General features: G+C 44.1%; 1 protein-coding gene across 1 annotated transcript; it reads left to right on the forward strand.

The window, feature by feature from the left end:
• Window positions 1-39,541: 39,541 nt before the first annotated feature.
• On the forward strand, window positions 39,542-43,098 carry MYMK (myomaker, myoblast fusion factor). Its single transcript, XM_069755537.1, has 5 exons — window positions 39,542-39,938; window positions 40,641-40,755; window positions 41,964-42,112; window positions 42,196-42,312; window positions 42,754-43,098. Exons 1-5 carry the CDS (start codon window positions 39,804-39,806, stop codon window positions 42,901-42,903), a joined length of 666 nt encoding a protein of 221 aa, XP_069611638.1. The 5' UTR covers window positions 39,542-39,803; the 3' UTR covers window positions 42,904-43,098.
• Window positions 43,099-72,089: the final 28,991 nt, after the last annotated feature.

The raw sequence follows: 72,089 nt of genomic DNA on the forward strand, positions 1-72,089 counted from the left end.
ATGGAGAAATATTTTATCCAGATGTTCTTTCGGGAGCAGCTTCTGAGACAAAATAAAGCTTTCTTGCAGCAACTGGACAATCAAACACATCTGCAAGACAAAGTGAAATGTCTTAATTCTCTGAAAAGCCTGTAAATCCAACGTGACGGGACATATGAATGGAGGAGGCACATGAAAGCAATTAGTAAAGTCTTATTAGAGTTCCTGGGCTTACAAAAGAACTTTACAAAAGTGGCCAAAAGAACTATCTATAGGAACCAGTGGAGAAGTCACGTGCCTCAGAGTTTCTATCACTTTGGAAACTTACATAGACATTGTCAATCCTTTCTGATAGATTTTGATGGTCCTATCCAGTCAAAAAGAGGTGGCTATGAAAGTCTGCATTGTTGGGTTGGCTGTCAATACGCTCACTGCTCCTTTACAAGGCTGCCATGGAGCACAAGTTGGGATCTGGGAAGTAGCTACATGGACTGTTTATAGAACCTATCATAGGGTTTTTATCACTTTGGAAACATAAAAGCAAAGTTTTATTACACTAAGGTCTTACAAAAGAGCTTTTAAAAATGTGGCTACAAAAGTCTATAAGAACCTGTGGCAAAGGTACCGTATTTTTCGGACTATAAGACGCACCGGACCATAAGACTCACCCCAAATTTGGGGTGAAAATTGCAGAAAAAAAGATTTTTTATAACATGGGGGTCCGTCTTATTGTCCGAATTTACAGTATCTTATGGCGGTGGCAGAGCAGGGTCACAGGAGGCAAGGTGGGGTGATGCTGGGATGAGGAGGTGCTGGGATGAGAAGGTGCTGGGATTAGAAGGTGCTGGGATGAGAAGGTGCTGGGATGAGGAGGTGCTGGGATCAGGAGGTGCTGGGATCAGGAGGTGCTGGGATCAGGAGGTGCTGGGATCAGGAGGTGCTGGGATGAGAAGGTGCTGGGATCAGGAGGTGCTGGGATCAGGAGGTGCTGGGATCAGGAGGTGCTGGGATGAGAAGGTGCTGGGATCAGGAGGTGCTGGGATCAGGAGGTGCTGGGATCAGGAGGTGCAGTGAGAGGTATGGCGTGAGAGGGGTCCCTGGCGTACCATGCAGGCTTACCTAGGTGGCAGAGGTGCGGTGGCAGAGGTCCGGTGGCAGAGGTGCGGTGGCGGGGGTGTGGCAGCAGAGGAGGCGCAGGAAGCGGGGTCCCTTTCCCCGGTATGGTGATGCAGCAGGCCCGGTATGCAGCAGAGCCGGGTGAATCCTCTTGTTATCGGTGGGCGCGGCCATCTTCCTGAGGCCGCGCGTGTGCAGATGAAGCGCTCTGCTCCCGGGGCTTCAGGAAAATGGCCGCGGGAGGCCGCGCGTGCGCAGATGGAGATCGCGGCGGCCATTTTCCTGAAGCCCCGGGAAGCAGAGCGCTCCATCTGCGCACGCGCGGCCTCCGGAAAATGGCCGCCACCACCGATAACAAGAGGATTCACCCGGCTCTGCTGCATACCGGGCCTGCTGCATCACCATACCGGGGAAAGGGACCCCGCTTACTGCGACTCCTCTGCCGCCACACCCCCGCAACCGCACCTCTGCCACCGGACCTCTGCTACCGCACCTCTGCCACCTAGGTAAGCCTGCATTGCGACTATTAGACGCACCCCCCATTTTCCCCCCTTTTTTTGGGGGGAAAAAGTGCGTCTTTTAGTCCGAAAAATACGGTATGTGCCGTGAGTTTTCTATCATACTGGAAATTTAGGTGACCACTGTCGATCCTTTCTGGTAGGCTTTTTGATGGTTCTATGCTATCAAAAAGAGGTGGAGAGGTGGCCATGGATGTTTACCTTGTTGGCTTGATTGTCAATGCAATTCATATAGACCTCAGTGGCCAAGCGGCACAATTATATGACTGTTATAGGGCACCAGGTGGGACCTGGGAAGTGCCTACATTTCCCCTCTATAGAAACCTGTTGAAAAGACATTTTCCATGGGGTTTCTATTACTTTGAAAACATGAAAGCAGTTCATGGTCTTACAACAGAACTTAAAAAGTGGCTACAAAGGCCATAGGAACTAGTTGAGATTCTATCACTTTGGAAACATTGGTGGCCACTGCTGACCCTTTGTGATAGACCTTGCAGTTGTACTAGTCAGTCAAAAAGAGGTGAAGAGGTGGCCACATACAGTTGTGCTCAAAGATTTACATACCCCAGCAGAAGTTTTGCTTTCTTGGCCTTTTTTTCAGAGAATATGAATGATAACACCAAAACTTTTTCTTTACTTATGGTTAGTGATTGGGTGAAGCCATTTTTTGTCAAACTACTGCATATTGTCTTTTGAAATCATAATGAGAACCCAAAACATCCAAATGAACCTGATCAAAAGTTCACATAGCCTGGTGATTTTGGCCTGATTACATGCACAAAAGTTGACACAAATAGGTTTAAATGGCTACTAAAGGTAACATCCTCACCTGTGACCTGTTTGCTTGTAATCAGTGTGTACGCATAAAAGCTGAGTGTTTTTCTTGAATCCAGACAGACTCTTGCATCTTTCATCCAGCCACTGATATTTCTGGATTGTGAGTCATGGGGAAAGCAATAGAATTATCAATGGATCTATGGGAAAAGGTAGTTGAACTGTATAAAACAAGAAGGGGATACAAAAAGATATACAAGGAATTGATAATGCCACGATCAGGTAGACCAACAAAAATGTTGTCCACAACTGCCAGGAAAATTGTTCGGGATTAGTGATGAGCGAATATACTCGTTACTCGAGATTTTCCGAGCACGTTCGGGTGTCCTCCGAGTATTTTTTAGTGCTCGGAAATTTGGTTTTTATTGCCGCAGCTGAACGACTTACGTCTGTTAGCCAGCATAAGTACATGTGGGGATCCCCTAGCAACCAGGCCACCCCCACATGTACTTATGCTGGCTAACAGATGTAAATCATTCAGCTGCAGCAATAAAAACTAAAACTCCGAGCACTAAAAAATACTCGGAGGACACCTCAGTGTGCTTGGGAAATCTCGAGTAACAATTATATTCGTTCATCGCTATTCGGGATGCAAAGAAAACCCACAAATAACATCAGCTGAAATACAAGACTCTCTGAAAACTAGTAGTGTGGCTGTTTCAAGATGCACAATAAGGAATAACTTGAAGAAAAATGGGCCGTATGGTCGAGAAACGGGAAACCACTGGGTAAATCTGACAGGGAGAAGGACTTGGGGATCCTAGTTAATGATAAATTTACCTGGAGCAGCCAGTGCCAGGCAGCAGCTGCCAAGGCAAACAGGATCATGGGGTGCATTAAAAGAGGTCTGGATACACATGATGAGAGCTGTTGTGAATTCTGTGGTCGAGCTCCCTCCTGTGGTCATGAGTGGTACTTCGGCTGGTTCTGTCTATGAGCTTCCTCTGGTGGATGTGAGTGGGGCTGCGGCTTCTGAGTTTCCTTCCTCAGGTGACGAGGTTAAGTCGTTAGGTGCTGCTCTATTTAACTCCACCTAGTTCTTTGTTCCTTGCCTCCAGTCAATGTTCCAGTATTGGTCTTGCTCTCTCCTGGATCGTTTTGTGGCCTGTCTGCCCTGCATAAGCTAAGTTCTGCTTGTGTTACTTTTGTTTGCTATTTTTTCTGTCCAGCTTGCTATATTGGTTTGTCTTGCTTGCTGGAAGCTCTGGGACGCAGAGGGAGCACCTCCGTACCGTTAGTCGGTGCGGAGGGTCTTTTTGCGCCCTCTGCGTGGTTGTTTGTAGGTTTTTGTGCTGACCGCAAAGCTATCTTTCCTATCCTCGGTCTATTCAGTAAGTCGGGCCTCACTTTGCTAAAATCTATTTCATCTCTGTGTTTGTATTTTCATCTTTACTCACAGTCATTATATGTGGGGAGCTGCCTTTTCCTTTGGGGAATTTCTCTGAGGCAAGGTAGGCTTATTTTTCTATCTTCAGGGCTAGCTAGTTTCTCAGGCTGTGCCCGAGGCGCCTAGGTCTGGTCAGGAGCGCTCCACGGCTACCTCTAGTGTGGTGTGATAGGATTAGGGATTGCGGTCAGTAGAGTTCCCACGTCTCAGAGCTCGTCCTATGTTATTAGTAACTATCAGGTCACTTTTTGTGCCCTTAACCACCAGGTCCATTGTGTTTCTGAACCACCAGTTCATAACAGTACTGGAGGCCCAAAGTACTAATGCTTCTCAATAGAGGGAAAAGAGAAGTTCTGAGACCATTTTTTTTTCTCTGCACTGTGTTTTGTCTTTCTTTTCCCCTAGACATTTGGGTGGTTCAGGACACAGGTGTAGTGATGGACATTAAAGGTCTGTTTTCTTGTGTGGATCATCTCCTGCAAGAGTACAAAATATTCAAGACATTGTGGTTCAGAAATCTATGTTAATGTTAGAACCTAGAATTCCTATTCCTGACTTATTTTCTGGAGATAGAGCTAAATTTCTGAATTTCAAAAATAATTGTAAACTGTTTCTGGCTTTGAAACCCCGCTCCTCTGGTGACCCAGTTCAACAAGTTAAGATCATTATTTCTTTATTACGTGGCGACCCTCAAGACTGGGCATTTTCCCTTGCGCCAGGAGATCCTGCATTATGCGATATTGATGCGTTTTTTCTGGCGCTCGGATTGCTGTATGATGAACCTAATTCAGTGGATCAGGCAGAGAAAAATTTGCTGGCTCTGTGTCAGGGTCAGGATGAGGTAGAAATATATTGTCAGAAGTTTAGGAAGTGGTCTGTGCTCACTCAATGGAATGAATGTGCGCTGGCAGCAATTTTCAGAAAGGGTCTCTCTGAAGCCCTTAAGGATGTCATGGTGGGATTTCCTATGCCTGCTGGTCTGAATGAGTCTATGTCTTTGGCCATTCAGATCGATCGACGCTTACGTGAGTGTAAAAATGTGCACCATTTGGCGGTATTATCTGAGCATAAACCTGAGCCTATGCATTGTGATAGGACTTTGACCAGAGCTGAACGGCAAGAACACAGACGTCGGAATGGGCTGTGTTTTTATTGTGGTGATTCCACTCATGCTATCTCCGATTGTCCTAAGCGCACTAAGCGGTTCGCTAGGTCTGCCACCATTGGTACGGTACAGTCGAAATTTCTTTTGTCCGTTACTTTGATCTGCTCCTTGTCATCCTATTCTGTCATGGCATTTGTGGATTCAGGCGCTGCCCTGAATTTGATGGACTTGGACTTTGCTAGGCGCTGTGGGTTTTTCTTGGAGCCCTTGCAGTATCCTATTCCATTGAGAGGAATTGATGCTACGCCTTTGGCCAAGAATAAGCCTCAGTACTGGACCCAACTGACCATGTGCATGGCTCCTGCGCATCAGGAGGATATTCGCTTTTTGGTGTTGCATAATCTGCATGATGTGGTAGTGTTGGGGTTGCCATGGCTACAAGTCCATAACCCAGTATTGGATTGGAAATCTATGTCTGTGTCCAGCTGGTGTTGTCAGGGGGTACATGGTGATGTTCCAGTTCTGTCTATTTCATCATCCACCCCTTCTGAGGTCCCAGAGTTCTTGTCGGATTACCGGGATGTATTTGATGAGCCCAAGTCCAGTGCCCTACCTCCGCATAGGGATTGCGATTGTGCTATCGATTTGATCATGGGGTGCATTAAAAGAGGTCTGGATACACATGATGAGAGCATTATACTGCCTCTGTACAAATCCCTAGTTAGACCGCACATGGAGTACTGTGTCCAGTTTTGGGCACCGGTGCTCATGAAGGATATAATGGAACTAGAGAGAGTACAAAGGAGGGCAACAAAATTAATAAAGGGGATGGGAGAACTACAATACCCAGATAGATTAGCGAAATTAGGATTATTTAGTCTAGAAAAAAGACGACTGAGGGGCGATCTAATAACCATGTATAAGTATATAAGGGGACAATACAAATATCTCGCTGAGGATCTGTTTATACCAAGGAAGGTGACGGGCACAAGGGGGCATTCTTTGCGTCTGGAGGAGAGAAGGTTTTTCCACCAACATAGAAGAGGATTCTTTACTGTTAGGGCAGTGAGAATCTGGAATTGCTTGCCTGAGGAGGTGGTGATGGCGAACTCAGTCGAGGGGTTCAAGAGAGGCTTGGATGTCTTCCTGGAGCAGAACAATATTGTATCATACAATTATTAGGTTCTGTAGAAGGACGTAGATCTGGGGATTTATTATGATGGAATATAGGCTGAACTGGATGGACAAATGTCTTTTTTCGGCCTTACTAACTATGTTACTATGTTACTATGTTACTATGATTCCTGGCAGTAAGTTTCCTAAGGGTCGACTGTTTAATTTGTTTGTGCCTGAGCACGCCGCTATGCGGAGTTACGTAAAGGAATCCTTGGAGAAGGGTCATATTCGCCCGTCGTCATCGCCATTGGGAGCAGGGTTCTTTTTTGTGGCCAAGAAGGATGGTTCGTTGAGACCTTGTATTGATTACCGCCTTCTAAATAAAATCACAGTCAAATTTCAGTACCCCTTGCCGCTGCTGTCTGATTTGTTTGCTCGGATTAAGGGGGCTAGTTGGTTCACCAAGATAGATCTTCGTGGTGCGTATAATCTTGTGCGTATTAAACAGGGCGATGAATGGAAAACAGCATTTAATACGCCCGAGGGCCATTTTGAGTACCTGGTTATGCCATTCGGGCTTTCCAATGCTCCATCAGTATTTCAGTCCTTTATGCATGACATCTTCCGAGAGTACCTGGATAAATTCCTGATTGTATACTTGGATGATATTTTGGTCTTCTCGGATGATTGGGAGTCTCACGTGAAGCAGGTCAGAATGGTGTTCCAGGTCCTGCGTGCGAATTCTTTGTTTGTGAAGGGGTCAAAGTGTCTCTTTGGTGTTCAGAAGGTTTCATTTTTGGGTTTCGTTTTTTCCCCTTCTGCTATCGAGATGGACCCTGTTAAAGTTCAGGCCATTTATGATTGGACTCAGCCGACATCTCTGAAGAGTCTGCAAAAGTTCCTGGGCTTTGCTAATTTTTATCGTCGCTTCATCAATAATTTTTCTAGTATTGCTAAACCGTTGACTGATTTGACCAAGAAGGGTGCTGATGTGGTCAATTGGTCTTCTGCTGCTGTAGAAGCTTTTCAGGAGTTGAAGCGTCGTTTTTCTTCTGCCCCTGTGTTGTGCCAGCCAGATGTTTCGCTCCCGTTCCAGGTCGAGGTTGATGCTTCTGAGATTGGAGCAGGGGCTGTTTTGTCGCAAAGAAGTTCTGATGGCTCGGTGATGAAACCATGTGCCTTCTTTTCCAGGAAGTTTTCGCCTGCTGAGCGTAATTATGATGTTGGCAATCGAGAGTTGTTGGCCATGAAGTGGGCATTCGAGGAGTGGCGTCATTGGCTTGAAGGAGCTAAGCATCGCGTGGTGGTCTTGACTGATCACAAGAACTTGACTTATCTCGAGTCTGCCAAACGGTTGAATCCTAGACAGGCTCGTTGGTCGCTGTTTTTCTCCTGTTTTGACTTTGTGGTTTCGTACCTTCCGGGCTCTAAGAATGTGAAGGCGGATGCCCTGTCTAGGAGTTTTGTGCCCGACTTTCCGGGTTTGCCTGAGCCGGCGGGTATTCTCAAAGAGGGGGTAATTTTGTCTGCCATCTCCCCTGATTTGCGGCGGGTGCTGCAAAAATTTCAGGCTAATAGACCTGACCGTTGCCCAGCGGAGAAACTGTTTGTCCCTGATAAATGGATGAGTAGAGTTATCTCTGAGGTTCATTGTTCGGTGTTGGCTGGTCATCTTGGAATCTTTGGTACCAGAGATTTGGTGGCTAGATCCTTTTGGTGGCCGTCTCTGTCGCGGGATGTGCGTTCGTTTGTGCAGTCCTGTGGGATTTGTGCTCGGGCTAAGCCCTGCTGTTCTTGTGCCAGTGGGTTGCTTTTGCCCTTGCCAGTCCCGAAGAGGCCCTGGACACATATCTCTATGGATTTTATTTCGGATCTCCCCGTCTCTCAAAAGATGTCGGTCATTTGGGTGGTTTGTGATCGCTTCTCTAAGATGGTCCATTTGGTACCCTTGTCTAAATTGCCTTCCTCCTCTGATTTGGTGCCATTGTTTTTCCAGCATGTGGTTCGTTTACATGGCATTCCGGAGAACATCGTTTCTGACAGAGGTTCCCAGTTTGTTTCGAGGTTTTGGCGAGCCTTTTGTGCTAGGATGGGCATTGATTTGTCTTTTTCCTCAGCTTTCCATCCTCAGACAAATGGCCAAACTGAACGAACCAATCAGACCTTGGAAACATATCTGAGATGTTTTGTTTCTGCTGATCAGGATGATTGGGTGTCCTTTTTGCCTTTGGCTGAGTTCGCCCTTAATAATCGGGCCAGCTCGGCTACTTTGGTTTCGCCGTTTTTCTGCAATTCTGGTTTCCATCCTCGTTTCTCTTCAGGGCAGGTTGAGTCTTCGGACTGTCCTGGTGTTGATACTGTGGTGGATAGGTTGCAGCAGATTTGGACTCATGTAGTGGACAATTTGACATAGTCCCAGGAGAAGGCTCAACGTTTCGCTAACCGTAGGCGCTGTGTGGGTCCCCGACTTCGTGTTGGGGATTTGGTTTGGTTGTCGTCTCGTTATATTCCTATGAAAGTTTCCTCTCCTAAGTTTAAGCCTCGTTTCATTGGTCCGTATAGGATTTCTGAGGTTCTTAATCCTGTTTTTTTGTTTGACCCTTCCAGTTTCTTTTTCCATCCATAATGTATTCCATAGGTCATTGTTGCGGAGATACGTGGCACCTGTGGTTCCATCCGTTGATCCTCCTGCCCCGGTTTTGGTTGAGTGGGAGTTGGAGTATATAGTGGAGAAGATTTTGGATTCTCGTATTTCGAGACGGAAACTCCAGTACCTGGTTAAGTGGAAGGGTTATGGTCAGGAAGATAATTCCTGGGTCTTTGCCTCTGATGTTCATGCTGCCGATCTGGTTCGTGCCTTTCATTTGGCTCATCCTGGTCAGCCTGGGGGCTCTGGTGAGGGTTCGGTGACCCCTCCTCAAGGGGGGGGGGGTACTGTTGTGAATTCTGTGGTCGAGCTCCCTCCTGTGGTCATGAGTGGTACTTCGGCTGGTTCTGTCTATGAGCTTCCTCTGGTGGATGTGAGTGGGGCTGCGGCTTCTGAGTTTCCTTCCTCAGGTGACGAGGTTAAGTCGTTAGGTGCTGCTCTATTTAACTCTACCTAGTTCTTTGTTCCTTGCCTCCAGTCAATGTTCCAGTATTGGTCTTGCTCTCTCCTGGATCGTCTTGTGGCCTGTCTGCCCTGCATAAGCTAAGTTCTGCTTGTGTTACTTTTGTTTGCTATTTTTTCTGTCCAGCTTGCTATATTGGTTTGTCTTGCTTGCTGGAAGCTCTGGGACGCAGAGGGAGCACCTCCGTACCGTTAGTCGGTGCGGAGGGTCTTTTTGCGCCCTCTGCGTGGTTGTTTGTAGGTTTTTGTGCTGACCGCAAAGCTATCTTTCCTATCCTTGGTCTATTCAGTAAGTCGGGCCTCACTTTGCTAAAATCTATTTCATCTCTGTGTTTGTATTTTCATCTTTACTCACAGTCATTATATGTGGGGGGCTGCCTTTTCCTTTGGGGAATTTCTCTGAGGCAAGGTAGGCTTATTTTTCTATCTTCAGGGCTAGCTAGTTTCTCAGGCTGTGCCCGAGGAGCCTAGGTCTGGTCAGGAGCGCTCCACGGCTACCTCTAGTGTGGTGTGATAGGATTAGGGATTGCGGTCAGCAGAGTTCCCACGTCTCAGAGCTCGTCCTATGTTATTAGTAACTATCAGGTCACTTTGTGTGCCCTTAACCACCAGGTCCATTGTGTTTCTGAACCACCAGTTCATAACAGAGAGCATTATACTGCCTCTGTACAAATCCCTAGTTAGACCGCACATGGAGTACTTGTCCAGTTTTGGGCACCAGTGCTCAGGAAGGATATAATGGAACTAGAGAGAGTACAAAGGAGGGCAACAAAATTAATAAAGGGGATGGGGGAACTACAATACCCAGATAGATTAGCGAAATTAGGATTATTTAGTCTAGAAAAAAGATGACTGAGGGGCGGTCTAATAACCATGTATAAGTATATAAGGGGACAATACAAATATCTCGCTGAGGATCTGTTTATACCAAGGAAGGTGACGGGCACAAGGGGGCATTCTTTGCGTCTGGAGGATAGAAGGTTTTTCCACCAACATAGAAGAGGATTCTTTACTGTTAGGGTGGTGAGAATCTGGAATTGCTTGCCTGAGGAGGTGGTGATGGCGAACTCAGTCGAGGGGTTCAAGAGAGGTCTGGATGTCTTCCTGGAGCAGAACAATATTGTATCATACAATTATTAGGTTCTGTAGAAGGACGTAGATCTGGGGATTTATTATGATGGAATATAGGCTGAACTGGATGGACAAATGTCTTTTTCGGCCTTACTATGTTACTATGTTACTATGAGTTGCCAGAAGAAAGCCATTACTGTTGAATTGCCACAAAGTATCTCTCCTACAATATGCAAAACAGCACAGAGACAAGCCTCAAAACGTCTGGAACAAGGTAATTTGGAGTGATGAGACCAAAATAGAACTTTTTGGCGACAACCATAAACGTTACATTTGGCGAGAGGTCACCAACAAGGCCTATGATGAAAGGAACACCATTCCTACTGTAAAGCACGGAGGTGAATCACTGATGTTTTGGAGATGTGTGAGCTACAAAGGCACAGGAAACTTGGTCAAAGTTGAAGGAAAAATGAATGCAGCACGTTAACAGCAAATACTGGAGGCAAATGTGAACTCATCTGCCCGGAAGCTGCTCATGGGATGTACTTGGACGTTCCAAAATGACAACGATCAAAAACACAAGGCCAAGTCAACCTGTCATTGGCTGCAGCAGAGCAAAGTGAAGGTTCTGGAGTGGTCATCTCAGTCTCCTGATCTCAATATCATTGAGCCACTGTGGGAAGATCTCAAGCATGCAGTTCATGCTAAACAGCCCAGGAATTTACAGGATCTGGAGGCTGTTTGCCGAAAAGAGTGGGTACCTTTACCATCTGAGAAAATAAAGAACCTAACAATAAAGAACCTAATCCACAACTACCACAAAAGACTTCAAGCTGTTATTGATGTTAGAGGGGGCATTACACGGTATTAAGAAATGTGGTATGTGAACTTTTGATCAGGGTCATTTGGGTGTTTTGGGCTGTCATTATGATTTAAAAATAGAAAACACAGTAGTTTGACAATAAAAGGCTTCACCCAACCACTAACCATGAGTGGAGAAAAAGTTTTGGTGTTATGATTCATATTCCCTGAAAAAGGCCAAGAAAGCAAAAATTCTGCTGGGGTATGTAAACTTTTCAGCACAACTGTATCTTGCTGTATCTGGATAGGCTGTCAACTCGTCTTCCATATACTTCAGTGGGCTTCCTGTCAAAAAGAAGTGAGGAGGTGACCATGGATGCCTGCCTTGCTGTCTTGGTTGTCTACACAACCTTCATTATACATCAAAAGACAATTTATGTGGTTGCCATATGGATTCCGAAGAGAACTGGGATGGGGTTTCTCACCAAATTTCTAGTCCAAGGTTCCACACAAATTTTAATCTGGTCCTGTTGGTATTTGATGCCCTTCAGTCAACAGCCTCCAAACTTCTGTCCCTTACTTCATCTTTTGGACTTACTCAGTGGTCCTCCGCAGCCACCCACACAGACGGACATACACTAGACCTGGTCTTCACATGTCTCTGCTCTCTATCTAACTTCACCACCTCCCTTCTCCCTCTATCCGTCCACCATCTGCTCACCTTCTCATCCCTGTCCTCCTCACTGATCACCCATGTCCAGCAACAAGCGCACCCACGCAGAAACCTTGCTGTTATGACCTGGTGGTCAGGACAATAATGGACCTGGTGGTTAAGAGCACACGGAATGACCTGATAGTTACTGATAATATAGGACGAGCTCTGGGACGTGGGAACTCTGCTGACCGCAATCCCTAATCCTATCACACCACACTAGAAATAGCCGTGGATTGCTCCTAACGCTCCCTATGCAACTCGGCACAGCCTAAGGAACTAGCTAGCCCTAAAGATAGAAAAATAAAGCCTACCTTGCCTCAGAGAAATTCCCCAAAGGAAAAGCAGCCCCCCACATATAATGACTGTGAGTAAAGATGAAAATACAAACACAGAGATGAAATAGATTAAGCAAAGTGAGGCCCGACTTACTGAACAGACTGAGGATAGGAAAGGTAGCTTTGCGGTCAGCACAAAAACCTACAAAAAGACCATGCAGAGGGCGCAAAAAGACCCTCCGCACCGACTCACGGTGCGGAGGCGCTCCCTCTGCGTCCCAGAGCTTCCAGCAAGCAAGACAACAATCAAAATAGCAAGCTGGACAGAAAAATAGCAAACCAGAGAAAAACAAGCAGTCACTTAGCTTCTGCTGGGAAGACAGTTCACAAGAACGATCCAGGAGTGAACTAGACCAATACTGGAACATTGACAGGTGGCATGGAGCAAAGATCTAAGTGGAGTTAAATAGAGCAGCCAGCTAACGAATTAACCTCGTCACCTGTGGAAGGAAACTCAGAAACACCCACAGCCACCAGAGAAAGTCCACGGACAGAACCAGCCGAAGTACCATTCATGACCACAGGAGGGAGCCCGACAACAGAATTCACAACACCTTGCACACCTAGACCACCACACACTCTCTGGCTATATCCTACCACTGGCATCCATTTCCTCACTCCACGACACAGACAGTGCCACTGCTTTCTACAATGCCACTCTCGCATCAGCAATTGACACGATTGCCCCTCTCGTTCATGGCAGAGTGCGATGTATCAATAGACAACCCTGGCACAATAACACCACTAAAAAGCTCTGGCAAGTGTCCAGGGCTGCAGAGCGGCATTAGAAGAAAACACATTCGCAAGATGACTTCACTGCATTCAAACAGGCAACACTCGCTTTTAAATCTGCTCTCACCTCTGCTAAACAGGCCTGCTTCACAACCCTTGTATCTTCCCTATCCTACAACCCCAAACAGTTATTCAAAACCTTTAACTCCCTCCTCCGCCCTCCACTGCCCCCTCCAACCTCCCTCATCTCTGCTGAGGACTTTGCCACTCACTTTAAAAATAAGAGCAACCAAACAAGGCAAATCTTCATTGTTCAACCACCACAACCCCTTTGTATACCAGACCAATGCCCAAACCCCATAACCTGTCTATCCAACATCACTGAAGGGGGGCTTAATTGTCTCCACTCCAAATCGCACCTCACCACCTGTGCGATCGACCCCATCCTATTCCACCTCCCCCCAACCTCCCCACCACACTTATCTCATCCCTAACCCACCTCTTCAACCTATCACTAACTTCTGGCACCATCCCTTCTGCTTTCAAACACGCCACAATCACGCCTATCCTTAAAATGCCAACCCTCGATCCAACAGCTATGTCCAACTATCGCCCAATATCGCTGCTCCCACTCCTAGAGTAGCACGTTCACGCTGAACTTTCCTCCCACCTCTCATCTAACTTGCTCTTTGACAATCTACAATCTGGTTTCCGCCATCACTCAACGAAGACAGCCCTGACCAAAATCACTAACGACCTACTTACAGCCAAAGCTAACGGACAATACTCTGTATTCCTCCTTCTAGACCTGTCCTCTGCTTTTGACACAGTTAACCACTGCCTCCTACTACAGATCCTCTCCTCCTTTGGCATCAAAGACTTTGCCCTATCCTGGATCTCCTCATACCTTTCCAACCGCACATTCAGCGTCTCCCACACTACCTCCTCATCCCACCCTCTCTCTGTTGGAGTCCCCCAAGGCTCTGTTCTAGGACTTCTACTCTTCTCAATCTATACACTTGGCCTGGGACAACTCATAAAGTCTCATGGATTCCAGTACCACCTTTATGCTGATGACACTGAGATCTACCTTTCTGGCCCAGATGTCACCTCTCTGCTGTCCAGAATCCCGGAGTGTCTATCAGCCATATCCTCCTTCTTCTCCTCTCGCTTCCTCATACTCAATGTGGACAAATCTGAACTCATCATCTTTCCTCCATCTCATAGATCTTCCTTACCTGACCTATCTATTGCAATTAACAACGCCGCGCTTTCCCCCGTACCAGAAGTCCGCTGCCTCGGAGTAACCCTTGAGTCTGCCCTGGCCTTCAAACAACACATCCAAGTTCTTTCCACCTCCTGTCGCCTCAAGCTCAAAAATATCTCCAGAATCCTTCCTTTCCTCAACCGTCAATCTACTAAAATTCTTGTGCATGCCCTCATCATCTCCCGCCTTGACTACTGCAACATCCTTTTCTGTGGCCTCCCTGCTAACAACCTTAGACCTCTCCAGTCCATCCTTAACTCTGCTGCCCGACTAATTCATCTCTCTCCTCGCTACTCCTCTGCTTCCCCCCTCTGCAAATCCCTTCACTGGCTCCCACTCCCTCAGCGTATCCAGTTCAAATTACTAATACTGACCTACAAAGCCATCCATAACCTGTCTCCTCCATATATCTCTGAACTAATCTCCTGATATCTTCCCTCACGTAATCTCCTGTCCTCCCAAAACCTCCTTCTCTCCTCCACACTTATTCGCTCCTCACCCAACCGCCTTCAAGACTTCTCCCGAATATCCCCCATCCTCTGGAATTCTTTGCCCCAACACGTCCGACTATCAACCACATTCGGATCCTTCAGACGGAACCTGAAAACCCACCTCTTCAGGAAAACCTACAGCCTGCACTGACCCTGCTGCCTCCTCACCACTACCGAAGCTACCTCCTCACCAACACCGGAGCTCCTGCAACCCTCAACCTATTGTCTCCATCCCCACCATCCTGCAGAATGTAAGCCCGCAAGGGCAGGGTCCTCGCCCCCCTGTATCAGTCTGTAACTGTTAGTTTGCTTACTGTAAGTGATATCTGTAATTTGTATGTAACCCCTTCACATGTACAGCACCATGGAATCAATGGTGCTATACAAATAAATAAATAATAATGTTGGCATTTTTCCACATTTTGTAATGTAGGACCCTATTTGAAGGTATGACCCATGTCCAGCCCACTCACAACAACTAAGACTATGGGGGTATACAGTGTAACTTGTGGCTCTGAAGAACTGAAAGAAAAGTGAGACCCTTAAGAGAATTCACTGTAAACAATAGGTAGTATGGGTGCCCAATACATTCAGTGAATGACCTTCCTGTGCTACCTAATGGTTGTACCATTTAAATAGCACATTCATTTATGGTAAGAGTCGAAGACTGGTCTATGATTTTTATTTTCACATTCAAAGCTGCATCTGATATTTTAAAAGTAAATCTTTCACTGTATTAATTGCTAATCCACAGTCTCCCATCTTTTGGTGTCATTGCAAAGGTATAAGGTGCGACAGCAGAACCAGCGCTATGCAGACACTGGATCAGCAGAGAGTGCAGAGAGATGGGAGCTTAAAGTTTAAGCTTTAAAATGTGGTGAAGATTGGAGCTATACTTTTTAGAAGGCATTCAACGTTTGATATCTTAGGTTTGAAAAGGAAGCAGCACTTTTTGCTTTCAACAATTCCTTTTTATAGCAAATCAGATTATCAGGAACGCAATGGGGGGATTTGATTCACCTCTTCCCAGCGTTATAGAGCTCAAAATGGATTAAAAACATATTATACTCACCCTTCACCTTTTTTTGGCACCACAGCTTCCAGCCTGGTCCTTGTTCACTCACTCTGGTTCTGGTCCTCACTTCAATGCTCACTCTTCAGTGCCTCCGACGCTGGCAAATCCTCAATCGAGCCGTAGAGGCGGGACGACTGAGCTGGGAACTGAAGTGCCAATACTTTGAATGGGTGTACGAGCTCAATGAACCTCACAAATTAGATTGCCTACAAGATGTTACACCTAATTTTCCAAAACATCTGAATGGCAAATCATTCTTAGTATTTGTGTCCATGTCTCCTAATTGAACTATTTTAAATGCTGTCCCTTTAAATAATTAGAGTCATCATCTACTGGGTCTTCAGAATAATGGAAAGCCCCAAGACACTGCTTGCAGCAATCATCCCAAAAGTAAATGAACCACTGTGTGTACAGAGAAGGACACCGGCAGAGAACAATTTGGAAGACGAGTCAGCAGGATGCAGCTGTGTGTTCCTTCAGGATTTTCCTGATGTTTTTTCTTTGCTGTAAGAGTAATGTTACATTCGTTTTCTAAAGCCGGCTCTGATTCTAGACTAAAGTGTCAATATTATACATTGACTAATTGTTCTTTCAGTTTCATGGCTTTGCTGCCTATAGTATTCTTTGGACAATTATTTTTTGCTAGAAAAGTTTTCCTAAAATTAACTGATCACATAAAACTTGCTGAAACAAGCGTTCTATTTCCCCACAGTGCCTCCACAGGAGAAAATAAGTATTACACAACTCCCATTAAAACCAATAAGCTATCTGTGCCCTTAAAGAGTACCCTTAAAGAATACTTCCTCAATTATATAGGAAAATATATTATTTATTGTTGCACTGTTGTAGCTTTTTATTTTTTTTACTTTCCTTTGCCAACAGCATTGGAGACACGAATATTCATTCTACATTCTCTGCATTGACAGTACATTGAGATGTGTATCCTTTATGTCAAACCCAAAAAATGGCAATTTATGGATAGAAACGTATTCACAAACTACGATAATATTTATTGCCAAGGATGGCATTTGGACTGCATACCTGTGGCTAACTAATTAAATCCTTGACTCTGCCGACTCTGTCTCAGACTACACAGCGAAGCTGAAATGTGAGCTGAAAAAGACAGGCTTCAGTAGCCAGTGGGAACACTGCAATGTTTACATTTTTTATTATATAGGTGATCATGAAAAAAATGTGAAAATATGTTAGAAACATTTTCTTTGAATAATTTGCACTTTCCTGATTATATAAAATATATTAAAATATAACACCCTTTATTCTCATAAAGGGAAAGTAAAAGCTTCTCCTTTAATTTCTGTAGTCAAATAATATCTGAAAATACTGTATACCGTATATAAAAAAATTATGAAAATATGGGTCAAAATGTATCAAAAATTAGCTTTTAATTTTAGCCTTTGAAAAATCCACAAAACTCTAGAAAAAGGAAAAAAATACTAAAGTAAAAGTGTAATGCAAAAATAACCACTGTCGATTAAAATATTTGTAGCTTTCAAGAGATGTGAGATTCTGTATTTTAGCACTTTGGTTTACATGAAAATGACTGTTTATTTGAATTATCAGCATGCTAAAATAATCTAAATTTGTTAACAGATTTTTTTTATTTCATTCCTTTTTTTAATTTGAAATTTCTCTTTTTTAATTTTTTATTCTTAGTTTAGGTAGATCGTTTTTCTTAAAAATTTGCAGTACATAGTAAAAAACATAAAATAAATGGACAGAAAACCAAAAAAAAATTGCTCAATAAGAAAATGTGTCACCCAGAAATAAGGTGTAGAAGGTACACTCTGGTTTGACCATGACCATGATAAAATTTTTTTCCTTGACCCAACTCACTGACTTAGTGCAGTTTAGATTGTACCCAAAGTAACGTGGTAAAATCCTTATTTTATTTTTTACACATTTTCATTAAAGCTTAACACGTTTATGTCAAACTTTGAAAAACCCTTATTTTTTAAAATTTGTGCTTTTGTAAACAAAAAAAATCCAAATATTACTTTATTTCAGTAAGGTTTTTGTTCTGCTCTTTCATTTTTTATCCCCCTTTTATCAGACAGCTGAGAAGTGAACGCATTACATTACTTTGGGTGGTGGGGGTTGAATTATAAATATTTTACGTAAACTTTTTTTTTTAAAGTTTCCTATATTGTTTGGGCATTGGAAAATGAGAGATCTATGGGTTTTGGAGTCTCCAGACTAAACAATGAAGCTGTTCCCCGGTTTTTCACAGTCTTGATAACCAGATTACATACATTGTCGTCATTGACTAAAACCCTGAATAGGTTCAGGTTTAGCTTTCTGAAATTTGCCTGCAGCTTGCACATAAGAAACATTGACATTCCAATCACCTTTTCCAAGAAGAGCCGCTGCTTCGCATGGGAGCTGGGCCAAGCAGACAAATACGCAACTTGAGTTGAGGCAGTCCAAGTCCATCCTTCGAGAGTTGACACCTGTTGAAATGTGGACCATGACCCACAGTAGAAGATTAGGAGACAGACAAGCTGCGAAGAACAGAATACCATACATTCAATTCAAGTCAACAATGTCATAAAAAATTTACTTCCTTGGCTGGAGGACCGGCCTGCAACACATTTTTTGCAATCGGAGAATTTTCTATGACATTAGCACAGCCAGCCAGCATTCTTTCTAGAACAATATCCTTTCCAGGAGTTGTTTGCGAGATCACAATAGGTCTATGAAATAAAGGGGAACAACCAAGTAACCCCAGGCTTGGGTTGCCAATTTTTGATCAAAGATAACCATAGAATGCTACCCAAACATTATGATGAATATTTCACATGCAAATAAGTAACAAAATTAATAAAAAGTTAAAAGATCACACGAATATATATCTTGTCAACAGCCATACTGTTGTGACGTGAAGCACCTGGGCTACGATCTATAAAGAGCTACCGCTATCACTCTTCGTGCATAGTAATATATGGGCTCCAAAGTCTGTTTGGGCATCTGTGCTGGGTGCAACTTCATCCTCTACTATGAAGTTTTATCTATATCTGTGAGACGTGTAATTAAGGGAATTACAGACATTTGTTTGGTTGGGTCCATAGGACTTGACAAAACCAGTTTGTTTTACCAGTGGAAACTATGTCATATAATGCTACTTGATGCATATATATTCTTACAAAGGTTCGAATTACTATTATTACCTATAGCCCAAGAAATAATTACTTATTTTCTTCCTCTTGGAGGAGAGTTAATTTCTATGTATTTTTCCCAAGGAGATTTCAGAATAGACTGCAGAAGTGACCAGGGAGAGTCCTAGAAGTAACTCCAGACAGTGAGGTGAGGATAGCTCCCATACTGATGATTTTGTCAAGTCACTGTTCTAGAGCTAAGCCACAACTGAAGCCAAACATTGAGCTGCTTTTAGGTGGTCTGAACCCCAGCCTAAAGGAGAGTATGTCCCACATGACCTTTTGAAGCAGGAGGACTCAAAGTACCAGAGAACATTGAGAATAACTGACTTGAATTGTAAAGAAGGCATAAACTTGTCACAAGGCCCACGACAAAGGGTAATGAAGTGCCTCTGTGATATGTAATTGAAGACTTCTACAATCCCATTCTTCCTGATTTTTAGACAAGGTGGTGTGGGAGATGCTGAAAACAAATTCCTATAAGTATGCCCCTTTTAAAAGTCACCCTCCTCCACATTTAATGCTTCTTGAATGTATGTCTGAACGCTAAGCTTCATCTGATAATGATGACAGAGAATTCTGGCTCCACCAGCCAGAAACCTTCCTGAAACACTGATCTTGATGACGATTGTTTGTGAATACTTTGAATCTAAATTTTATACACCTTATTTACCATGCCACACCCCTCTGTGCCCATTCTATAGCCCCTCCATCTAAAAACAGAGTGTGGCGCTAGTCACAACCCACGGCCAGGCCGTGAGACATTTCGGGGTCAATACCAAAAGAGCACATAGTAAACCAAGGGAAAATTCCGAAGTCGTAAGTCAGGTCACATTCAAAGGTCAGAATACCAGATAAATAGCAGGTAAGCAAAGGGGCAATATCAAACGGGTAGTCAAAACATGGTCCAAAGGTCAGCAGCAGAATATCAAATGCAAAGGGGCAATAACAAACGGGTAGTCGGAAAACAGTCCAAAGGTCAGAAGCAGAAGATCAGAACTTACAGCACAGGGATCAAGCAAACATACACCAGAGAGCACAAGGTAAGAAAAAGCTTGTGCTCTCTGGTGTGTGTTCTGCTGATCCCTGTGCTCTAAGTTCTGATCTTCTGCTGCTGATCTTTGGGCTGTGTTGTGACTACTCATTTGTTATTGCCCCTTTGTTTATTTGCTATTTCTCTGGTAATCTGACCCTGGCATATGACCTGACTTACCGTATTTTCCCTTTATTTACTATGTGCTCTTTTGTTATTCCCCCCGGAACGTCTGACTTTGCTGACACACAGCCTGGCCTTTTGTTGCGACTAGCGTCACATTTTGACTGGCCTAAACCAAATGTAGATGACCGACAGCACTCTCCTATTCGGGCGCTCGTTCCATATCCAGGGAACCCACCTGGGTAACACGTCACAGTCTGCACAAAGGAACAGCGCTCCACTGGGTGTATAAATCAAAATGAATCCTTTATTCAGCCATTAAGCACAAGCGACGTTTCGACCATATGCTGGTCTTTTTCAAGCATACAAATATGGCTGACAGGCGGTCTTAAATAGTGTGGACACCACGCAGGGAGCCAATCACTAATAAGTCCCGCCCATCTCACAGTATAAACCAACATTATATAAACATAAACAAAATAAACATCAGGTACCGTAGTGTATATATAGACATTATTAAACAATCATCCACACTTAAATACTGGTGAAAAAATAACTAGAACACTAAAACCAAGTGCTTATTTACAATTTAGCCTTCCTCGATCCCTCCATGTATAATCATTGCCATAGTGATCAATTATCTATCTGACGTAGAGCTTCCTGTTTGGGGCTAAAAGATATTCCAGACTTAATATGGCCAATCCAGTCTAACCTGACATTCAACGCCTAGGATTCACCCAATCATATAACCCCTTATATCTGCATCCCCGCATACCTACGTCGGACTCCACCAACGCCATGACCGCTGAACAGGCATGCAGGCAGAGGGGCGCAGGCACAATCACGTCATACCGGAGCTGCGCCTCGTCACATGACCCGACAGAGGCCGCGCCCGGAAATGACCAAGGCTAGTGCCGCACCTCCACATACCTCCAAGCCGAGCAGGTCACCAAGGGAACGCTGGTAAACATTACCGCGTCATCCCTAAGCCACGCCCCCCAGCCAGTCCAGGACACGGAGCATCGGCACAGGCGCAGTGCGTCATGACCGGGACGCACAAGAGCCGCTCAGACGCAATGCAAACCCGCGCTACCAATACTCCTATCCCGGCACTGTCTAGCAGGTTAGAGACTAAGGAAGTGCATACTTATAATGGAGCTCATCTATTAGGAGATACTGAATAATCATTTCAAAGATCACTAATACATAGTATACTCTATATATATTTCAACATCACAGGTCAAAACATGAATATGGATCAAGAAAAAACATAAATATTATATATCTACCACCACTGTAGTGAACATACAATATATAACACATAACAACCACACTGTGGCAGTCGGGAACTAGGAGAAGCATCATCTTTAGAGATAAAAAATTCTTTATCCACGTAAATTATCCAATTTTAATATATCACAGCATCTTCATCCATATCCATCCACCGACTGTCACATGTGTGGCTGATCTAATAAAAACATAGAAAATCAATTAAAATACCGACAATGTTAAAAACATGACGAGCAACATATATCTAAGAAAAGGGGGGAAAAAACTTATATCAAAGGGGGACTATATTCAATGAGCACATCCTTGAAGATTGAAATCAATATTCAATCCCCCTGGTTGTAATGAACCTAGAGTGTAGATCCATTTCATCTCTTTAGTTTTAAGCATTTGTAGCCTGTCCCCACCCCTTCTCAAAACAGGAACATGATCAATGACCCTGAACCTGAGCTGATTCACTGAATGCTTCCTATCAACAAAGTGTTTTGGTACTGGCAACTCAGTGAATCCCGTTCTGATTGTGCTTTTATGTTTGGTGATGCGGGCCTTCACCTCCATTGTTGTTTCGCCAATGTAGGCGAGTCCACAAGGGCAGGTAATCATGTAGATGACATAACTAGACGTACATGTATACCTCTCCTTCAAGAAAAATTTCTTCCCAGTATGGGGATGACAAAAAAAGTCCCCCTTCAGCATATTATTGCAACAAGCACACCCGAGGCATGGGAAATTCCCATGCCTCGGTGTGCTCAATGTTTTCTGAATCACATTCCTGGAGGTACCGAAATCAGATCTAATTAGTCTATCCCCTAAGTTCTTTCCCCTCCTGTATGACATCATGGGGGGCAATTTAAAACCTGACACCTGTGGTAAGCCACGTTGTAGGAGGGATCAATGCTTTTTTATTACACCACCGATTCGATTACTTACAGAGTTGTAGGTGGAAACAAACGGAATGCGATCACATACGTTTTTGGAGGAGATTTTCTTACGGACACTCTCTCTTGTTGAACTTCGAGCTTTAACCTTAAATGCCTCCACATTTTTTCTTGGATAGCCCCTAGCCACAAATTTCAAACACATGTCCTCCAAACGTTGGTCAACCAAATTTTCATCAGATACAATTCTTCGTACCCTTAATAATTGGCTCCATGGGAGCGAATCCACCATCCTTCTTGGATGGTTACTGTTGAACGACAATAAACTATTTTTGTCCGTATCCTTAATAAAAATGTCCGTTTTTAATCTATCTCCATTTTTATAAACCAAAGTATCCAAAAACTGAATCTGTGATACCGAGTGTGACAAAGTAAATTGCAGTTCTGGATATATCTCATTGAGCCTGACATGAAACTCCTCTAGATCGACCAGACTCCCTTCCCAAACAACAAAAATATCATCAATGTAGCGCCACCAGGCTCTGACGTGGCGCCAAAGGATGGAATGGTACACAAACCTGTCCTCAAATACCGCCATATAAATGTTGGCATAAGTGGGGGCCACATTGGACCCCATGGCGGTACCCCTTAACTGAAGGAAGAACTCATCACCAAAGAGGAAATAATTCCTCCTCAGGATGAGCTCCAACAGTGTGAGGACAAGCTGTGCACACTCCGGGGCCACGTCAGAGCCTGACAGCGCACACTGGACAGCTTCTAGTCCTTTGTCATGTTCGATTGACGTATACAGCGATGTCACATCGAACGACGTCAAAATGGATGATTCAGATACTGTCAAACTCTCAATTTTCTCAAGGAAATCACCTGTATCCCTTACAAATGACCGTGCCGACACTGCAAAAGGACGTAGCACCTTATCCAGGAACACAGCAGTTTTACTAAATAGTGAACCCCTCCCAGAGACTATAGGTCTACCGGGGGGGTTCACCAGATCTTTGTGGATCTTTGGTAACACATATAGCACCGGTATAACCGGTGCTTCAACAGTCAAAAACTCAGCCAGCTTGTGATCAATCAATCCCGTGGCCAGGGAGTCACTGATCACAAGCTGTAATTCTTTCTGAAATCGCAAGGTGGGATTACACGTCAATCTCTCATAAACAAGATGGTCCCCCAGCTGACTACATATTTCAGCCTTATATTTAAGGCTATCCATTATAACCACTGCTCCGCCTTTATCGGCTCTTTTGATAGTTATTGCAGTATTATTGGCTAGATCATTAACAGCCTTCCTCTCAGATGTAGTCATATTATGGCGTGCAGCAGGTTTATACATACTTTTCAAATGGTGGATTTCTTTTTGTACTAATTCTATATAGGACTCTACAAAGTGATTCTTTGCAGGAGGCTGGAAAGAGCTCTTATTGTAAAGGCCCAATTCTCTAAGTGAAAAACCTTGTATAGATCCACCATCATTCAGATTCTCAGTTTTATCCGTGAAATACGATGACAATCTCAGCCTTCTAAAAAAAGCCTGCAAATCAATTTCAATTCCAAACCAGTCCAGATGACTGGATGGACAAAACGACAGTCCTTTAGATATAACTTTAAGTTCAGTCTCTGATAAAGTAATCGAAGAAATATTTACCACCAAGTCGTGACCATCTGTCAAGGATTCTTCGTGTTCCTTGTTCTCATCGCCATTGTCCTCCCTGATTTCTGTTCCCTGGAATGTCCCTTGTTTTCTGTGTTTCCGACCCCCTCTCCGCCTCCGTTTCCTGGAGTAGTTTTGTCCATCCTGGCCGGTTCCAAAAAATGTGCTCCTCTACTGCCCCCTGCAGTGGAATCATCCGTAGAATCGGATTCAGCTGTGGTAAATCCAAAGTTAGAATACTTTCGTGTTTGTTGTCTCCTTTTTCGTCTCGATGGCATATTCACTCCTTTATTATTCTTAGGAAATGGGTTAGATCTCACTTGCCAGGCAAATACCCGACCTCCTTTATAGTCCTCCATATCCCTAAACCACTTCGTCCTCTTGGTGGTTTCTATATCAGACCTGAATTTAATCAGGTTCTCCTCCATTTTAGTTTTAAGGAGACTCCAATCTTGTATTGCCATTTGTTTGGTAAGCTGGTCTTCCCATTCAACAATGTTCTTTCTAGTCATCTCCATCTCCTTATTTAGGAATTCGATGTTCAATAGCATCATATCAAACGCAAATTTATTAGAAATGGCCTCGAACTTTGCACAGAATTGCGTATTCTCGGGAAAAAGGGTCGGCCTAAGATGTGGGCGTAACCCTCGTGGGATCCTTTTCACTCTATAGTACTCCGTCAAAGTTATGGCATGGAGCTCAAGTGAAATTAGTTTCCTCTTCTCATTCTCCCACCTCTTTTTCAACATATGAGTAGTTGGTTTGTTTAAAAACGTAGTGTCCACAATTGAACCAGATAATATTCGTGTTGCATCATCATCAGTATAAGAAAAAGTTCTGGCCATATCAGAGTCACCCATCTCTGAAATCGTATTACCTTCCATCATCATGGTTGAGGTGCAAGTCCGTCTGGGTTCAATCCAGCATAAACCAAATGTAGATGACCGACAGCACTCTCCTATTCGGGCGCTCGTTCCATATCCAGGGAACCCACCTGGGTAACACGTCACAGTCTGCACAAAGGAACAGCGCTCCACCGGGTGTATAAATCAAAATGAATCCTTTATTCAGCCATTAAGCACAAGCGACGTTTCGACCATATGCTGGTCTTTTTCAAGCATACAAATATGGCTGACAGGCGGTCTTAAATAGTGTGGACACCACGCAGGGAGCCAATCATTAATAAGTCCCGCCCACCTCACAGTATAAACCAACATTATATAAACATAAACAAAATAAACATCAGGTACCGTAGTGTATATATAGACATTATTAAACAATCATCCACACTTAAATACTGGTGAAAAAATAACTAGAACACTAAAACCAAGTGCTTATTTAAAATTTAGCCTTCCTGGAATATCTTTTAGCCCCAAACAGGAAGCTCTACGTCAGATAGATAATTGATCACTATGGCAATGATTATACATGGAGGGATCGAGGAAGGCTAAATTGTAAATAAGCACTTGGTTTTAGTGTTCTAGTTATTTTTTCACCAGTATTTAAGTGTGGATGATTGTTTAATAATGTCTATATATACACTACGGTACCTGATGTTTATTTTGTTTATGTTTATATAATGTTGGTTTATACTGTGAGATGGGCAAGACTTATTAGTGATTGGCTCCCTGCGTGGTGTCCACACTATTTAAGACCGCCTGTCAGCCATATTTGTATGCTTGAAAAAGACCAGCATATGGTCGAAACGTCGCTTGTGCTTAATGGCTGAATAAAGGATTCATTTTGATTTATACACCCGGTGGAGCGCTGTTCCTTTGTGCAGACTGTGACGTGTTACCCAGGTGGGTTCCCTGGATATGGAACGAGCGCCCGAATAGGAGAGTGCTGTCGGTCATCTACATTTGGTTTATGCTGGATTGAACCCAGACGGACTTGCACCTCAACCATGATGATGGAAGATAATACGATTTCAGAGATGGGTGACTCTGATATGGCCAGAACTTTTTCTTATACTGATGATGATGCAACACGAATATTATCTGGTTCAATTGTGGACACTACGTTTTTAAACAAACCAACTACTCATATGTTGAAAAAGAGGTGGGAGAATGAGAAGAGGAAACTAATTTCACTTGAGCTCCATGCCATAACTTTGACGGAGTACTATAGAGTGAAAAGGATCCCACGAGGGTTACGCCCACATCTTAGGCCGACCCTTTTTCCCGAGAATACGCAATTCTGTGCAAAGTTCGAGGCCATTTCTAATAAATTTGCGTTTGATATGATGCTATTGAACATCGAATTCCTAAATAAGGAGATGGAGATGACTAGAAAGAACATTGTTGAATGGGAAGACCAGCTTACCAAACAAATGGCAATACAAGATTGGAGTCTCCTTAAAACTAAAATGGAGGAGAACCTGATTAAATTCAGGTCTGATATAGAAACCACCAAGAGGACGAAGTGGTTTAGGGATATGGAGGACTATAAAGGAGGTCGGGTATTTGCCTGGCAAGTGAGATCTAACCCATTTCCTAAGAATAATAAAGGAGTGAATATGCCATCGAGACGAAAAAGGAGACAACAAACACGAAAGTATTCTAACTTTTTATTTACCACAGCTGAATCCGATTCTACGGATGATTCCACTGCAGGGGGCAGTAGAGGAGCACATTTTTTGGAACCGGCCAGGATGGACAAAACTACTCCAGGAAACGGAGGCGGAGAGGGGGTCGGAAACACAGAAAACAAGGGACATTCCAGGGAACAGAAATCAGGGAGGACAATGGCGATGAGAACAAGGAACACGAAGAATCCTTGACAGATGGTCACGACTTGGTGGTAAATATTTCTTCGATTACTTTATCAGAGACTGAACTTAAAGTTATATCTAAAGGACTGTCGTTTTGTCCATCCAGTCATCCGGACTGGTTTGGAATTGAAATTGATTTGCAGGCTTTTTTTAGAAGGCTGAGATTGTCATCGTATTTCTCGGATAAAACTGAGAATCTGAATGATGGTGGATCTATACAAGGTTTTTCACTTAGAGAATTGGGCCTTTACAATAAGAGCTCTTTCCAGCCTCCTGCAAAGAATCACTTTGTAGAGTCCTATATAGAATTAGTACAAAAAGAAATCCACCATTTGAAAAGTATGTATAAACCTGCTGCACACCATAATATGACTACATCTGAGAGGAAGGCTGTTAATGATCTAGCCAATAATACTGCAATAACTATCAAAAGAGCCGATAAAGGCGGAGCAGTGGTTATAATGGATAGCCTTAAATATAAGGCTGAAATATGTAGGCAGCTGGGGGACCATCTTGTTTATGAGAGATTGACGTGTAATCCCACCTTGCGATTTCAGAAAGAATTACAGCTTGTGATCAGTGACTCCCTGGCCACGGGATTGATCACAAGCTGGCTGAGTTTTTGACTGTTGAAGCACCGGCTATACCGGTGCTATATGTGTTACCAAAGATCCACAAAGATCTGGTGAACCCCCCCGGTAGACCTATAGTCTCTGGGAGGGGTTCACTATTTAGTAAAACTGCTGTGTTCCTGGATAAGGTGCTATGTCCTTTTGCAGTGTCGGCACGGTCATTTGTAAGGGATACAGGTGATTTCCTTGAGAAAATTGAGAGTTTGACAGTATCTGAATCATCCATTTTGGCGTCGTTCGATGTGACATCGCTGTATACGTCAATCGAACATGACAAAGGACTAGAAACTGTCCAGTGTGCGCTGTCGGGCTCTGACGTGGCCCCGGAGTGTGCACAGCTTGTCCTCACACTGTTGGAGCTCATCCTGAGGAGGAATTATTTCCTCTTTGGTGATGAGTTCTTCCTTCAGTTAAGGGGTACCGCCATGGGGTCCAATGTGGCCCCCACTTATGCCAACATTTATATGGCGGTATTTGAGGACAGGTTTGTGTACCATTCCATCCTTTGGCGCCACGTCAGAGCCTGGTGGCGCTACATTGATGATATTTTTGTTGTTTGGGAAGGGAGTCTGGTCGATCTAGAGGAGTTTCATGTCAGGCTCAATGAGATATATCCAGAACTGCAATTTACTTTGTCACACTCGGTATCACAGATTCAGTTTTTGGATACTTTGGTTTATAAAAATGGAGATAGATTAAAAACGGACATTTTTATTAAGGATACGGACAAAAATAGTTTATTGTCGTTCAACAGTAACCATCCAAGAAGGATGGTGGATTCGCTCCCATGGAGCCAATTATTAAGGGTACGAAGAATTGTATCTGATGAAAATTTGGTTGACCAACGTTTGGAGGACATGTGTTTGAAATTTGTGGCTAGGGGCTATCCAAGAAAAAATGTGGAGGCATTTAAGGTTAAAGCTCGAAGTTCAACAAGAGAGAGTGTCCGTAAGAAAATCTCCTCCAAAAACGTATGTGATCGCATTCCGTTTGTTTCCACCTACAACTCTGTAAGTAATCGAATCGGTGGTGTAATAAAAAAGCATTGGTCCCTCCTACAACGTGGCTTACCACAGGTGTCAGGTTTTAAATTGCCCCCCCATGATGTCATACAGGAGGGGAAAGAACTTAGGGGATAGACTAATTAGATCTGATTTCGGTACCTCCAGGAATGTGATTCAGAAAACATTGAGCACACCGAGGCATGGGAATTTCCCATGCCTCGGGTGTGCTTGTTGCAATAATATGCTGAAGGGGGACTTTTTTTGTCATCCCCATACTGGGAAGAAATTTTTCTTGAAGGAGAGGTATACATGTACGTCTAGTTATGTCATCTACATGATTACCTGCCCTTGTGGACTCGCCTACATTGGCGAAACAACAATGGAGGTGAAGGCCCGCATCACCAAACATAAAAGCACAATCAGAACGGGACTCACTGAGTTGCCAGTACCAAAACACTTTGTTGATAGGAAGCATTCAGTGAATCAGCTCAGGTTCAGGGTCATTGATCATGTTCCTGTTTTGAGAAGGGGTGGGGACAGGCTACAAATGCTTAAAACTAAAGAGATGAAATGGATCTACACTCTAGGTTCATTACAACCAGGGGGATTGAATATTGATTTCAATCTTCAAGGATGTGCTCATTGAATATAGTCCCCCTTTGATATAAGTTTTTTCCCCCCTTTTCTTAGATATATGTTGCTCGTCATGTTTTTAACATTGTCGGTATTTTAATTGATTTTCTATGTTTTTATTAGATCAGCCACACATGTGACAGTCGGTGGATGGATATGGATGAAGATGCTGTGATATATTACAATTGGATAATTTACGTGGATAAAGAATTTTTTATCTCTAAAGATGATGCTTCTCCTAGTTCCCGACTGCCACAGTGTGGTTGTTATGTGTTATATATTGTATGTTCACTACAGTGGTGGTAGATATATAATATTTATGTTTTTTCTTGATCCATATTCATGTTTTGACCTGTGATGTTGAAATATATATAGAGTATACTATGTATTAGTGATCTTTGAAATGATTATTCAGTATCTCCTAATAGATGAGCTCCATTATAAGTATGCACTTCCTTAGTCTCTAACCTGCTAGACAGTGCCGAGATAGGAGTATTGGTAGCGCGGGTTTGCATTGCGTCTGAGCGGCTCTTGTGCGTCCCGGTCATGACGCACTGCGCCTGTGCCGATGCTCCGTGTCCTGGACTGGCTGGGGGGCGTGGCTTAGGGATGACGCGGTAATGTTTACCAGCGTTCCCTTGGTGACCTGCTCGGCTTGGAGGTATGTGGAGGTGCGGCACTAGCCTTGGTCATTTCCGGGCGCGGCCTCTGTCGGGTCATGTGACGAGGCGCAGCTCCGGTATGACGTGACTGTGCTTGCGCCCCTCTGCCTGCATGCCTGTTCAGCGGTCATGGCGTTGGTGGAGTCCGACGTAGGTATGCGGGGATGCAGCTATAAGGGGTTATATGATTGGGTGAATCCTAGGCGTTGAATGTCAGGTTAGACTGGATTGGCCATATTAAGTCTGGAATATCTTTTAGCCCCAAACAGGAAGCTCTACGTCAGATAGATAATTGATCACTATGGCAATGATTATACATGGAGGGATCGAGGAAGGCTAAATTGAAAATAAGCACTTGGTTTTAGTGCTCTAGTTATTTTTTCACCAGTATTTAAGTGTGGATGATTGTTTAATAATGTCTATATATACACTACGGTACCTGATCTTTATTTTGTTTATGTTTATATAATGTTGGTTTATACTGTGAGATGGGCGGGACTTATTAGTGATTGGCTTCCTGCGTGGTGTCCACACTATTTAAGACCGCCTGTCAGCCATATTTGTATGCTTGAAAAAGACCAGCATATGGTCGAAACGTCGCTTGTGCTTAATGGCTGAATAAAGGATTCATTTTGATTTATACACCCGGTGGAGCGCTGTTCCTTTGTGCAGACTGTGACATTTTGACTGGCCCTGATCTGAGCCAGACAGTTCACCTAAACAGCAGGGCAATTACCAAGAACAGGGAGCACCTGTGGACCTCCCAGTCAGATAGGTCAACCGAGCTGTCAAAGCACTGACAGCTCAGCACGCCCTAGCACAGGATAGGATGACAGAGCTGTCCATCACTGAGTCCCAGACACTCTGAGCAGAGGAATCGAGACACAGAGCATCTTAATGTTAAGCACAAGAAACCTTCTGGAAGCGCTACTTTTCTAGAAGATTCTGGAGGTGGAAGTACATAGGAGATTTGCTAATTTTTCCGGGACTTCAGAAGGTCAATCTTTTTCCTAGAACTTCTTAGACGTTCGGGAAGAATAAGCAGTAATGTATGTATGTATCTAACCATCTCTATCCACCTGGTGTCTTCAATTCTTAAAGGGGGACTCCTTTATAAGTCCCTTAGCTATCATTTAACCTCTTCAGTGCAGGTTTGCTGCCATGTTGCGTTTGTCTTGCGCCATACAGCACGCTACGGTTTTGGAACAGGGCTTCATATGTCTGAGAAATGTCTGGACAGCTGTGGCAGCCACAACATTCTGGTTTCCCCAATGTCCAACTCAGCTGTTCGGAGTCTTCAGAGAACAGAAGGTGGAGCTCTGTCGCACAGCTGCTTTCTACAAGGGGAAAAAAATCCCCCCGGCTGCCTTTCCACTCTCAGTTATTGAAGAAATAAGAATAAATGGGAAAAAACATACCTGGTAACAGCCAGAGATGTCTGCAAGTCATTGCTAAGACACCTGTAAGGGATTACAGACGGTTCCTTTTAGACATAGTATCCTGCATACTTAAGCTACAGAAACACATTATTTCATGGACAACGTCCTAATATCATAAAGTCCTACAGAAATGTTATCTAGGGATCCAGACATCAGCTGATGTGAGGCCGCCCAGAGCCGCCTGCCATCTACCCTGCTGTACTCCGTCTCCTGGAGCGCCTATATCAGCCATCATTTCTTCAAGTCAGAGAGAATTACAGAGAGATCAATTGAGGAAAGACAGATGCTGGGATTTCGCAGACAGTCCATGAAAGGGGATGTCTGCTCGTGTGCAGGGTCTATTATTTATCAACTAGTCTTGAATAGTAAAATAAAAGGACCGTTTTTGTGTATACAGCTCTTATGCAGATCTATGTGTCTACATGGTTGCAGATTGCAAAAAAAAAAAAATTGCATGTTGTCCAACCATGGAGTCATTCACCTCCCGTTCTTCTGCCTGACAATTTACTGGCTGTTGAGAATAGTGGACAGAGGAAATCAAGGCTTGTTTGCAGTCAGTAACCATGAAGTCCATAGGTCTGCATAAGGGCTGTAGGCACAAAACAGTAAGATATCGGAGAACCAAAAATGTTGCACGGATGTTTAAATTTATTTCATATGCTATAAAAATTGACAGCTAAAGTATAATATTGACCTTTAAGGACAATAACATAACTACTACAATTCTACCTTGATGTACAAGGCAGAATTTCTATAATGCTGCCCTTTGTGTGCAAAAGTATAATTTATGTAATACTGCCATCTATCTACAAGATTATAACTAAGATACTGTCCCCTACGCAGAAGAATATCACTACTATAATACTGCCTCCTGTGTACAAGAATATAACTACTATAATACTGCCCCTATGTACAAGAATATAACTACTATAATACTGCCCCTATGTACAAAAATATAACTACTATAATACTGCCTCCTGTGTACAAGAATATAACTACTATAATACTGCCCTCTATGTACAAGAATATAACTACTATAATACTGCCCCATATTTATAAGAATATAACTACTGTACTATAAAACTGCCCCTATGTACAAGAATATAACTACTATAATACTGCCCCTATGTACAAAAATATAACTACTATAATGCTGCTCCTATATACAAGAATATAACTATATAACTACTTTAATACTGCTCCTATGTACAAGAATATAACTACTGTAATACTGCCCCTATGTACAAGAATATAACTACTATAATACTGCCCTTATGTACAAGAATATAACTACTATAATACTGTCCCTATGTATAAAAATATAACTACTATAATACTGCCCCTATGTACAAGAGTATAACTACTATAATACTGCCCCTATGTACAAGAATACAACTACTATAATACTGCCCCTATGTACAAGAATATACTATATATACTAGAGTATAAGCCGAGATTTTGAGCCCATTTTTGGGGGCTGAAAGTGCCCCTTATGGCTTATACTCGAATCATTGTCCCAGGGAGTTGGCGGGGGAGGGGGAGTGGCAGCTGTCAAATCATACTTACCTGCTCCCGGCGTGTCTCTGCACGTTCCTGCTTCTCCGGCGCCCGCAGCTTCTTCCTGTGTTCAGCGGTCACATGGTACCGCTCATTAAAGTAATGAATATGGACGCATATTCATTACTTTAATGAGTGGTACGATGTGACCGCTGAACACAGAAAGAAGCTGCAGGCGCCGAAGATCACATGTCAGTGAGAAGCTGCCAGGGACCTTGCTGGGAGCAGGTGAGTATAATGAGGACTGGAGGGTGAGTATTGCGCGATATTCACCTGTCCGCGTTCCACCGCTGGGTGCCGCTGTGTCTTCTGCATCCTCTGCCTGTGACGTTCAGGTCAGAGGGCGCGATGATGCAATTAGTGGAACGCGGACAGGTGAATATTGCAAGTGTCGGGAGCCTGCTCAGGACAAGAGGTGAGTATGTGAATTTTTTTTATCGCAGCAACCGGCTATGGGGCAAATGTTTCTATGGAGCATCTTATGGGGCCATAATCAACCTATGCAGCATTATATGGGACATATTTTCTAAGAAGCATCTTATGGGGCCCATCGTAAACTTCATGGAGCATTTTATGGGGCATATTTTATTATGGAGCATCTTATGGGGCCATCATGAACTGTATGGAGCATTATATGGGGCTCCTGATTCAATATGGATAATCAAAAACACTTAACCTACCGATGTCTCAATTAATTTTACTTTTATTGGTATCTATTTTTATTTTTGAAATTTACCAGAAGCTGCTGCATTTCCCACCCTAGGCTTATACTCGAGTTATTAAGTTTTCCCATTTTTTTGTGGCAAAATTAGGGGTCTTAACTTATACTCGAGTCGGCTTATACTTGAGTATATACGGTAACTACTATAATACTGCTCCTATGTACAAGAATATAACTATTATAATACTGTCACCAGTGTACAAGAATATAACTACTATAATACTGCTCCTATGTACAAGAATATAAGTACTATAATACCGTCACCAATGTACAAGAATATAACTACTATAATACTGCTCCTATGTACAAGAATATAACTACTATAATACTGCTCCTATGTACAAGAATATAACTACTATAATACTGTCCCCTACACACAAGAATATAACTACTATGATAGTTATACATGATACTAAGTACAAGAGTGGATCGCCCCCAAGGGCAGCTGGGTACTCGGTACCGGGTCCTGCGGTTCACAGGGGAATGTCACGGTGGCTGTCCCGGTCTGTGGCCCTTGGAACGTCCGAGTTAAAGGGAAAGATCTTTAAAGGGATATGTTCATGACGCCACCTGTGGTATTCAGTCAGGGTGACCGACGCTGCTTTAAGGGGTCCGCTGGGGTGATGTTATGGCAGCTAGATGGTATACCTCCCCACAGGTGAAGTACGTCCCCAGGGCTTCCCAGTGTGTAGATGGTGGATGGTGAGAGGCGCAGTGAAGAACGAGGTTGCAGTCTCTTTACCTTTTAATTAAAGCTTCAGCATACACAGTCCAGGGTACCAGACCACAGGGCAGGCAGAGTCCGGCCGGTTTGGAGGCAAATCCAGAGTCCCCTTGTCCAGGTAGAAATCAGTAGCCTTCCTCTAGCGCCATGGTGTTGTAGTACCTTACTGCTAAGCTTCTCATAAGGTCCTCACAGATGTTGTAGATGTTATGTCTCTCTCTCTGTCCCCCAGATGGATAGGACAAACCCGTATCACCAGTGGCTTGAGGCGTTTTACAGGGACTCTATCATTGCCCCAGCCTCTAAGGGGTGCCACCTTGCCTCCTGGGTGTAGGGGCGGACAGACTGAAAAAGCGGGTTCTTATATTAAATAAAAAATAACTTTTATTATATATCTTTAAAAAAAGTGCAAACATATAGTGCTAACAAAGGTGCAAAGTGCATACGTACAACATGGAGACACATAAAAATATGAGTATATAACCGCAATGAAAGATATCTTACAGTATGCAAGATAGCACACCAATATCTTATGCAGACACAGGCTAGAGACTATGAATCCGTATATCTCTAGATCTCACGTCTCTATTACCACAACTGTTATACTATGGCAGGATACCGTACCAGCAGGCTGTGTTCAATGTCACCACTACGCCTTTAAATAACTGCTGTTGCAGTATACAGGTATCTCTACCCAGCGGTATATACCTCTTTCTCATGCTCTGCAGACCTAAATGACCCTGTAGTCATCCAACTGCCCTCCGTTACCAATATATTGGGGCAAAGACATTTATAGAGTCACATACGTAATATCAAAACCAGTGATACTCATCTGTCTTCTGTTGGACATGCTTAAAGGACCAGGTGCAGTATTGAATATTAGTAGCCCATGTGATCAGTCATTCAAATTCGAACCACATTATTCCTTATGGGCTCTTGTTCTTGTACAGTGCTTCCCAACGCGTTTCGTATATATCATACTCATCAGGGGATCATGTCACATATACAGATCATGCGTGAGCATAGAGGGGGACAGGTAGCGTGAAATTAGCTGTCCTGACGATCTCTGGAGCAAGGCATAAAGGATCGTTGCTCCCTCGGTGTTCCAGCTACCGGGATCTTGTGATATCCACTCCTTTGCTACGACTTCTTCACCCTCTCTACAATACAGTCCTCCTTCAGTGTGTCTCTTTCTGGAAGCTGCCACACTTAGGGCAGGCACAGCTCCGTGTACTTCTGTCTTGATCTCTGACAGGATCCCACCTCTGTCAGGGACCAACTAACTGAGCGAAGCTCAGCCAGCAACTAACTAACTTCCTCCCCAGGCAACCAGTTTTACCTAAGTGTGAGGAGTGCCCTAATAAATAGGAGCAGAGCTCCCCCTGGTGGCCTGGAGTGTGAAATGTGTTGCATGGTTGTGATACCTGGATTCAGTTGTCCTTCTTTGCCTCCAAACGTAATATCACTCTCCCCTAGAGGAAAATGACATTACTGCAACGACCAGGACCCTGGGGCGCCGCAAGAGTATTCCAGCAACTTCTACACTACTGCTGCACCCTTTAGACAAGAATCATGTACCAGATGCATTGTAGTAAATCACCGGAGTGCTTCCAGGTTGTCCCATTCTGTATGGTGCTCTCTAAGTCTCCTGAGCAAAACACATTAAGAAACGTCTATCCTGAGCTGCTGAGAATGTGGTAGCGCAGAGTGGGCAGCTGGCCGAGCAGAAGACATGAAAATGAGACCAATGCCCCAAGGGAATGGAAAAAGCAAACGCTATGACAATAAGATGAAGCACATAGTTATCACGCATGAAGTTTACAATAAATATGCCAGAACATACAAAGAGAACTTTGCACATGGTAAACTACATGGCATGTGTCATACGTGTCTCTCATGTGATGTAGCATGGAAGTGTACAGTACCCAGGGCAAGAGTATAGAGGAGCCAAAATGACATGTACAGGGGCTCACTGTACATAGCAGCATGTTATGGGATTTTATTTCAGCATTGTTTAGCTGTGGTATTTAGATGCAGTATGGTGCCATTATGTGGGCACTTGAAGGCTCTGCCGTTTGGGCACAGTATCACGTTATTTGTGCAGTGTATGATACAACAGTATTGGGCTGTGTTTGGTACTATTGTTTTAGAATTTTATTTAGCACATTATTGTGCAGTTATGTGTATGGTTATATTTATAAGGATGTGTTATTTAGTATTAACCCCTTTCTGCCATTGGAGGAATAGTACGTACGAAGGCAGAACCCCTGCTTTGATGTGGGCTCTGGCGGTGAACCCGCATCAAAGCCGGGACATGTCAGCTCTTTTGAACAGCTGACATGTGCCCGCAATAGGCGGAATCGCGATCCACCCCCAACTATTAACTAGTTAAATGCCGCTGTCAAACTCTGACAGCGGCATGTAACAAGCGCTTCCGGCCATCCGGAAATGTGCTCACCGGTGACCCCCATCACGTGATCGGGGATCATCGGCACGTCGGCATGACAACCAGGGGTCTCCTTGAGACCTCTATGGATGTTGATGCCAGATTGATATGAGCGCCACCCTGTGATCGGTGCTCATAGCAATGCTGTAATTCAGCTTCATAGAGGCGATCTGAGCATCGCTCCTATGTAGCAGAGCCGATCAAGTTATGGCAGCTTCTAGCCTCCCATGGAAGCTATTGAAGCATGGCAAAAGTAAAAAAAAAAAAAAAAGTTTAAATCCCCCCCTTTCGCCCCATTCAAAATAAAACAGTAAAAAAAAAATCAAACCTACACATATTTGGCATCGCCGCGTTCAGAATCGCCCAATCTATCAATAAAAGAATTGGATTAACCTGATCGCTAAACGGCGTAGTGATAAAAAAATTTCCAAACGCCAGAATTACGTTTTTTTGGTCGTCACGACATTGCATTGAAATGCAATAACGGTCAAAAGAACGTATCTGCACCAAAATGATGTAATTAAAAATGTCAGCTCGGCACACAAAAAATATGCTCTCAACTGACCCCAGATCACAAAAAATGGAGACGCTACGGGTATCGGAAAATGGCGCAATTTGTTTTTTCTAGCAAAGTTTGGAATTTTTTTTCACCTCTTAGATAAAAAAGAACCTAGACATGTTTGGTGTCTATGAACTCGTACTGACCTGGAGAATCGTAATGGCCGGTCAGTTTTAGCATTTATTGAACCTAGAAAAAAAGCCAAACAAAAAACAAGTGTGGGATTGCCCTTTTTTGCAATTTCACCGCACTTGGAATTTTTTTCCCGTTTTCCAGTACCAATGGTGTCATTCAAAAGTACAACTCGTCCCGCAAAAAACAAGCCCTCACGTGGCCATATTGATGGAAAAATAAAAAAGCTATGGCTCTGGGAAGGAGGGGAGCGAAAAATGAAATGCAAAACCGAAAAAGCTCCGAGGGTTAATGGGTTAAGAAGTATTTGATAACTATTTTGGTAATGATATTTCATAGACAGCATGACCCCATAATTTGGGCACTGCATGGCACTGTTATTTTGTTGTTGCGTTTCACCTGGAGAGTTCAGAAACCGACAGCAGACGTGACATAGTTATAGTGGGGAAAAAAAGTATTTAGTCAGCCAATTGTGCAAGTTCTCCCACTTAAAAAGATGAGAGAGGCCTGTAATTGACATCATCGGTAGACCACAACTATGAGAGTCAAAATGAGAAAACAAATCCAGAAAATCACCTTGTCTGATTTGGTAAGATTTATTTTTGTAAATTATGGTGGAAAATAAGTATTTGGTCATTAACAAAAGTTCATCTCAATATTTTGTTATATCTCCTTTGTTGGCAATGACATTTAATCTTTTATTCTTACTAAAAAAAAGTGGAGGGTTCGCCAAACTATGTTTTTTCCCTGGGGTTCTTCACAGACCAAATGTGTCATGTAAGAGTATCCCAAAATCTTTCTGTTTGGTCATTGCCATGTTACTCTTCAATCTGTTTTGCTCCATTAGAGAATTCCATACTCAGATCTCAGTGACTAACAAGCCACAAGGCGAGGTACTAGTTACGAGGCATTCAGTATCCAAATTCTGCGAGTGGAAAATGTAAAAAAAATGGACAGAAAAATGTTAAAATTGAGGAAACTGGGACACGAATGTGGAGTCATCGATTACACATCACACAGGCATAAATGATCCCAATCAGGAAAGTCTCTGTTCTGGCTCAGTGAGCATTCAGCTTGAGAAGAATGCACCTCCGCAGGGTTACAAGTCCTTCCTATGAGTCAGGTACTCTCATGTACATGACTGACGTGGTAGGATTCTTTGCTAATCTTCATAAACCCTATGGAATGGAATGCCAAGTGTCACCGATGTAGTAGAGCTGAGTTTGTCATTCAACTGTGGGCATCATGATAACTCTGAGGAACAATTATGCCATCATGGTGTGACCATGAAATGTGTCAAATGACAAACTCTAGGGTTGTGAAAGATAGATTTCTCCCTCTAGTCATGCCAAATATTTACTTTGAGGTTGGTACTGAATGCCCTCATGTCACTTGTAATACAACTTATATGCCAAGATTGTAGGCGGAGAGCAGCTGTACCAACTTCTGTGGTTAGGTCAACCTGATGGGAGGGTGTCACGTAGGTCCTTAGTGCCCATGCCATGGAGAAAGTGCCTTTTTTCCTTATACAGCCTATCATAGGGGACATGACGGAACAAAACCTCCTCTCCCCCAGAAATATCATCCCTCTGCAGCCCAAAGCCCCATATTATCCACCTTCTATTGTATGGCATGCATGTTGTTCAACTTCCACAGATGGTGGAGGACAGGTGTAGGTGACCTGTGACACTTTTTTAATGCACTGCAAACTCCAGTGCCCTATAGCAATGTAGGCCACGTTGGCGCCAGAGGGCCAATATTGAGCACTTGTGACACACCAACTTTCTCCGTCCCAGACATGAAGTTGCTTATGAATATCCAGTCAGCATCAACCTCTTCATGTACCAGTGAGTGGCGCAGAAGAAAGTCCTCACCCTGGCAGACCCATCTAAATGTCTGTCATATGATATTACACTTTACCCACAGCCAATGGGTCAAAAAAAAAAACTTGTTCCTCTCGCGTTCTCACCAATTTTGGTGTCAATAATTGCCCTCATTATGAATGCCTAGTGTAATCAATGGACATTTGTACTGTGTTCATTGAGTAACCCTGCAGTCCTGCAATGGGTGGACCCTCTTCTTCATTTATCTAGTATACGAGGGTCTAGCAATCTATGTCCCCTTCCTTAGAATAAAAATACCCATTAAAACCAAGAAAGGCCGGGGACCAATGTCTCATTACTAATCATCGGGACAAATTATAATGCCTAATGAAATATATGCAACCCCAAAACGTATCCATAATAATAATCCAATCATCTAGATATCTGTTGTCGTAATGCTTGTAATGGTTAACACTCCCCTTGTGTGAGAGGGGCTTCTAAATAGCACAGATCAGCTGTTATGGCACACAGCACACTGCATGGCACCTGTTCCTGCCGCATGTGCTGGCCATTTAACTTTTTAAATCTCCTCATAATCAGCTGTGCCTCAGTCTTGTCCCACAGTCCTCAAAGCAGTGGTCATCTGGAAACCCACCAGCAGTCTTCTAGTAACCCACCAGCCGTCTTCTAAGAGACTTCCAGCAGTCCACCAGAAGTCCTCCTGCAGTCCACCAGCAGTCTATTAGCAGTCCACCAGAAATCCAGCAGTTCTCCTACAATCCACAGGCAATCTTCTAGCAGTCGTCCAGAAGTCCTTCAGAGGTCCTACAGCAATTTTCTAGCAGTCTACCAGAGATCCTAGTGCAGTCCATCGTGCAATGGGCTCCATAGTGGCAAAGCTCTTATTACCCACTGTTAGCAGCCTTGCATTTGTGCCAACCATCAGCATAGCAGCCAAAAGGAAGTTCCACATGGAAGCCATGGTTTACTTCTTCACTATGTTTTTCATTGCGGTAAGTCATGTATTTTTTTTATATACCTTTTTTTGCTTTGTACAAATCATCCAGATCCAATCATAGTTTTTCGTCGTTTTTAAGGTTGAAGGTAGCAAGTCGGATTTCCACCTATAACCTAACATGTCACATGTGTTCTTAAAGGGGTTGTCAGTATACATTGGACTAATGATATAGTCACTAATGTAGCAGTGGTATACAATGATCTTTTGGCCACAGGATCTGTTTAGTGGCCAACGTCCATGTGTAGCCCCAGCCTTTTTGTGATATTATAGTGTATATGTATCCCCCCATATAAATGCTAGCATTCTTGTGTTATATTCACATATTTTGCAGTGGTCTACCCTCTGCAAGTTATTTTTTAAACAGTAAGATGCCCTAAATGTGATGCTGGTTTTGCCATTGACATCTATAGGGAACAATCTAAAAATGTAATGTGCAGTACGACTAGTGCTAATTGCAAATGAAAGCTCTGTTAACCCTGTGTGAGGGATTATAGGCCACCGCAGAACAGTTGTCACAGGTCCCGTAGCAAAACATCTATGAGTCCCTTTAAACATGTGCTGTGCTTGTCAGCTGTGCTCCATGTAGCATGCCTCCTGTCTTTTTAAGCAAACACCAGCTGTTACCATTGTACCCTGTCGCTGCCAAAATAGTTCCTAAAATCTGCCCCCTGACAGCCTGTGCCTCTTGTCTTTGCAGATGTTTCATGCCTGTGAAGGTCCCGGCTTGTCCTTTATATGCTTCATGGGATATGACCTCCTGGAATACTTCAGTATCTATGGGACAGCAGTGTCTATGTGGGTGTCACTGATAGGTAAGCTCACCTATTATAATTTTGGGGTTCTTTTGGACTTGCCAACGCGTGCGAAGTGAAATCCTGAAAAGTTGTTTGATGATGCGTTATACCGTGCAAAGATTTTCCTATATGTCCTGGCTATTAAACAGAATACACCCTAACCTAAAGCACCCCAAGATAGCATAAACCCCAGACCTTCTAATCAAAACCAGACCAGATCCATTAAAAGATCCCAAAAAACAAATATGTATAGACCACCAAAATAAATACCGATACCAAGAAAGAACCCCTAAATACAGACTCCATATTACACCCCTTATAAAATACAGGACCAATACCTCCTCAATAGCGAGCCTAATGAAATACAGATTTCGAATCAGTCCATTGCATTAAGACTGCAGGCAAGACCCCTATAATAAAAAGAGACCCCCACCAAGAGTTCAGAACCTTGACTATTATAAACTAAGACATATCCCAGACCATACATTCTAAATTAATACAGACCCGAGAACTCATAAAACAGATTCCAGACCAAAACCCCTAAATACAGACTCTAAGACATCCAAAGAAATACACCACCCCTCTAACAAAGAATAGACTACAAACCATCTAGCTAAACATAGACAAAAACCTCTATAGTAATACAGACTGCCCCTCAGACCCACTTTATAGAGACCGCACAAAAAATCTGATATTGTATAAATACAGACCTTAGCACCTCTAAAGAAATTCAGATCCATTACCAGACCCCTTGAGGAAAATACAGCCCCCAAATCACTCCGCTAAATACAGAAACCCCAAGACCAATCTTAATACAAACCCTATAGGCATAGAGAAGTCATACGGTATAGGATATATACGGCCGAAATGAAGGTGATTGGTCCACCCACTTTCCAACAGTCTGCTACCCTACAGTTGTAGATCCACCTAGGTGGTTTTCCTGAGGAAGTAGTCAGATATATTTCAAAATGTGTTGAGAATAAACTACATGTTCTTCGAACTTCACGGATTTCAGAACTCACTTCTTACCAGTAGCGCAGCATTATCTACTCTTCCACTGTAAATCCTAAAAGATTTATTACAGAATATCGTCTGAGGGTGAGCATACACAATGGTAGCCCTCCAATCTATCTGTCCATAGGAAGTTAGATATTTGGTCTTTGGTTCCTTAGAAAAACATTTATGTCCCCCCTGATTTCCTAACATGATATAGTCTATTTCTCCAGCACTGGGTGACTTTGATGAACCCAAGAGGTCTACGGTTGTGATGTTTGGTGTCCTCACCATTGCAGTGCGGATATATCAGGATCGCTTGGGATATGGTGTCTACTCTGGGCCTATTGGAACAGCGGTGTTGATGATTTCTGTTAAATGGGTAAGTCATTGTTGGTTGTTGTAGCTATTAAGTTCTTTATTGTTTATTTTTTTGTTTACGTACAATTTTTTATTGTCTTCTAGTTAACGAAAATGAAGGAGACGAAAGGGCTGTATCCAGATAAAAGCGTCTACACGCAGCAGATAGGACCAGGTTTCTGCTTCGGAGCACTGGCTTTGATGCTACGATTCTTCTTCGAGGTGCGTTCCTCAACATATGCTTTGAGTTATGATTTACAGCCTATGGTTCTTAGGTTATCAGCTTGTAGTATGGGTATTCTTCATTGCACAGTATGTTATAGATTTGGACCAATGGTCCTTTATGTAATAGTTCTCCTTTTACAGAAGAACGGCAAATTTGCCATTGTTCAAGAGCTCCAAGTATCATGGTGCTACGCCTCTGGATCCCTGTCAGTCCTTGTCTTATTGTCCACTTGTTAGAAGTAGATGTGTTCTGGAACCTAAGTAGTCATCATGCAGTTCCTCTGGATTCATGTTTTTTTCTGAAATCATAGGTTCTGGGTGCTTCATGGGTGTGACCTACAAAAAGCACAAACCCAAAATGTTTCCATTTACAAAACAGATTTTCACTAAACTTTTTGTACAATGTAGTCTTATTCTTACATTATCTCACCTTTCCAGGAATGGGACTACACCTATGTTCACAGCTTTTACCACTGCTCTTTGGCCATGTCCTTTGTCCTCCTACTTCCTAAGGTAAACAAAAAAGCAGGAAATGGGGGAGATCCAGCCAAAATGAACTGGTCCACATTTTGCTGCTGTTCCTGTTAGAACCTTCAACTTTTCCTAACTGCTGTTCGTCCTCCACACCAGTGGATAAAACCAAAGGAATCTCAAGGCTTAAGATGTATCCAATTCAAAGAAGACATCTAAGTGTGTTGAAAATTTTGACAAAAATGTGGACATTTAGCTAAAAAGGAAACATGTTTTATTAATTTTATCTATTTTGTAAGATTTTTTGTACATTTTAATCTTATATATATATATAATGTTATGATGTGAAGAATATAGAGATGGGGGATAATTTATGGAATGATTTTTATTGTTATTAAAAATAATTGTATCTTATTCTATTTTCCATTAAGTTCAATCATGACGAGTCTTGTTTAAAAATCAGCAAGTGATTCACTTTGGGTCTCATATCTGTTGTCTGCTGACAGAAGGAAAGGAGAAGGAGTAAGTCCATTGCATTGCCAAAGCTTTGGTGATGGAAGAAGCTCTATCCTCTGCAGAAAAGCTCATCTTCCCTTTCAAGAGTGCCATACATGGAGACTCCAACAAACATAGTTGAAAGGATAGGGTAGGGCTACAATAATTTGCAGCTTGGTTGTCAATTGTCCATCTTGGTGTATCTGGCATAAGTGATGATGGAAACCAAACTTTGCATAGGTTTCTAATCACTATGTGACTAGAAAGGCCCAACATGATCAAGGTATTTCCGGTCAATTGTGATAAAAATACCAGATAACCACATTGTAATAGCACCATGCACAAAGTTGCACCAAACAAAACCTCAAAAAGAGAGGGATTAACCAACTCCATATAATACTAGAAAATCGGGGGGGAAAAAACGGAGTAATTAGGTTAAAATAGAATATTTTATTATCAACATATCAAAATAGCATTAAATACAACACATAAAGTAAGATGAAAACAGGATGATGTATATGATCACAGGTGCCGCATGCCCCATAATAGTGGACAAGTAAAAATGGGAAGCATACTCTAATCAAAGTGCAAGCATATCATGACCAAATGGTCTTTAAATAAATGTATTACTAGAACAGCGCTTACCAGCAAGTAATAGATGGGGTAGACGGCACCAATAAATGAATCCAGCAGAGCCCCAACGCACGTTTCGCTTCTTAGTTCATAGCTTTCTCAAGAGGATGACTATTGAGCCAGACAAGGACCTTTATATCTCATTGGTGGTTACTATCAAAGTCGGTCACATGTTATGAACCGGCCAACCATGTCAGCGTATGTGGCGCGTGCGCACTGTGATCTGCAGGTCCTACATCGGCCGCTGGCATCAGGTGCGACCGCGCATGCGCGGGAAGGCAGATTCACCACACTTGCACGGAGGGCTGTAAGGACGCCGCGACAGGGGAGGAGCCGCTGGACAACAGCACGCTCGCGCACTGCTGCATGGATCTGAAAGTAAGCCAACCCTATATCCACGTAATCAGAACAAGTAACAAGACGTATAAGAAAAAATGGAATTTAATGGTGATCCAAATGCGGCTGTAAGTTCACAATAAATATCATAACAACGGCATATGATGTAGGAGGAGATCCACATGCTGGGATATTCCAATTCATGTCAAGATTGAATTCAGGGTCACCAATGGTAAATTCGATCATGGGGACATATGGTATAATTAAAGGCATATATAGATGAATATGGATACAATCCAGTCCATGCCGGAGGGTGAATAAAAACTGTGCAAATGACAAATAATGACAAAGAAATATATAGTTAAAATCAATATCATAAAAAACAAAAACAACATTTGCATCCAAACGTGATCATCGGAGTGCAAGGAGATGGAAGGAAATAGAACAAATTTTTAATTGTGTATATTGTGTTGGAAGGATGGGCTACCAGTTGTCATAATTTGAAGTAGTGGAACCACATTTTCCAAGTTCTTTCCTAAAGTAATTATGTAATCTACCAAGAAACCATTATGGTTCTGACATGTTACACACCCCATGTACCATGTTGGAAGCTTCATGCATTTAGTCCAACTATGACAAGTCTTGTTTAGATTAGTGAATGTTTCCACTTTGAGTTCATGGCTGCTGACAGTAGTAAGGAGTAAGTCCTGTCTTCTATTGTCAACAGTCATGGCCAAGGCCAGGGTCAGCGTCCCTAGCCGGCGCACCTGGGCAAGTGCCGAGGCCCTGAACAAATGGGAGGGTCCACTTGCCATTCCAATAGGGCCTAGTGGGTGAGGAGCCTATCGTACACTATGTTCGCAGCTTGGACACTGGCTCTGTCACAGCCCAGAAATGCAAATAGAAAGGAAAGGAATCCAGCTCAATGAACAGGTTCTTCTTAATTCAGATAAAATTCATGCAAAGGACATTTGGTTTTATCTCTAGTCCTTTGCATGAATTTTATCGGAATAAAGAAGAACCTGTTCATTGAGCTGGACTCCTTTCTTTTCTATTATGTCACAAGCCCCACCAAGCCAACATTACATTTCTGACATCTTACAGATCCAATGTTCTTCATTGTCTTGAGTGCTCCTCAGACCTCTCCTCTTCACGGTCCCGTGAATTGCTTGGTAAACATCAACACTGACTCATTACTCATCTCCGATCTGGTTCTTAACAATATGACAGGGCATTAACCTGAAGATATCTGCTTACATTTTGTTAACCCTTACACTCTGGACTCTCAAATCAAAGGGAGAATGTGTTGAATATCCTATATTAGAAGACTATGCCACCACTGCATAATCGGTGGTGGTCCATCCTTTAGGAGAGGTCATATTTCTGTACACAGGAGCTGTAAGAAAACGTCTCTCGAGCTCATTAATGCCCCCTAGTGAATACAGCCTTATTTTAATATAGAAGGAAGTTCTCTTAGCTATCCCATTGCATTACACTGATGCACCGTGCATCACAATGTCACACTTTATTTTAATTGCGGTGCCAGCCTAACGCTAGAAATCTTTGAGAAAACTGCTGCCAGTAATGCTTTCTACAGTGAAGCAGTCAATTTCCAGCGTATACTCATTTATAAAAGGATTATTTAGAATTAGAGAAAATGGGATTTTTTTTTACATAAAAGCGCCACCCTTGATAATAGGCTGTGTCTGGTATTGCAGCATACGTGAAAAGGGGAAAAAGTAAAATATGTGTTTAGTGTGGCTTTATCTTGTAATATCATCAGGACAGGCTTTATGTCCCTGATGATATTGATCACCGATCAATATGTCACCGATCAATATCACTGATGTGAACGCTGTTTCCATTCACTGACAACAAGCATTAATCACAATGTATATCATTACATTCCGCACTCATTTGGACTGTCTAACAATTGTGTGCTATACGGAAGACATAAATGATGATGTACAAGCGAAGCGTTCTCGTAATAATAGAATATTGGCAATATTTCCTGACAAGACCGAGACCCTGAGTACTACAATGATGCCAAACAAGAGCTAGGATCATTCTCTGGCGAGCCGGTCCACAGATGACAATTATTTGTCTGTGTGTACCGTCATCTGCCAATCATCCCTCCCTCATTTTATCCATTTGCTCGTTCGGGTTGCCAAAAAGCTTGCAACTTGAGTACAGAACCTGTTATTGTGGGTTGCAGCCAAGCCACAGGGTCATCCGTTGTATGTTCAATGTAACGTGCAGTGCTGAGAGATGTAATTAATGGCTTCTTTCTAAGCATCGTGTTAACAAATATGTAATAGCTCATGGGAATATATGAAACTTAATATGTCTTATTAGTGAAAAGTGGCATATTCCTCACCATCCGGTTCCCATTCCCGTGCCCGAGGGATCTCAATAAATGTTTAAGAAGCTCCTTAGTTACCTAGAAATGCATCTACTGTAAAACAGTGATTACTAGACATGAGTTGGAGGGGAGAGGAGGGAGATGCAGGTGCAGTATTCGTATGTAGCGTGTCCTCTAATGCTGTTAAAGGGTATCTGTCAGAAGCTTGAACCCTCTGAATCCGTCTACATGGGCATGTATGTCGCAGAGAGGTAAATAAAATGACACCTTGATATCTGCTATCCGAGATCTTATTCCAGAGAAATCCATATTTTTCTTTATATGTAAATAAGCTGCTAAGATCTATGGGCCAGACATAGATCTCAAAAGAAAATCTGCCTCCAGAGCTTATTTTTAAAAGAAAGGAGGCGTTACCTCTGTGAGACATGTACTGACTGATAGTCTGCTCTCCTGATCTACATGTCTCACACTGGTATCTCCACCTTTCATTTGACATTTTGAACCGAAATGTCACCGTCATTATGGGCTATTAAATCACCTTTATATTTTGGAAGAACCTGATTTGCTGCCTCAATTTCTTCACTTCATACTGAAGGTTGGTAATTACCTGGAGGCTTGGCACCATGAACTAATTTGACTTCTAATTTGATTTATTTGGAATAACACATCGGATTGCACATATCAAGGTGTCATTTTATTTAACTTTCTATGCAAATGTAGACTGCTTCAGAGGGTTCATCTTACTGACAGGTGCCCTTTAAATATTATGAAATACTTGAAAAATATTTTTTTTACATTTTTCTTCTGTTAGTTGGAAAATTAAATTAAACAGCTCCAGATTCTCAACTTCTGAGACTTTGTGAGCATGGCTTTTAGGGAAAAGGGAGAGTCAGATAGGTTCTGAAGGTTTAATTCTCCTCTGTGGTAGCAATCTGCCATACTAGGCCATGTTGGAGCACCTTAATATTAGATATTGGAGGTGCAGGCAGAAATCCAGAAGCGACATGGGGCATATGGTGATGATGGTTGCAACAATCTCCAATCATTGTTTAGAATAGCACAGTATTCTTCTGGTGGGCTGCTATTTTGTGAGTTCTGTATGGGCCCTGATTGTGAAGGTATCCCTATACTGTGACTGACTAGTCCACTAAGGGAATCAAAATCCATTGTTGCCAATCGTCCAGGACTTTTCCAGACACCTTGGTTGAGAATGGACTAAGTTTATAGGCCCTGCACATAAGTTTTCGTTCCCGGGTGGCCCAAATAATAATATAATAATAATCTTTATTTTTATATAGCGCTAACATATTCCGCAGCGCTTTACAGTTTGCACACATTATCATCACGGTCCCCGATTGGGCTCACAATCTAGAATTCCTATCAGTATGTCTTTGGCATGTGGGAGGAAACCGGAGTGCCCGGAGGAAACCCACGCAAACACGGAGAGAACATACAAACTCCTTGCAGATGTTGTCCTGGGTGGGATTAGAACCCAGGACCCCAGCGCTGCAAGGCTGTAGTGCTAACCACTGCGCCACCGTGCTGCCCAAGGACGTTCCTGGTGGGAGAGGGGGTGGTATATCCAGGAGTGGCAAGGATATTTTGGGGGAATACAAACAACCATTGAGATTTGAAAAATTATGAAAGTGGCCTACTGTCATGAAAGTGGAACTGTCATGGGAGTGCAGCGCCCCAAGGTCCTGGTCGTTGCAGTAATTTCATTCTCCTCTAGGGGGAAGTGATGTTACATTTGAAGGCAATAAAGGAGATCTCTTTACCAGGTATCACAAACATGCAACACACTTGACACTCCAATCCACCAGGGGGAGCTATGCTCCTATTTATTAGGGCACTCTTCACAATTAGGTAAAACTGGTGGTCTGGATAGGAAGTTAGTCAGAAGCTGGCTGGGCTTCTCCCAGTCAGTTCCTGTCAGGCAGACAGAGAGGAAGGATGAACATCTAGTAGTTGCTGACAGGGTTGGTACCTGACAGGGGTGGGATCCTGTCAGAGGCCTAGACAGAAGGTCACGGAGCTGCGCCTGCCCCACGTGCGGCAGCATCCTAAGAAGGGACACGAACAGCGAACTGTATTGTAGAGGGTGAGAAACGAAGTCATAGCAAAAGGAGAGGAAACCAGAAGGAGTTCTGCCCTACACAGGCTGCCTCCTTCTGAGGCGCAGGATCTGGTAGCCGGGACACCGAGGGAGCAACAGTCTCCATGCCTGGGCTCCAGAGACCGGCAGGACAGCTAATTCCAAGTTACTGATCCGCCCTATACCCAGGAGACACGGTGGCGACTTGTGGGGGCCGGGGCATGCTAGAGTCCCTGTAAAAAGCCTCAGGCCATCAGTCATACGGGTTTGTTCCTATCCATCTGGGGGACAGAGAGAGACATAACATCTAGAACATCTACAACAGTTGTGAGGACCTTATGAGAGGCTCAGCAATAAGGTACTACAACACCCAGGCGCTAGAGGAAGGCTACTGATTTCCACCTGGATAAGGGGACTCTGGAATTGCCTCCAAACCAGCCGGACTCTGCCTGCCCTGTGATCTGGTGCTCTGGACTGTAGATGCTGAACCTTCAGTAAAAAGGTAACGAGACTGCAACCTTGTGTCCTCATTCTTCACTGCACCTCACACCATCCACCATCTACCATCCACCATCTACACACTGGGAAGCCCTGGGGATATACTTCACCTGTGGGAAGGTATACCATCTAGCTGCCATAACATCACCCCAGCGGACCCCTTAAAGCAGTGTTGGTCACCCTGACCGAATACCACAGGTGGCATCATGAAAATTCCACTTTAAAGACCTTTCCCTTTTATTAACGGACCTCCCAAGGGCCATGGACCGGGTCAGCCACCGTAACATCCCCCTGAGAACCGAAGGACCCGGTACCGAGTACCCCACAGCCCTTGGGGGCGCTCCAGGAGCACTGTGGCTAGCTCAAAAAGGGGATTATGTTGGTTGACATGGCTATGAGGTACTATGGATGGCACTGTTGTGGGACACAATTGTTGGCACTCTTATAAAAGCACTGTGGCTAGTCCAATAAAGGGGTGACACTTTTATGAAGTAGTATGGATGACACTATAGTGGGTCAGGTTGGCTGGTCTTAATGGGATTCTTGCTTGTGGCCAGGGTCATAATTTTGGTGAGTGCAAAGGTTGCAGTTGATTTAGATCATTGAGCCTAATGGAGGCCAAAAGGTCCTTTGGGCCACATGAAAAGTAATAATATTTAACGTAGTGATAGTTGGGGACCCTGTTGGAGATTTTACATTGCGGGCCACGAGCTTCAAGTTATGCCACTTCTTGTGGCCTATGCTGGTGCAGGGTACTATGGATTTTACTGTTATAGAGTCACTGCTTTTCAAGGGAGTCATTATGTCCTGCACTGTTAAAAGGCGCAAGGAGCACAAGGGCTGGCACGTTTATATGGCCAAAGTGGCTGGTTCCATAAGGACATTTCTGAAGGAAGGAGGGATTTAATGGCAGCTTACTATCCTCCTGAAGCATATGTAGCTGTAACAGGATACCTGGCTCAGCAGGTGGACCCAGCCTCCTCAGCCTCAGAGAAGAAATTCACACCCCTACAAGCTAGCAGTCTCCAAACTCCTACAGGAAGACTCCCTGTGGATACCATGGCAAGGAGGAGAGGAAGGGTGTGTCTATATGTAAAATCATCCTTAAAACCCATCCTGCGTGATAATATAGGTGAATTTAATGAACATGTAGAATCCCTTTGGGTGGAGATAAGGGGAGGGGGAAAAAATAATAAATTACTGATAGGGGTTTGTTATAAATCTCCAAAAATAATGGAAGCAATGGAGAATATCCTCGTAAAGCAAATAGATGAAGCTGCGACTCAAGGAGAAGTCATTATTATGGGGGACTTCAACTACCCTGAAATAGATTGGGGAACAGAAACCTGCAGTTCCAGCAAAGGTAATCCTAGTTAATGGGGGATCCTAGTTAATGATAAACTTACCTGGAGCAGCCAGTGCCAGGCAGCAGCTGCCAAGGCAAACAGGATCATGGGGTGCATTAAAAGAGGTCTGGATACACATGATGAGAGCATTATACTGCCTCTGTACAAATCCCTAGTTAGACCGCACATGGAGTACTGTGTCCAGTTTTGGGCACCGGTGCTCAGGAAGGATATAATGGAACTAGAGAGAGTACAAAGGAGGGCAACAAAATTAATAAAGGGGATGGGAGAACTACAATACCCAGATAGATTAGCGAAATTAGGATTATTTAGTCTAGAAAAAAGACGACTGAGGGGCGATCTAATAACCATGTATAAGTATATAAGGGGACAATACAAATATCTCGCTGAGGATCTGTTTATACCAAGGAAGGTGACGGGCACAAGGGGGCATTCTTTGCGTCTGGAGGAGAGAAGGTTTTTCCACCAACATAGAAGAGGATTCTTTACTGTTAGGGCAGTGAGAATCTGGAATTGCTTGCCTGAGGAGGTGGTGATGGCGAACTCAGTCGAGGGGTTCAAGAGAGGCCTGGATGTCTTCCTGGAGCAGAACAATATTGTATCATACAATTATTAGGTTCTGTAGAAGGACGTACATCTGGGTATTTATTATGATGGAATATAGGCTGAACTGGATGGACAAATGTCTTTTTTCGGCCTTACTAACTATGTTACTATGTTACTATGTAATCGGTTTTTGACAATTATGAGAGACAATTACCTTTCACAACTGGTTCAGGACCCAACAAGAAGGGGGGCACTGCTAGACCTAATATTAACCAACAGGCCAGACCGCATATCAAATATAAGGGTTGGGGGTCACTTGGGAAATAGCGATCACAAAATAATAAGTTTTCATGTATCCTTTAAAAAGATGTGTAGTAGAGGGGTTACAAGGACACTAAACTTCAGGAGGGCAAATTTCCAACGGATGAGAGAGGATCTTGGTGCAATTAACTGGGACGATATCCTGAGACACAAAAATACACAAAGAAAATGGGAGACGTTTATTAGCATCCTGGATAGGACCTGTGCACAGTATATACCGTATGGGAATAAACATACTAGAAATAGGAGGAAACCAATATGGCTAAATAGAGCTGTAAGGGGCGCAATAAGTGACAAAAAGAAAGCATTTAGAGAATTAAAGGAAGTAGGTAGTGAGGAGGCATTAAATAAATACAGAAAATTAAATAAATTCTGTAAAAAGCAAATCAAGGCAGCAAAGATTGAGACAGAGAGACTCATTGCCAGAGAAAGTAAAAATAATCCTAAAATATTCTTTAACTACATAAATAGTAAGAAACTAAAAAATGATAGTGTTGGCCCCCTTAAAAATAGTCTGGGTGAGATGGTGGATGAGGATGAGGAAAAAGCCAATATGCTAAATGACTTTTTTTCATCAGTATTTACACAAGAAAATCCCATGGCAGACAAAATGTCTAGTAATAAAAATTTCCAATTAAATGTCACCTGCTTAACCCAGCAGGAAGTGCGGCGTCGTCTAAAAATCACTAAAATTGACAAATCTCCGGGCCCGGATGGGATACACCCTCGAGTACTGCAGGAATTAAGTACAGTCATTGATAGGCCATTATTTTTAATCTTTAAAGACTCCATAATAACAGGGTCTGTGCCACAGGACTGGCGTATAGCAAATGTGGTGCCAATATTCAAAAAGGGAACAAACTACTGTGGGTAAAATCCTGGAGGGCATTCTAAGGGACGCTATACTGGAGTATCTGAAGAGGAATAACCTCATGACCCAGTATCAGCACGGGTTTACTAGGGACCGTTCATGTCAGACTAATTTGATCAGTTTCTATGAAGAGGTAAGTTCCGGATTGGACCAAGGGAACCCAGTGGATGTAGTGTATATGGACTTTTCAAAAGCTTTTGATACGGTGCCACACAAAAGGTTGATACATAAAATGAGAATAATGGGGATAGGGGAAAATATGTGCAAGTGGGTTGAGAGCTGGCTCAGGGATAGGAAACAAAGGGTGGTTATTAATGGAGCACACTCGGACTGGGTAGCGGTTAGCAGTGGGGTACCACAGGGGTCAGTATTGGGCCCTCTTCTTTTTAACATATTTATTAATGACCTTGTAGGGGGCATTCAGAGTAGAATTTCAATATTTGCAGATGACACTAAACTCTGCAGGGTAATCAATACAGAGGAGGACAATTTTATATTACAGGATGATTTATGTAAACTAGAAGCTTGGGCTGATAAATGGCAAATGAGCTTTAATGGGGATAAATGTAAGGTCATGCACTTGGGTAGAAGTAATAAGATGTATAATTATGTGCTTAATTCTAAAACTCTGGGCAAAACCGTCAATGAAAAAGACCTGGGTGTATGGGTGGATGACAAACTTAAATTCAGTGGCCAGTGTCAGGCAGCTGCTACAAAGGCAAATAAAATAATGGGATGCATTAAAAGAGGCATAGATGCTCATGAGGAGAATATAATTTTACCTCTATACAAGTCACTAGTTCGACCACACTTAGAATACTGTGCACAGTTCTGGTCTCCGGTGTTTAAGAAAGACATAGCTGAACTGGAGCGGGTGCAGAGAAGAGCGACCAAGGTTATTAGAGGACTGGGGGGTCTGCAATACCAAGATAGGTTATTACACTTGGGGCTATTTAGTTTGGAAAAACGAAGACTAAGGGGTGATCTTATTTTAATGTATAAATATATGAGGGGACAATACAAAGACCTTTCTGATGATCTTTTTAATCATAGACCTGAAACAGGGACAAGGGGGCATCCTCTGCGGTTGGAGGAAAAAAGGTTTAAGCATAATAACAGATGCGGATTCTTTACTGTAAGAGCAGTGAGACTATGGAACTCTCTGCCGTATGATGTTGTAATGACTAATTCATTACTTAAATTTAAGAGGGGACTGGATACCTTTCTGGAAAAGTATAATGTTACAGGGTATATACACTAGATTCCTTGATAGGGCGTTGATCCAGGGAACTAGTCTGATTGCCGTATGTGGAGTCGGGAAGGAATTTTTTTCCCCAATGTGGAGCTTACTCTTTGCCACATGGGTTTTTTTGCCTTCCTCTGGATCAACATGTTAGGGCATGTTAGGTTAGGCTATGGGTTGAACTAGATGGACATATAGTCTTCCTTCAACCTTAATAACTATGTAACTATGTAACTATGTAACTCGTTCTAGCACCCTAGGGTGGGGAGATACGTAGAATAGCTAGTAGGAACCAGGTAGGAATACCGTGGTCTCCAAGCATAACAGGGGTCCGGACAGACATGATGGCACCAGAACCGCTGCCTATAACCTTCCGTTAGGGAGATGTATTTACAAACCTCCAGGGGAGGCGGATAAGGACCCTCCCAGGGGTGGAAAAGGGTTTGGCCAACCAAGGGGATAAAGACTTATACAAGGCCATGTGGTTTCTCTCTGTTATGCTTGCCGTTCACTTCGAAAGTTGGGGCCAAGTCAAGTAACGTGCTGTGAAGGAACTAGGAACAAGCTGACAGCCCATGCCTCCTGCAGCCAGGAGCACACATAGTTGAACTTCAAACCGGTATTTGGCATGACCCATCTGCTTATATCTTTTGTACTTCACCCATATTTGCATATTTGACCATTATATACATATAACCATTGTGTATATAATGTATTGACTAGTGTGCCTTAAGGCGATTAAATATATAATTTAACCTACGTGCTATCTCGATTCACAAATCCACAAGTATGTATTCTCGGTTTAACTTTCCATGCTAACAGGGCTGATTTCTGGCCCGATATAATCCCATTAACGGACCGGGCTTATATCTAACAAGGAACTGGTAGCAGTCCAACCGGGCTGGCAGCGCTCTGTTTCACTGGTGCTAGCCAAAGGGGCTTCTCAGTCAGAGTTGTGAGCGAGTGTGGTGCCACGTCAGCGACTGCGTGGGCCACATCCTCTCACTTCCCATCCTCCTTGGTCCCATGTGGATAGGGGGTGTCTGTGTAAAACTATTCAAAACTGACCTTAGGTGTCCCCAGGGGATGCAGAACGTCACATTAGTACAAGTGGGGAGACCTCACTACGTGATCCTTCTGATGTAATAGTGACATCAGGTGGGGTGGCGAGGTGAGGGTTCATCACCACATTCTTTTGGCCTTGCACTGTTATGAGGCATTCTTATGGATAGCACTTTTATGGAGACACTATATTGGCAAGCTGATGTGCCTATCTGATCTAATATTCAATGTTCATTATGTATATGGTCATCATCAGGTCCGTCTCTGTGAGCAAGAATTAACCAGAGCAGCATCTGAGTCGAGGTTTCATAAGAAATAGGTGATGGAATCTATGAAATGCTCCAAAATGACTTAAATCTACTTGTCAGAGGCCTCCAGGAAGTGGCGGGCGGGTTGTGTGAGGCAAAACATGCACCTGACGTCTCTCCATGGTGTTACTGACCAAATTTATTGGTCTATTGAATACTAATAAAAGAGAAATTACTGGCAGTTCTGTCTGAGGCCACGTATGCTGCATAATCACCGCCTATAACTCACTGCAGTCAATACCAGATGGGCTGAAATCATTACACAGGGCCAGGTAGAGGAGGAAGCCTGCAATGAGGCCAGGAGGCGCCTGCAAAGCCCAAGACTATCAAGAAAATATCTGTAACTGATGCGAAAGAACTTAAGAAGAAAATGGAATGGAAGGAGTGATATGTGGAACTGATGTGGCTAAGACATGATGACCACCAAAGTGATGCGTAAGGCTACCACATGGCAGCAGAGCTCAACAATTAAGTCAGGCTTCTCCATATCCAGGAGTGTACAGTGTGGTATCACGTACGCACACGATATTACATATACACTCTCGTCAGTTCAACACTATATGACACATTCAGTGGGGAAAATAAGTACTTGATACACTGCCGATTTTGCAAGTTTTCCAATCTACAAAGAATGGATATCTTTCAAGGCTGTTTCTGGTATTATATGAGTACTTTTCCTTATATATCTGTGTCATATTATTTTTGACTCCTGATATAGATATTCATCTAGATATATTACCTCCGGACATATCATTGGCATATATATTTTTTTTTCTTACAGTCAATATCGATACATGCATTTGATATTGGGTTCTATGTCTAGTTTTTAGTTCTCTGTTTTTATGTCTCATTATTACTGTACTACTTGTGTCTAAATTGATATTTTATTATCTTCTATATATGACTAATAAAATGTGTTATACCTATTAATGATCAATTGCTCCTTTGTTTATCTCTGTTGGTTTATGTGATTTATGTATGAAGGAAGTGGCATAACTTGAAACTCATGAGCCCCGATGCGAAAGCGCCAACGGGGCCCCCAAATATTTTAAATTTTTAATAGCAATAGTCTTTTTCTATAGGCCAAAGGGACTTTCAGGACCCCCTAGGCTCCAGGGCCCGGGTGCGATTGCAACCCCTGCACCTGGTGTAGTTATGCCCCTGTATGAAGGGATCATTGCATTATCCATGAGGAATTCTATTGGTTCTATCCATACAACATAGCAAGTGTTTGCATGCATCCCTTTTAAGGAGGAGAGGAAGGCAAAGTAATTATTGAGCATTTCTGAGTTCTGATAATAAAAAAAACAGCAGGGTTGCGTTGTGGGCTCTTCCAGAGATAGTTGGATTGTAGATTGTGAGCCTTCGCGGGCAGGGTTCTCATTCCTCCTGTACCAGTTATGACTTGTATTGTTCAAGATTATTGTACTTGTTTTTATTATGTATACCCCTCCTCACATGTAAAGCGCCATGGAATAAATGGCGCTATAATAATAAATAATAATAAATAAATAATTTGGATCTGGCTTTAGTAAAACCCATAGTTTTATCTGAGCTCATGGAAATAGTATAGTACTATTCCTGGTCCAGATAAATGGTACTGATTATGGTCCAGATAACTGGTACTGTTCAAGGCACTGGCAGACACAGACCGGAAAGGGCCCCTGTGCAAGAGCAATATAAGGGCCCTTTGCGCCCCAACAGCTCCTAAAAATGCTAAATTGCACCTGCTTTGGAGGTATGAATCAGGCCCCTATGCGGTCACACAGGTTGCACCAATGATATGTCCTCTCCTGGTTGATAGCCCATATAAATATTACTGTTCACAGCACAGATAATTAGGACTGTACACGGGCCAGATAATTAAACCTGTTCACAGCTCAGATAAATAGTACTGTTCATGGTACAGATAAATACTAATGTTTATGGTGTAGATAAATAGTACTGTTTAAGGCCCAGATAAATAGTGTTGTTCAAAGCCAGATAAATAGGACTGTTCACAGCCCTGATAATTATCACTGTTCACAGCCTAGGAAATGAATACTGTTCATGGGCCAGATAAATGTTAAAAGCCCAGGTAGTATATTTCTTGGCCAGGAAAAATAGTACTGTTCCCAGGGAAGATAAATAGTATTTTTCACTGCAGAGATAAATAGCACTATTCACAGCCCAAATAAATAATATTATTCATGGCCCAGATAGTTAGGACTGTTCGCTGCTTAGATAAATAGTGCTGTTCATAGACCAGATAAATAGTATTGTTCTCAGCCCAGATAGTTAGGACTGTTCATGGCCCAGATAAATAGTACTGTCCATGGCCCAGATAAATGGTACTGCTCACAACCCAGATAAAAGTACTGTTCACTGCCCAGAAAAATAGCACTGTTCACAGCCCAGTTAGTACTTTTTACATCTCAAATAATAATACTGTTTATGTCTAAGATTAATAGTACTGTTGACTGCAAAGATAAACAGTACTATTCATCGTCCAGACAAATAGCACTGTTGTTGGCCCATAGAAATAGTACTGTTATTGGCTCAAACAAATAGTACTTTACCATTTATAGTCCAGATAATTAGTGCACGCATTGTTTTAACGGAGCCATACAGTCTCTATAATGTTAGTGCCATATGTGACACCCCAGGAATCTGGTTGTCACAGTGGTATTGCCTGCCTCCCGGGGAGGGTGATGCCATACCTGGAAGTGAGAAGGAGTCCCCTTAGTAGGTAACACTTACATACAACACTTTTCTGACTCCAGGCCAGAAGGGGGGAGCTCTAGACCCGGTTTCAGTGTAGCTTCCCTATAAGTTCTGGTCTGGATGAGGCGTTAGAGAGCAGTCTGTGTGAGACAGTGAAGGGAGAGGAAGCACAGGAGGAGAGAGAAAATGGAGTGGAGCTGCGATTGGGCTCACTCCAGGTATGAGCGCATGAAACTGGACATCGGAGTCCAAGGTTGTGTGGGAACTGTATGCCCGACAGCAGAAACCGGAGGCCAGGAGATTGCAGGTCTCCTGGCCACCACTGACACCTGAAGTCACAGCAGCAGATTAGAGCCCAAAGTCACCACGAGAAAGGGACACCTGTAAAAAAAGGCTCGAGCTGCCTGCCATGTGGGTAGAGTTCCACCTAAGGGACAGATTGAGAGAGGGACTTGAGGAAAGCTAATGCATCAAGAACCCAGAATTTAGCGCAGAAAGGAAGGCTTCCAACACCACCTGGCTAGGGGGATTCTGAACCGCTTCCAGGCTGCCCGGATTCCAAAGATCACCTGTAACCTGTGTCTTGGACTGCAATTTCATCAGTAAAAGGTAAAGAGACTGCAAATCCTGTGTCCTCCAATTATTTCCTGCACCCCAACATCTACAACCCCTCGTAGACTGTTCTGGTAGCCCTGGGGCCTCCGCTTCACCTGTGGGGAGCAAAACCATCTAAGCTGCAATACCATCGGCCCCAGTGGATCCCTTTAAGCAGCGTCGGCTATCCCTGGCCGACTACCACAGGTGGCGTCACAAACAATTATCCCATAAACTCTTCCACTTTTTCATATTTTATTGTACGCTCAGGGCCACGGACGGTGTCATCGCTTCAGTGACACATCCTTTTAAGAAACCGCCCTGTACCGATTATCCCACGGTCCTAGCGGGTGCTCCACCATACAAGACTCGTTTAATGTCCAGTTATTTCAAAGTTTGAGCCCAGATAGTGCCATTTCTTACCCAGATAAATAGTGCACGTTATATTGACCAGATAATCAAACCACAGCAACATTTTGAAAGACTTTTTTTCATAAATCTATAATATATATATATTTTGTTTTTGGATCTGTACACACCAATATTATATGGAAATGGGCCACACTACATGTTTATAGATCATACCGTATCTATATACACTATCTTACAGTATAGATTACATCTTCTGGGATGGGGGGCACTCTATAAACATGTATATTTGCTTTATTTACTAAGGAGCAACTAGCAGAACTTTTCAGGGGCAGTGTGAATCTGCGCACCATTGTGTATCTAATGAAGTATAGCGCAGAGCTGCCCGGTTGTCGGAATTATAACCGCTTTCAGTGTAGCAAAGTAGACAATATAGTCTGCTATAAGTCTAACCCCCCCAACTCTCCTTTAATGCTGACGAGTGCCGTGCCTGGAGGGACAGCAAAATCTGTGCCAGAAATCTTGATGTTTTCAATAAAGTAGGTGTTTTTGTCTCAGTTAAAGTCTGGAGTGCTGACCTTTGTCAAGTCTGCTACCGAAATTTCCTGCTTCTGTTATTCTCCTCTTCTGTAAGATGATCTGAAATCCTATACCTTTATTGCCCCTGTTAAATGGTCTGCACAGTTCTCCGCCTGCTTCCTAGTGTGTCTTATTTGCTCCCTGCTACATCGCTTAACGGATTCCCGATTTAACCTCTTGCAGTCTGACGCAAATCCCGCCGACTTTGATGACCCTCGGTGCTTTGTCATCTCCCAAGAGCCCACCTGATTGATTTTTCACATGTTCCCTTACAGTCCGTCTGTGGTTTGCGGTCATTTTTTCTTTTCTTTTGTATGTACTCACTGAGGTACTGTAAAATTTCAGCGTATCGTATGTTCGCTTTGTCGGAGTGACTGCCATCGCCGCTATAGATGGAAAATGTTTAATATATACTGAGCTACCGGGGAGCAGGTTTTTTCTGTCAATTTAGTTTCTGCAAAAGTTGCCAGTAAGCAATTTTGATCAATGCACTGTTTTGTTTAATTTAATTCCTGTTTTATAGTTTATTGGTCAAAGATGATACAACTATTAAAAATTTATTTTTAAAAAAAGTACAAAAAAAAAAGATAGATATCTATCTGCTCAATAAAGGATAAATGGAAAAATACAGTAGAAAGGAGAAATATCTGTTGGTTAAAGAAAGAGTATGTTAAAAATATAGGATAAATATCTAACTTTTTAACACCTATAAAATAAAAAATAAAAAGGGGTAAACATCTTTCTGACTAAAAAAAGGAACAAATGAAAAAAAGGATATATACTTTCTTAAAAAGTCAATTACGGTAATTAAAAAATATAAAAATGGATAGCTATCTACCAGATTTTAAAAAAAGACTACATTAAAACATACAAAAAAAGATAGATGCAGGTGCATCTCAAAATTAGAATATCAGCAAAAATTAATCTATTTCAGTTCTTCAATACAAAAAGTAAAACTCATACATTATATAGAGTCATTACAGAGTGATCTATTTCAAGTGTTTATTTCTGTTAATGTTGATGATTATGGCTTACAGCCAATGATAACCCAAAAGTCATTATCTCAGTAAATTAGAATACTTTATAACACCAGCTTGAAAAATTATTTTAAAATCCGAAATGTTGGCTTACTGAAATGTATGATCAGTAAATGCACTCAATACTTGGTCGGGGCTCCTTTTCATCAACTACTGCATCAATGCGGCGTGGCATGGAGGCGATCAGCCTGTGGCACTGCTGAGGGGTTATGGAAGCCCAGGTTGCTTTGATAGCTGCCTTCAGTTCGACTGCATTGTTGGGTCTGGTGTCTCATCTTCCTCTTGACAATACCCCATAGATTCTCTATGGGGTTAAGGTCAGGCAAGTTTGCTGCCAATCAAGCACAGTGATACTGTTCTTTGTAAACCAGGTATTGGTACTTTTGGCAGTGTGGACAGGTGCCAAGTCCTGCTGGAGAATGACATTTCCATCTCCAAAAAGCTTGTCGGCAGAGGGAAGCATGAAGTGCTCTAAAATTTCCAGGTAGACGGCTGCGCTGACTTTGGTCTTGATAAAACACAGTGGACCTACACCAGCAGATGACATGGCTCCCCAAACCATCACCGATTGTGGAAACTTCACACTAGACATTGAAAATCAAGGTCCCAGAATGTCTGGAAGTAGAGTGGAGAGGCCACACAGTATCGGACTGGAGCACCTTGGGCCCACCAGAGAAAATCATTCTTGGGGCCCACTATGTAGCTACATAGAAATAAATACAAGACCACCAATTGTGCGATAAAACACGCTAATATCAGGGTATCATATAAGGTAGTACACGTCTTAATTATGTAGCAGGGGTTGGGGTAGCCCCCTCAAACAAAATAAAGTAGCCCCCTCATAGGGTATAATGTATCCCCCTCACAAAATATAATGCAGCCCCCTATAGAATATAATGTAGCCCCCCCATAGAATATAATGCAACCAGCCTTAGAGTATAATGCAGCCCCCATAGGGTATAATGTAGCCCCCTTAGAGTATAGTGCAACCCCCCTCATAAGGTATAATGTAGCCCCTTCATGGAATATAATGTAGCCCCCTCATAGGGTATCACGCTGCCCCCTCTCATAGGGCATCATACAGCTCCCCCCATAGGGCATCATGCAGCTCACCCTCCCCCCATAGGGTATCAGGCAGCTCACCCTCCCCATAGGGCATCATGGAGCTCACTCCCCCCATAGGGTATCATGCAGCTCACTCCCCCATAGGGCATCATGCAGCTCACCCTTCCCATAGGGTATCAGGCAGCTCACCCTCCCCATAGGGCATCATACATCTCACTCCCCCCATAGGGCATTATGCAGCTCACTCCCCCCCATAGGGCATCATGCAGCTCACCCTCCCCATAGAGTATCAGGCAGCTCACCCTACCCATAGGGCATCATGGAGCTCACTCCCCCCATAGGGTATCATGCAGCTCACTCCCCCATAGGGCATCATGCAGCTCACTCCCCCATAGGGCATCATGCAGCTCACCCTCCCCATAGGGCATCATGCAGCTCACCACCCTTTCCCCATAGGGCATCATGCAGCTCACTCTCCCCATAGAGTATCAGGCAGCTCACCCTCCCCATAGGGCATCATGGAGCTCACTCCCCCCATAGGGTATCATGCAGCTCACTCCCCCATAGGGCATCATGCAGCTCATCCTCCCCATAGGGTATCAGGCAGCTCACCCTCCCCATAGGGCATCATACATCTCACTCCCCCCATAGGGCATTATGCAGCTCACTCCCCCCCATAGGGCATCATGCAGCTCACCCTCCCCATAGAGTATCAGGCAGCTCACCCTACCCATAGGGCATCATGGAGCTCACTCCCCCCATAGGGTATCATGCAGCTCACTCCCCCATAGGGCATCATGCAGCTCACTCCCCCATAGGGCATCATGCAGCTCACCCTCCCCATAGGGCATCATGCAGCTCACCACCCTTTCCCCATAGGGCATCATGCAGCTCACCCCCCATAAGGCATCATGCAGCTCACCCCCCTTGCCCCATAGGGCATCATGCAGCTCACCCCCTTGCCCCATAGGGCATCATGCAGCTCACCCCCCTTGCCCCATAGGGCATCATGCAGCTCACCCCCCCTTGCCCCATAGGGCATCATGCAGTTCACCCCCCCTTGCCCCATAGGGCATTATGCAGCTCACCCCCCTTGCCCAATAGGGCATCATGCAGCTCACACCCCCTCCTTGACCCATAGGGCATCATGCAGCTCACACCCCCTCCTTGCCCCCTAGGGCATCATGCAGATCACACCCCCTCCTTGCCCCATAGGGCATCATGCAGCTCACCCCCCCCCTTGTCCCCTAGGGCATCATGCAGCTCACCCCCCCTTGCCCCATAGGGCATCATGCAGCTCATACCCCCTTGCCCCATAGGGCATCATGCAGCTCACCCCCCCCCTTGCCCCATAGGGCATCATGCAGTTCACCCCCCTTGCCCCATAGGGCATCATGCAGCTCTTACCCCCTTGCCCCATAGGGCATCATGCAGCTCACACCCCCTCCTTGCCCCACAGGGCATCATGCAGCTCACCCCCTAGCCCCATAGGGCATCATGCAGCTCACCCCCCCTTGCCCCATAGGGCATTATGCTGCTCTCCCCCCTTGCCCCATAGGGCATCATGCAGCTCACACCCCCTCCTTGCCCCATAGGGCATCATGCAGCTCACCCCCCTTGCCCCATAGGGCATCATGCAGCTCACACCCCCTCCTTGCTCCATAGGGCACCATGCAGCTCACACCCCCATACAACCAGCCACGACTCAATAAAAAAACACAAAAAAAACACAATACTCACCTCACCTCTCCTCCTCGCTCCGACGCTGACTCCAGCAGCGGCTCTGCTCCGATGTCAGGAGCTGCGCTACTGTCGGCCTCACACACAGCATGTGCGCGGTGAAGTGACGTCATCGCGCACCTGCTGTGTGTCAGCGGCGAGGGGAATCATGGGAGAGGGAGCGTCATCTGACGCTCTCTCCCCATTAATGAGCGCTGGGGGGCGGCATTGGTGCCGGGACCCCTGGCTTACGGCCCCATAGCGGCCATGTGAGCTGTGGGCCCCGAGGGAGTGGCGGGGGGGCCCTGGTCTGCGGGCTCTGATAGCGGGCAGTGTTTAGCCGCAATTTGCGGCAAACTCTGCCCGCTATTATAGTGAAATGAATTCACTCCTCTCCACACCCATGGGGGCGTGGGGAAGCGTGAATATTCATTTCACTTTAGCAGCGGGGACAGGCTTAGGCTTCCTGTCACCCGCTGCTTCTCCGCTGGTACTGGGGGCCCCATAGCAGCTGCATGGTGTGACGCTATTAGCGACACCCCACTTGCTGGGGGCCCCTGGAGCAGCGGGGGCCCTAGGCACTGCTGGCACTATATGCCAGCAGGTGTCAGGGCCTGGGCCCACCAGAGAATCCTCCGGTTCTCTGGTGGGCCAGTCCGACCCTGAGGCCACAATCCAAGCTGCTGGGGGTCTAGTCTAGTGCAGCCACCCTTCCGTAATCAACCATGTCTCCTAATAGAAAGAGGTTGTCTTATGAAAAGTATTATTTTAGCATTTCCCCCTGTAAATTCCAAGTTAGCTGTACCTTGCAGTTTTTGACCGCAATCTTCATTCCTTCATTCACTTTCAGACCTCCTCATATGCAGTTTGAAACATGATCCAAGTTTCTAATTTTTCTTTTGTGGGAGTGTCTCTCTCAGTAATATAGGCTGGATGTCAGTCTGAGTGAATCCAGAGTGCTGCTGACTTCACTCGTTTTCATGTATCAGCACAGCTTCTATTCTGCAGTTATTTCCTCTTCATGTGCTTTCCTATTTGTCTACAGCCTGCTTTCTCTGCCCTCTCTGAGACTATTGAAGGTTTTGGAACGCCTTTCCAGGGCAGTGGGGTACTCGGCACCGGGTCCGGTCGCTATTAAAGAGGATATCACGATGGCTGCGACCCAGTCCATGGCCCTGGGCGCCCAATTAAAGGGGAAAGGTCTTTTTAGGGAAATTGTGATAAAGTCTGTCGTGACGGCACCTGTGGAGTTCGGTCAATAGGGGGACCGACGCTACTTTAAAGGGGTCCTCTGGGGGATGTTGTTGCAGCAATGATGCACTTCCCACAGGTGAAGCAGGGTCCCCAGGGCTCCTAAGGTGTGTGACAAGGTGGTATATGCCCACGAATAAGTGGAGGACACAGGTTGTAAAGTCTGGTTTACTGAAGATGTAGTAGTCCACAGTCCAGGGTACCAGACACAGGTGTCCTTTGGTCCGGCCAGCTCAGAGGCAATGGGAGAAGTTCCTCCTCAGTTGAGGTCCGTGAGCCTTTCCTACTTGCTCTGTTCTATGAGGTCCCTGCTACTTAAAGCTTACTGGCAGAGTCCTCTTTTCCCCTGTCCTTGAACGGGTACCTGCATGATGGGCAGCTTTAGCCTTTTTATAGGGACTCTATCATTTCAGTTGTGTTGCGGGCTAGTGACTTAAAGTTCCTAGTCCTCCGGTTCTACCAAGTATCCTAGAGTCCCACTATAGCCTCGGGCTCCCTGTACCCAGTTTCTGCGCTCTGGGTCTGAGGGTGCCCGGTCACAGTTCCCCTCTGAGCCCTGTTTGTCTCTCCTCTGCTCCTTTCCTCTGTAGCTCCACCACATTCAACCCCTCGGGTTATCTGTCCTTCCTGGAGCTGCAGCTCAATCCTGGCTGCCAGCTCAGCTGTCTGCTCTGCGTCTCTCCTAGACGTCTTCTCTCCTTGGTCTCCCTGGACCAACTCTTCCTCCAGACCAAGAAGCCTATAGCCAAGGGAAGCTCCCCTGAATCCGGGTCCTGAGCTCCCCCTCCTGGCCTGGCTTCAGAATGTGTTGTATCCGAGTGCCTTACCCGATAAAGAGAACTCCGTTGCCTCCAAGCATGATATTACCCTCCCTGAAGGGAAGGGAGCATCACTGTAACAACCGGTTCCCTGGGGTGTTACACTTTCCCCTCTCTCCACTCTTGAGATCTGTGTACAACTCTCTTCTTACTGCTATTTCTAACACTGAGAGAAGGTTGGTGGAACAGCTGCATCTTCTATCAGAAAGAGGGTAACAGAATCATTAATAGCATCATTGTAGCATTTGCCTGTGTGGATTTTTGGGGGCTTTTCCAAAGAAGGGCAGCCATCATCCAGTGAGATTATAGCATTCTGAGTTAACCATTCCTGATATCTGTTGTATAACAACAATTAAAATGTCACAAAATCTAAAGAAAAAAGCCCCCACAATTGGTATTGCCATGTAAACGATATTTTAAAAATACCGTAACTAAAACATAAATGAAAATGCAATAAATTAAGCAGCATAAAATTTACATTGCAAGAGTTGTTTTTCTTACCCCCACCCCTCAAAAAAGTTAATAAAAATTCATCAATAAGTTATATGTGCACTAAAGGGGTATCATGAAAAATTGCAATTCTCCCCCCCCCCCCCTCCTAAAAGAAAACCAAGTTCTCATACAACTATGTCAACCAACGTTGCCAGTACTGGAAGTTTTTGTCGCAGGCAGCAGTTAATCATCACCGCTAATCTGGTGTGGTTTCCCGGAGTCCAATTTGTTTCGCTTACGCTGGTACGCTTCCTCACAGCACCGTCCTCCGCCAAGAGTTCCTTTTTAATTTAGAGTGCTAATGTGTATTACAGACGGCTGCTGGGTGTTAGGAATGCGACCAGAAGTGTATATGACACAGGAGCCCGGGCATCACGCTCGGCACACGTGCTCCTGCTGCCCTGCTCTGCTTAACCCTTTGTTAACCACTAGTTAAAGAGGACCTGTCACCAGGTCAAAATTGTCCAGTTTTTGCTCTTATGTTTTTTCCCGCTGCTCCTGAGTCGCCCGCCAGGGCCGTGCGGTGGTACCGTGTCCAGTGTTCACAGGGGGATGTCATGGTGGCGACCCGGTCCTTGGCCCTGGGCGCCCATGTAAAAGGGGAAATTTTAATAAAGTTTATGCTCGTGATGCCACCTGTGGTATTCGGTCAGTGAGGACTGACACTGCTTTAAGGGGTCCTCTGGGGTGATGTTATGGCAGCTAGATGGTATAACTTCCCACAGTTGAAGTATGTCCCCAGGGCTCCTGGTGTAGATGGAAGATGGTGAATGGCGCAGTAAAGAACAAGGACACAGGTTTGCAGTCTCTTTACCAGGTTTACTGAAGACTTCAGGCAGCCACAATCCCGGGCACCAGATCACAGAGCAGGCAGGGTCCGGCCGGCTTGGAAGCGAATCCAGAGTCCCTTTACCAGGTGGAGTTAAAAGCCTTCCTCTAGCGCGGTGGTGTTGTAGCCCCTTACTCCCTATGGCTTCACATAAGGTCCTCACAGATGTTCTCTCTCTGTCCCCCATGTAGGATAGGACATAACCCGTAGGACTGGTGACTTGAACCTTTTTACAGGGACTCTAGCACGCCCCGGGCTCTATACGTGTCAATGTGCCTCCTGGGTATTAAGGAGGATAGGTAACTTGCAGTTCAGCTGTCCTGCCGGTTTCTGCTGTAAGTCGTAGAGTCCCTTACAACCTCGGTGGTCCGGCTACCGGTTGTCTGCGCCTCTGAGGAAGGCAGCCTGCTCTTAGCTGGTCTCCCCTGATATCACTCTCCTGTGCTTCGCTCTCCTGCACGCTTACTGAACAATGTTCGGCTTTCTGTATGTCTCTTTCCAGGAGCTGTGGTACTTTAGACCACATGGCCCCTTCAGACGTTCTGACCCTCTAGGTCCGTCTGCTCTCTTCTGTCTCTCTGACGATCTGACCTCTCTTTCCCTACAAAACCACAATGTATATAAGGGAGTCACCTAGTAAATAGGATCAAAAGCTCCCCCTTGTGGCCTGGAGTGTGAACATGTGTGTATTGTGGTTACCTGATAAAAGATATCCTTCATCTCTTCCAAACGTAACATCACTCTCCCCGTGAGGAAAGCAATGCTACTGTGATGACCAGACATTGGGGCGCCACACTCCCCTATGTGTTCTTTTTTTTTTCATTCTGAAACCCGCCGTACGGTTCCAGAGATATGGGCCTTTTTATTTCGTGCTGAGTTATGGTCTTTACAAGGGGGCGTGGTTCACAGCGTGAAAATGCCGAGCAGCATGAAGCCACGCCCCAGAAAATTGCGTAAACCACGCCTCTTTGGTAAAGACTAAAAAAATCAGCACTAAATAAAAAGGCCCATACCTATGGAACCGTATGGTGGATTTCAGAAAAACAAAAAGCATAATACTCAGGGGGACAGAGGGAATAAAATAAGAGCAAAAACCGAACACTTTTGACCCAGTCTTTAAACTACCATTAGATATAAAACATGTCAAATTTACTTCAGATGGCTTATCTGTTTCTGGGAAATCATAGTGACAACCAGTATGGTTGCCATTACTACACCCAACGGTGATTTTTGGGGGCCAGACAATTTTCTGATCTCTTTCTATTACTTTTTTAAAGTTACAATGTTACAAAACACTCATCGAATGGCATGAACGTTAAAATAGTTTGTCCAGTTTCACAAGAGGCAATGACGAATATGTCATTTTTACTTTTTCTACATTTAAGTTACATTTCGAAAAATAGAGGTGATAGGATTTTGTAATGTTTTATGAAATATTTTTCATAGTTGTTTTCACATTTTTTACTCTCTCTGGGAGATTGGAACCTGTAATCACTTGATCGCTTGCATTACACTGCGATACTATACACTGCAACCTCATATGAACCTCAGCAACGTGGTGTACAAACATGGCAGACACGGGGGTCTTTAGAAGGCCAATTCCTGCCATGACAACACCATTAGCACCAGATTACCAACCTCTTAAATGCCACTGTCACAACTGACTGCAGCATCCAAAGGGTTAAGCTGCTGTGACACCACCAGCACTCGTACCAGAAGGCCGGCCATCGATTATCTCATCTGAGAGACTTGGGCCGATTATGCTAATGACACTTGGCTCAGACTCAGAGTTTGAGCCCAGTAAAGTTGTAAGGTGCCCAGGGCGGTAGCTGTGGGTGGGCTGCTGCTTCTCTACACTGTCACCCCACAAATAAACAGTGTCCCAGTCCATCAATGTTGTGTTGTGTACAATGCAGTGTTCTCACTTTCAGGCCTGTGGCCTCCGCTGCCTCCACGTCCTTTGGTCCAGGATCAGTTGCACACAGATCAGGGGATACCCAGTTCGTTATAACAAATTCATCTTTACTGGACAGTTCAGATACAACAGTCTTTAACACGCAGTTTCCGGCACAGCATCCTCCAGATCCAGTACATTTAAAGCCTCTGCTTACGTTCAGCTCGGACAATCCGGCCCCACAGCCCTCCCAAGAAGACCTATGTTTCTCTCTCGTGGTTCCCTGTCCAGTTTCCTCGGTATGTAAGGGATTAAGGCACACTATTCAGTGCCTAGTTTGGGCCGTAGGCCCTGGATGTGACATAAAATTTGGTATGACTGCAAGATTCCAAAATGATATGTACTCCATATGCCTCCAGACCACTGCCCTTCAATCTGAATTTGACACATACCTCTCACTAACTCACACTGACTGAGCCAGGAAATCATTCCCCTACTTGCTTGACTTAACCATCTCCATGCTGGACTGGTCCCAAACATTTATCTGTATCTGTTCCTTGCAGTCCGTTGCTGGGACAGTCTAACCTTTCACCTACATTCCAGCATACAACTTACATTACTTTGTTTCATTAAAGGGACACTATCACCTGAATTGCCTTGTGCAGGCATGTACTACAGAGGACAGAGAATGAACTTCAATCCAATATTGCAGCCAGCATGCAGCCAGCGGGTAAGGAAAAGGTGAATCAAAAACCCCAAAACTCCGCCTCCATGGCTGAAGATTGTTCCCTCCAAATTCAGGTGACAGTGTCCCTTTAACACTATACTAACAATACTTATACTAACACACTAATAGGCCCACCTGTTATGACCTGGTGGTCAGGACAATAATGGACCTGGTGGTTAAGAGCACACGGAATGACCTGATAGTTACTGATAATAAAGGACGAGCTCTGGGACGTGGGAACTCTGCTGACCGCAATCCCTAATCCTATCAAAACACACTAGAAATAGCCGTGGATTGCGCCTAACGCTCCCTATGCAACTCGGCACAGCCTAAGGAACTAGCTAGCCCTGAAGATAGAAAAATAAAGCCTACCTTGCCTCAGAGAAATTCCCCAAAGGAAAAGGCAGCCCCCCACATATAATGACTGTGAGTAAAGATGAAAATACAAACACAGAGATTAAATAGATTTAGCAAAGTGAGGCCCGACTTACTGAACAGACCGAGGATAGGAAAGGTTACTTTGCGGTCAGCACAAAAACCTACAAAAAGACCACGCAGAGGGCGCAAAAAAGACCCTCCGCACCGACTCATGGTGCGGAGGCGCTCCCTCTGCGTCCCAGAGCTTCCAGCAAGCAAGACAATAAAAATAGCAAACTGGACAGAAAATAGCAAACCAAAGAAATACAAGCTGGAACTTAGCTTCTGCTGGGAAGACAGTTCACAAGAACGATCCAGGAGTGAACTAGACCAATACTGGAACATTGACAGGTGGCATGAAGCAAAGATCTAAGTGGAGTTAAATAGAGCAGCCAGCTAACGAATTAACCTCGTCACCTGTGGAAGGAAACTCAGAAACACCCACCAGAGGAAGTCCATGGACAGAACCAGCCGAAGTACCATTCATGACCACAGGAGGGAGCCCGACAACAGAATTCACAACAGTACCCCCCCCTTGAGGAGGGGTCACCGAACCCTCACCAGAGCCCCCAGGCCGACCAGGATGAGCCAAATGAAAGGCACGAACCAGATCGGCAGCATGAACATCAGAGACAAAAACCCAGGAATTATCTTCCTGACCATAACCCTTCCACTTGACCAGATACTGGAGTTTCCGTCTCGAAACATGAGAATCCAAAATCTTCTCCACCACATACTCCAACTCCCCCTCAACCAACACCGGGGCAGGAGGATCAACGGATGGAACCACAGGCGCCACGTATCTCCGCAATAACGACCTATGGAACACATTATGGATGGCAAAAGAAGCAGGAAGGGCCAAACGAAATGACACAGGATTGATAACCTCAGAAATCTTATACGGACCAATGAAACGAGGCTTAAACTTAGGAGAGGAAACCTTCATAGGAACATAACGAGACGACAACCAAACCAAATCCCCAACACGAAGTCGGGAACCCACACAGCGTCGGCGGTTAGCGAAACGTTGAGCCTTCTCCTGGGACAATGTCAAATTGTCCACCACATGAGTCCAAATCTGCTGCAACCTATCCACCACAGTATCTACACCAGGACAGTCCGAAGACTCAACCTGCCCTGAAAAGAAACGAGGATGGAAACCAGAATTGCAGAAAAACGGCGAAACCAAAGTAGCCGAGCTGGCCCGATTATTAAGGGCGAACTCAGCCAACGGCAAAAAGGACACCCAATCATCCTGATCAGCAGAAACAAAGCATCTCAGATATGTTTCCAAAGTTTGATTAGTTCGTTCGGTTTGGCCATTTGTCTGAGGATGGAAAGCCGAGGAAAAAGACAAATCAATGCCCATCCTTGCACAAAAGGATCGCCAAAACCTCGAAACAAACTGGGAACCTCTGTCAGAAACGATGTTCTCCGGGATACCATGTAAACGAACCACATGCTGGAAAAATAATGGCACCAAATCAGAGGAGGAAGGCAATTTAGACAAAGGTACCAAATGGACCATCTTAGAAAAGCGATCACAAACCACCCAAATGACCGACATCTTTTGAGAGACGGGGAGATCCGAAATAAAATCCATAGAAATATGCGTCCAGGGCCTCTTCGGGACCGGCAAGGGCAAAAGCAACCCACTGGCACGAGAACAGCAGGGCTTAGCCCGAGCACAAGTCCCACAGGACTGCACAAAAGAACGCACATCCCGTGACAAAGACTGCCACCAAAAGGATCTAGCCACCAAATCTCTGGTACCAAAGATTCCAGGATGCCCAGCCAACACTGAACAATGAATCTCAGAGATAACTCTACTAGTCCATCTATCAGGGACAAACAGTTTCTCCGCTGGGCAACGATCAGGTCTATCAGCCTGAAATTTTTGCAGCACCCGCCGCAAATCAGGGGAGATGGCAGACAAAATTACCCCCTCTTTGAGAATACCCGCCGGCTCAGGAACACCCGGAGAGTCAGGCACAAAACTCCTTGACAGGGCATCAGCCTTCACATTCTTAGAGCCCGGAAGGTACGAAACCACAAAATCAAAACGGGAGAAAAATAACGACCATCGAGCCTGTCTCGGATTCAACCGTTTGGCAGACTCAAGATAAGTCAAATTCTTGTGATCTGTCAAGACCACCACGCGATGCTTGGCTCCTTCAAGCCAATGCTGCCACTCCTCGAATGCCCACTTCATGGCCAACAACTCACGATTACCAACATCATAATTACGCTCAGAAGGCGAAAACTTTCTAGAAAAGAAAGCACATGGCTTCATCACCGAGCCATCAGAACTTCTTTGCGACAAAACAGCCCCTGCTCCAATCTCAGAAGCATCAATCTCAACCTGAAACGGGAGCGAAACATCTGGCTGGCACAACACAGGGGCAGAAGAAAAACGACGCTTCAACTCCTGAAAAGCCTCTACAGCTGCAGAAGACCAATTGACCACATCAGCACCCTTCTTGGTCAAATCAGTCAACGGTTTAGCAACAGTAGAAAAATTAGCGATGAAGCGCCGATAAAAATTAGCAAAGCCCAGGAACTTTTGCAGGCTCTTCACAGATGTCGGCTGAGTCCAATCGTAAATGGCCTGGACTTTAACAGGGTCCATCTCGATAGTAGAATGGGAAAAAATGAACCCCAAAAATGAAACC

Source organism: Ranitomeya imitator, chromosome 2 (genome assembly GCF_032444005.1).
Source record: "Ranitomeya imitator isolate aRanImi1 chromosome 2, aRanImi1.pri, whole genome shotgun sequence".
Taxonomy (NCBI): Eukaryota; Metazoa; Chordata; class Amphibia; order Anura; family Dendrobatidae; genus Ranitomeya; species Ranitomeya imitator.

Bases quoted from the DNA above. Each gene is read 5' to 3' on its own strand.
- MYMK (XM_069755537.1), top strand. From the start codon at position 39,804: ATGGGCTCCATAGTGGCAAAGCTCTTATTACCCACTGTTAGCAGCCTT. The intron at 39,939-40,640 runs GTAAGTCATGTA...TTGTCTTTGCAG, and splicing joins TCACTATGTTTTTCATTGCG to ATGTTTCATGCCTGTGAAGG. The intron at 42,113-42,195 runs GTAAGTCATTGT...ATTGTCTTCTAG, and splicing joins TGATGATTTCTGTTAAATGG to TTAACGAAAATGAAGGAGAC.